At 39.4% G+C, this 72,089-nt stretch overlaps 1 protein-coding gene and 1 long non-coding RNA gene across 2 annotated transcripts; one reads left to right on the forward strand and one right to left on the reverse strand.

The window, feature by feature from the left end:
- Positions 1-10,473: 10,473 nt before the first annotated feature.
- Positions 10,474-33,780, reverse strand: ZNF365 (zinc finger protein 365). The gene is made up of 5 exons (XM_082640396.1): positions 33,437-33,780; positions 30,992-31,747; positions 18,460-18,640; positions 11,939-11,976; positions 10,474-11,205 (listed from the first exon to the last, which is right to left on the reverse strand). Exons 2-5 carry the CDS (start codon positions 31,732-31,734, stop codon positions 10,941-10,943), a joined length of 1,227 nt encoding a protein of 408 aa, XP_082496522.1. The 5' UTR covers positions 31,735-31,747; positions 33,437-33,780; the 3' UTR covers positions 10,474-10,940.
- Positions 12,694-31,063, forward strand: LOC309814527. The gene is made up of 3 exons (XR_014295719.1): positions 12,694-13,145; positions 20,633-20,744; positions 31,009-31,063. It is a non-coding gene; the product is annotated as an uncharacterized lncRNA (long non-coding RNA).
- Positions 33,781-72,089: the final 38,309 nt, after the last annotated feature.

Here is a 72,089-nt window from a genome sequence, read left to right on the forward strand (position 1 = left end):
AATCCACCTGCCAATGCAGGGGACACGGGTTTGAGCCCTGGTCTGGGAAGATCCCACAGCCACAGAGCAACTAAGCCCGTGCACCACAGCTACTGAGCCTGCCCTCTAGAGCCTGCGAGCCACAACTACTGAGCCCGTGCCACAGCTACTGAAGCCTGCGTGCCTAGAGCCCGTGCTCTACAACAAGAGAAGCCACTGCAGTGAGAAGCCTGCACATCATAACGAAGTGTAGCCCCCACTCGCCACAACTAGAGAAAGCCAGAGTGCAGCAATGAAGACCCAACACAGCCAAAAATGAAATAATTTTTTTTTTTTTTAATGGCTAAATTTCTCGAGAGGAGAGAACTTCATCTCTCTGGCATCTGCAGTCACTTTTTCCCTTGGGGCATATGCAAATTATAAGAGATTGTCGATCTGGGATTTTTCAAGACTGCTGTGAGGAAGAAAAACCAGCAGAGATTTGAATGGTCTTGTGGGGCTATAGAGATATAATTAAAGGCTTAAGGGACCTCAAACACAAAACCCTCAATACACCTGACATTTGCAAATTTCTGAAGTTGTGGGGGCAGGTGATTAAAAAGCTAAGCAGAAAATTTCTGAAACACTAACATTTTTTTCATAGACTTATGGTACTGGGGAAACAGAGTAGACTTCAGGACTTGCAAGCTATGTCGAAAACTTCTGAAAATCAAAAAGAAATTTTCCGCTGTTTCATAATGCTAAAGAGAAAAAGATTAGACCTGCCAGGAGAAGGGAGACCAGTGAACACACCAGACATTTATTGATAGTTGAGAAAATCCTGAAGGACAACATCTTAGTAACACAAACAAGTCAGAGGCAGACTGAACCTTACCAAAACTAAAAGTCAGCCTCAATGCATTTCATTCCCTGATTGGTTTAAGATGATCAATTTCAATTTCATCTGCCTAGCAGAGGAAAGGATAAACCCACCATGAAGAAAGAAAAAGTCATTTGGAACTATATAATTTTTACACACAATGACCAGCGTTCAATAAAAAAAATTCTAGACATACTGTGATTCAGGACCAGATTACTAAAAACCACAAGAAAAAACATTCAATAGGAATAGAACCACAGGTGACATAGACATTGGAGTTAGCAGATAAGGACTATGATTAATAGTAACTATGATTAATATGTTCAAGAAAATAGAACTTTAAAATGTCTATGTCTAATATGTTTAAGAAAATAGAGAAAATCAATTTTAAAATGGAGAATTTTTCAGAGAATTATAATCTCTAAATAGAATCAAATGGAGACTTTAGAATTTAAAAATATAATATATGATATTATGGGTTTAATAGAGCTTAGGAAAAGAAGACGGGGGACTTCCCTGGTGGTCCAGTGGTGAAGACTCTGTGCTCCCAATTCAGGGGCCCAGGTTCGATCCCTGGTCAGGGAACTAGATCCCCCATGCCGTAACTAAGAGTTCACATGCCACAACGAAAAGATCCCACATGCCGCAACTAAGACCCGACACAATCAAATAAATAAATATGAAAAAAAGAAGAAACAGAAGATAGGATTAATGAACAGCAAAAATGATCAATAGAAAATGCCTAAATTGAAGCACAAAGAAAATAGGAATGGAAAACATAGGATAAAGCACAAAAGATATGTAGGACACAATGAAAATGTGTAATACACATGAGCCCCAGAAGGACAGAAGAGGATGATGCAAAAGGAATATTTGAAGATATAATGGCCAAGAATTTTCCAAATGAAGAATGATAGCAACACACAAATGTATGAAATTCTGCCACAGATTCAAGAAGCAACCATCAGCAAAATAAATACAAAGAAAACCACACTGAGGCACATCATGATAATACTGGCTGAACATCAAAAGGCAAGGCAAAGGAGAGAATCTAGGTTTACAGCAAAAGGCCAGAAACTGGAGAAAGGCCATAGTAACAAAAAAAGAAGCTGGATTACTTGGATGATCCACAGGGTGGTACACTTGACAAAGTATTTCAGATAGAGGTGAAAGCTCTCAAGAATAAAGAGACAGACTAACTTTGAGTTTTACTTTTAGTTCACTTGTGCTAAGAAGCCTAGGAACAATAATGAAATCCCACGCAATTTTTACACTAATTAATTAGAGTCACAACCAAGTTTTTTCTCTATTATATCCAAATAAGTTCATTTATATAATTTATTGTTTGATAAACACTTTAAATTTCAGGAAAGGTTTGCTTCTTGCTGGGTTTCCTGAATCTGTGAGGACTGCTGTCCCCGACTCTCTCAGTCAGGAGCCCAGGCTTGGAAAAACTGAGCCAAAGAAGGAAGATCCAAGAGAGTATATCAGTATTACCGAGGGGGACTTTTCCCCCTTCTCTCCTTTCCAAGAGTGAATCAGAAATTCTGATAGGGGATGATGAGGAAAGGGCCAGTAATTGCATATTGAATGGCTCCCCATGTATTTCTGTCTCCCTCCTCCCCACCCTTGCCCTCATTAAGAACCACTTCTCTATATTGGTGCAAATGAATCCCCCAGAGATCCTATTAAAATGCAGATTCCAACACAGTAGCTCTGGTGGTGGTGGTGGGGATCTGGGATTCTGCATTTCTAACAAACTCCCAAGTGATGCAGGAAATTGCTTCAAAGACTACTTTGAAAAGCAAGGTTTTAGGTGACCCCCAAATCACCTAAAATTGGCCACTCTGGCTATTAAATGTGCACTGTCTTAAGATAGATCTGAAGTTCTCCCAAGAAGGCGGCTGTGGGTGGCAGCGGAGGGGCCGGCAGTCAGTGATTGCAATTTTGAAATGTTTACCAAAGTATATTCTGAACACTAACTACAGTAGTTGCAGAAGATGTTAATACATGTTCCTGAGAAGAAATAGTTCCATGGCCAAATAAGTTTAGGAAGCATAGTACACTTTTCCCCCTCTGAGAGATTCACGATGCACATTTGCATTTTAATGATTCTGAACCATCTGCAGTAGGGAAACATTTAATCTGATAATTTATTTAATTAACCATTAACACTCTGAGAACTAGTGTTCCATGGAATACATTTTGGGATAGGCAGCCATACAGAGCAGTAGCTATCAATCTGGTGTGTATTGGAATTAGTTAGAGAGCTAATAGAGAACACAGATGCTGTCACTGAACCAAACTTGGGTCCGCTCACCCACCATGCAGCAAAGCCAATTTACTGACACTGGGTTGTGGTAAAGTACAGTATTTATTTCAGGCACCAAGCAAGGAGAACAGGCAGCTCATGTTCAAAAGACCCAAACTCCCTGATGGCTTTCAGGGAAGGGTTTTTAAAGGCAACATTTGGGGTGAGGGCTGCAGGGTGCATGACTGTCTTCTGATTGGTTGGTAGTGAGGTAACAGGGTGGTGTTTTAGGAGTCTTAATCATCAACCTTCTGGTTCCAACCAGTCTGGGGTCTGTGTGCTTGCAGTCACCCTCCTCTACCGGGGCTGGGTCTTAGTTTCTGCAGAACAACTCAAAGATATGTATTAGATTGTTATGTATATTCCTTGAGGAGGAACTAGGATTCTGTTTTATCATTGAACTATTATCATTACTTATCTTGCTTAATTGCTTTTCCTTTGTTTCTGCATTCCCTCACTTCCCTAATTAGTAACTGCCTGTGTCTGGCTCTTTGGAACTCGGGGAGGGCCTAGGAAACAAAAGCCTTTTTCTACAAACAAGAAATGGGGGACACGGGCCCCAAAGGGTGCTGCTCAATTTCATTGCTTGGTGAAGTTGGATATGTCCTAGACCTTTGTATTTTCACCAAATTCCCCAAGTGATTATTAGTCCCACCAAAGTTTTAGAATGACTGCTATAGTCATCTCAGAGGAGTTTCTGTTACCAGCTGTAGAGGTAGGGTTGCCTGTTAGCTCAGCTTCCCTTTTGCAGAAGCCTATGTTATCCCTGGGAGGACCAGCATTGGCTGCAAACTGCCTTCATCTAAGGAAGAAGAACGTTTAGACCAGGTGGGGCACCCCAAAGATTCCTATGTTCTATTGTACATACTGCAGGGATTCATCCAAGTCTTTTCACTGTAACCTCCCAATCATCAGTGGCTATCTATTAGCCTTGTTCCAAATCAGAGCTCGGGAGAAGGACTTTCTCTCTAGAACCAATTCACTGATTCACTGAACAAATCTTCATCAGTCAGGATTTTGGCAGTATTCAATGAATAAGATGGACAGGCACTCCCACGAGGCAGCGGTAGGGAACAGACAATAAACAAGTAAATGAATAATTTCAGATAGTAATCAATGCTGTGAAGAAAATAATGTCACATGTTGGGAAGCAGAGATATTGAATAATATCATCTGAACTAAGATGGAACTCTGTGACTGAAAAACAAAGCAGGCAGCTCCATGAAGTGCAATTATGAAGTTTATTGTGGGTAACTTACATTCACGCAGGCAGGATCAGGCAGAGAGATGATTCAGAGGCACTCGCAGCTGTACTCCGCACTGCCAAGGGGTACAGGGGGATATAAAGGGGCTAAGGATAAAAATAGAATCTGACTATCAAGTGAGAAGCACGTCCACACCAACTGGAACTGGGGGCTTTTCCTTCCCCCCGGGCAGGGGCAGGTGTCTCATGACCATTAACCATCTGCGTCAGCAAAAAGCACTCTTCAAGTTTTCATATCAGTTGAAGGTAAGGGTAAAAGTTGATAGGGAACTCCTCTGGTTTGGTGCATTCCTTGTGAGTTAGGCTAAAGCTCAGTCACTCAGAAAAAGAGATGGGGTAGGACTGTGGGCCTAAGATGGAGCTGACAAAATGGTGCCAGTGTGGTTCAGCCACATATCATGGGACGGAGAATGACTGAGTCAGGGATTCCATTTAGATACTGTAGTCCTGTAAGACTGCAAAAGTCCTAGGGCCAGTCCGGGTAATGTAGATCCCGTTCCAGAAAGGCCAACAGTGACTGGGATTGGCCTTAATGGTTCAGAAAACTTCACCAGCTACCCCAAATATATCTGGTTAGGAGGCAGCCTATATCCCTTGTACCTACTACAGTGACTGGCTCATAAAGGGCCCCCAGTGAATGCTGGTGAATGGTTGGCTGGCTGGCTGGCTGGCTGGCTGGATGGATAAGTGGATTGTTGTATGTGTAGTTAGTTCCAGTGATTTTGACAAGACCTCTTTGGTGAGAACTTAAAGTGGGACTTGCTGAAGCTATTGGGCCAAACTGGGCATTCACTTTGATGAACAGCTCCCTTCTAAATGATAAGGCAGTGGTGAGATATGCTATACCTGACCCTGAACATATGTGGTGTTCTAAGAGTTATGAGGCTGCCTTGGGGAAGTGACGACTTGAAATCTGAAGGCTGAGTAGAAACTAACCAGGAGGAGAAGAAAGAAAAAGGCATTTCAGGCAGAAGGCATAACCCAGCATAACTGTGGTGCAGGGGGAGAGCAGGATACTGGTGAGGCTCTGGAAGGAAGCTGGTCTGGAGAGGGGTGAGTAGAGGTGTGGGGCTAGAGGAGGTGGGAGAGGTAGGCCAGAGCCAGAGCCTGCAGGCAAGCTCAGGACTTTGTTCTGAGTCCCAGTAACTAACTGTGTGTCCACTCATTTGCTTTTACCCCCCTGTAAGCTCCTTTGTGTTTATGCTAGGGTGTCCCTCACCTAATAAAAATCCCAGTTCCTTCTACCAGCCCTCTGTGTTTAGGATTATATTAGTATAAGAAATTTCATCTGTGGTGTCAAGTTACAGGCAGACTTAAGTAGGGATAAAAATAAAGTGGTACATTCTTGAGAAGAAGGGAAATGGATGCTCCCCCTTGAACAAAGAGGAGGGATTGAGACATATAATCAGCTGTTTCTCTGTGATATATCTCACCAAGGTAAATGCAGTGCCCCTCTTATCAGTCAGCAAACTACCAATTTGAAGTATCCAAAAATGTGTGCACTAAACTCTAACACAGTTAGATCTGAAACTCTGGAATTCTTTGGCAATTTGGGGTGGCTCTGTTATAAAGCAGGGGCTGTGTAGAAATTATGGAGTGGTGATATTTATATCCTGCACAGTGGCTTGCATTAAGTAGGTGCAATAATTGATAATAAATACTAAGCTGAATTTTAGGACATTGAGAGCCACTGTATAATCAACAAATGCATGCATTTAGGACCATTATCTGGGACTCTTGTCAAGGAAGAAGCACAATGTTGTGAAAGCCCTGGCCAAGATTCATGAAGACAATATTCTGATTCTTGCTCTGGCTCTGTCATGAAGGAGCTCGTGGCCCCTGGACAACTCTTTCAAGCTACCATAAGCCCCACCTTCATTGTAAAATACGGTGAAGTCATAAGTATTGTTACAAGAATGGCAAAAGTTAAGTATCATCAAAATTATCTGAAAAATGTGTGAGGAAGAAAGTGCCTGAGGAAGGCGCAATACCGCAACCTGACACACCACACCACCTCTTAGTAAGTCCAGCATTGCCAATTTCTCCCCCAGTGTTGGACAGAATTGCTGTTGACTCAACTGAACACCACATGAAGTGGTTGGCTTGCATTCAGGAGCCATGTTGTAACAAAAAATGTACCTTCTCTTTAAACACTAAAGCTACATTTCAGTGAGGTGTGATGCTTCCTGGGAAGCACCTGGTTCTGACTGAGGTAACACTGCCCACATGTATCTCTCTCATCTCCCCAGCTGCTGTTTCTGCATCTGCTAAGAGAAGAAGGTGATACCTCCTCATCCCTACCTACCTCAAATGCATTTTATGAGGATAACTGTGGATACGTGTACAAAGTCCAAGTCAATGGGAAAAATCTCCAAAATCAATTTGTCACGTCAACGCTGTTTCATGCAGCCAACATTTACAATAATTCAGTATCACATATGACAGAATCCCAGGGCTACAAGTGTTCTTCGAAGGATCCTCACTTTTCAACAAGGTGACCTACTCTGTGTTGCACTTAGACATTTTTCCTTTAATAACTTACCATCTGCTTCTTTAGAAATTTCACTCACTGTCTTAGTAATGTCTTTTGCAGCCATAAAAAATAAGTATTCTTGCCTGTGACAGCACTTCAGATATTCAAGGAGAGCAGCTGTGTCTCCTCTTCTCACAGGACATGAGTACCAAAGCTTTCATTCACCATCCCAGATATATACAAAATTTACTTACCAACCTCCCTATTACAGGGCAGACAGGAGAGCCGGGCCTGCCTATGTGTGAGGTTCCTTGAATGGAAAAAACTCATTTCTGGTTTGGAATAATGGCTGCAAACCCAGAGTAAATGTATCATAGGGCAGGTTGAAGATCCCTTTCTTAAATGAAAATTTCAGATTTGTGCATTTTACTGATAACAAACATGGACAAAAAAAGAAAAAGAAGAAAAAAATTCACCACCTTAATTCCCCAAACGGAATCCAATTTCTGAAGTCCACCATCTTTTAAATATTTGAAATGTTTCCAGGGATTGTGTTTAGGTCATGCATGCATGCCATCTCTGGAATTCATTTTTCAAGGATCCAGGTTGAACAGAATTGAGATATGGGGATTTATTTATGTTTTCTAATGCCCAGAGATAATCAAGAATGCCACAGTTATTTCTCAAGAACAATATGACTTCGTGAACCCATTAACTTTTTTTTTTTTTTAAATATGGAACGCTTCACGAATTTGCGTGTCATCCTTGTGCAGGGGCCATGCTAATCTTCTCTGTATCGTTCCAATTTTAGTATATGTGCTGCCGAAGCGAGCACCCCATTAACTTTAACAGGAGTAAGCATAAGAACAGACTGAGGTCATCTCCCTAATAGCTCTAACAGCTTCTGAACAAATGGAATCCCATAAATTTTCCTAATTCCATGGTTCTTAAAAGACCAATGGCTGAGTAATTCTACCAATGATATAATTCTGTTAACTATCCTGATCACTTTCTGAGCCTTGTAATGACTAGAATGTATAGCACATATAGTCTGGGATATACACTGTGAAATCTGTTCATGGTTTTTGCTAAAAGTTGATAAGTTTAAAAATACAGTGTAGGAAAATTACTTATGGTTGTGGAGGAAGATGGGAGAAAAGTGCCAAATGAGCTTTTAATGAGGACTTGAGTGTGAACATATGTAAAAAGAACCTTTAGATAGAGGCATTATGATAAACAAAAAAGATCAAGCTAAGTTCTCAAGAAAATTTATAGGTACAAGATCATAGTGTTTATATGTACAATGAACAACTTATTCATGAAGAACTATTTTGTTCACTGTTAATAGACAAGCACACTTGGTTCCCTGGAAACACTTCAACTAGACAAAACATACCAACATGTTAGTCATAAATATAGCTTTATTATTATTTCATAATCTAAAAACTTTTTTTTTTTTAATCTGGGAACAGAATATTCCTACTTCCATACAACAGAATGACCCTGAAGAATACCGGAAAACAGTGTCTAAGTAATCTGAACTTTGCATTTAAGAATCTGTAACCTAGTTTGGGAAAAGAGAATGAAAGGTTTGAAATAAAGATTTCTTCCTTACAAAGCAAATAATAAAATTAGATCCATTCTTCAGTTTAAACTTGAACATGTTTTCCCAGAAACTTTGGTGAATTCTTCAAAAAAGCAATTCTAAGGTTGACTGCCTATTAAGACAAAGAAAATATTTAAAAATAAGACCCAAGTTGGACATGGCACAAGACTTAGGCCAAGGCATGTAAATGGGATATCCCTTAGAATGAGGTGGCTCCCATGTCTCAAAAGCAAATTTATATCTCTAAGGAAGCACAATATACATAATGCATCTCCTTATGTAAGAGTCAGAATTTAGTTAGAACTTAAAAAAATTTTTTTTAATGTAATAAATCTTAAAATCATTTCTCTTGTGTAATGTACATAGAGTAGATATGACGTTACGGTGCTTTCTTAAGATCACTGGGTACCACTGTCAAAGAGAGCTGTCATGCCCTCTAGGCATATTAAGTGAAAATTGAAAATGAAAGTTACATTAAATAAAATGGGGAAAAAATCTGGCTTATATCACCTTTAAAAGCAAACTGTTGTCATTGCACACACACATTATGGGACAAAGAGCATGCAAATCAATTTTTTAGTATGTAAAAGGCTAAAGTGCAATCATGGTATAAACATCAATAATAAATAACCTTGAAGGAGATTAATTCTCCAAATAAATAATTATTATAATGCTACAGTTTTTAGTGTTAGCCTAAACAGTGATATTCACAGCAATGTTTTTTCCCACTTAATAGTTGCCTACACATCACGTGAAAAGCCCACCCCCATGAGCCAAAACTCAAGGTGAAGATTCAAAAATTAACATTTTCACTATGATAGGTTCAAAGCATTTGTATAAGTTACACTTTTCAATTTACTGGCTTTTTAAGTAATTGCTTTGTTACCTATTTTTAATGCATTGCTAATCTGATGCTTATTGCAATAACAATTCTACTAATGTTAATTAGGTTACAGCTTTAATTTTTAAAATAAGAGAATTCAATTTACATGAACATATATAGTTTAAAAACCACCCACCACAAACACACACCTTTTTCATGAGTATTTAAAAATAAATTATTAATATACTTGACATATATATTTTGTATGTGTTATGTGCTGTACATTTATACAAATAAATGTATATATTTGTGGACATAATTGTTCTTATTTCCAAAAGAATGTCAGCACTTGTAAACTCTGCAGGAGACCTGATGATATTGCTAATTAAAAAAAAAAAAGTAACATGGAAATTCATTCTTGAAGAAAATTGTAAAGCAGGAGGTTTGTAACAGATGGTTCTTTATGGAAACCAAGGCCATTTTAGGGAGGCAGGGTGAGGGGAGGACAATCTTAGATTCTGGATCCCACATGCACTGTTTATTTCAGAAATTACTTTAGAAGGCCATATACAACAAATACATCAGATACTTGGTTGAAAGGTAAGAACATGTATTTTAGTCATAAAAGGGCACAGAAGCAGCAGGAGGTGGAAAAAGTTAGGCCAGCAAGGAGAAAGTCATGCCTACAGCTAACAGAGAGGATGCTGACACCCCCCCGGGAAGCAGGTCTTAGGAAAGGGCTGAGTAACATCTGTGGTGTCTCCGGGATGGCTCACAATGCACTAAATGTGCAATCCACTGGCATCCAACCATTCAGACCCTGAACTGGTGATGGGTGCCGATCAAAAGTGTTTTACTATCCTCCCCAACCATAGCAGTAAAAGCAGCTATTAAGATAGAGGCTGGCAGCTTGGTCTTAGGGTGCAGAATACTCAGCCAAAGAAGAGAGCAGAGGTGCATTAAAATAAGAATAAACATGCATCCAGGGAAACAAAAACCTGAATGAAACAAACTAGAAAACAGTCTGTCGAAATGACAACTGAAGTCTGACAGAACGAGTCCTTGAAGCAACCCCAACACTGAAATCTTGATTAATCAGAATACTCAGGGAAACAGCCTTATTTTGGAAGCTCCCAAATTAATTGAGGGTAAGGTTAAAAACAAACAAAAATATGTTTATTTCACTACTATTAACAGAACTTTACATTCCCATTCCTTGCCTCACAATTCACAGAGCAGGGGGCACAGGCTGAGTTTTTTTCCAGTGTCTGACATCTTCTTTGGCCTTGGGCCTGAGAATTAACCACTGCACAGAACTCCAGATGTGGAAACAGCTGGAGACAGGCTAATCGTTTTAGAAGTTGGAGCTTCATTTTACTAAAAGTTTGGAATAAGACTGCTTGCATTTTAAAAAAATTCTTTCTGTAATTTGCCTCTTGCTTCCAAAAGGGACTTGTAAAAAATTCTGGTTCACCGAGATTTCCGTTTGTTAAATTCTGGTTAATCCAGGTGCCTGTATGGACATGAAATGTGTTTTATGATGGCTTGTGTCTAAAAGAACATTACTGACCCCTAGAACAACATTCCCAAAGCCCAGTGGTGGTTGTCCAGAGCCACCCACCCTTTCAGATGATGTTCACAATCGCTGTTGGCTTTTTTTTGGCCATTTTGGGCCTTATGTTGCCTTTCCGGGTAAATCCTAGAGGCTCCCCTTTCTTTGCTGGTCTGCAGAGTTCTCTTGTGGACTCGGCCTGTTCGTGCATGGACTTATTAGCAGGCTGCATGCTGGCTCTGTCATCCTTGGCTTTTTTCAGGTAGCTCCTTCCCTTTGGATGGAAATGGGTCTTGAGATCAGGGTGGTTACACACAGAATGTGGGTGCCCTCGGCTTCTACAAATGGTTGGGGGGGAGGAGGGAGATGAGCAGAAATAAAGATTTCTTTAAATCCTTAAAAGAATAAAAACTACTCATGGAACAATCACTCCTGCATGCTAAGGTGGCAATAATGCTGCCAGTAAAACAAATAATATATATTGATATTTTTCTTCCAAAAATTTCTATGGCCTTCATGAAGTGATTTCATGATACTAAATTCCCAGGGAGATATTACTAGTCTTATTTACCAGTGATAAAAACTGAGGTATAGAAAACTTAAATGACTATCCAGGGTAATACATACAGTGGTCTATGGAGAAGATGGGACCAGAACCCATATCTCTTGACTCTTTAAGTGACTTCTAGGGGATTCAAACAAATCTGTAGTACAGCTATCATAAAGTATATGATTCACAGTATAAATTTATATATATATATATAAATTAGTGTGCACACTACATTAATAGTGCTATAGAGATATTACGACTACACTATAGCACAATAAGAGAAAGTTATATTATACAATATTTTAAAAAGACTCCTGCAGTACTATCATATTGCCGTATACTCACAGACTATTAGCAGAGTTAAGTCACATCCACATTTTAGAAAGTTAGGTACACAAGCAGGTAAATTTTCTCCTGAAACTCTCAAATCCATTTATATTATAGATATCATATAAAGTGCAACAGGAAAACATATTATGCAAACATTATCAAATAGCCTAAGTATAAAAAGATATACCTACAGGCATTTGGATTTCCTATTTGAGGAGATATCTGTAAGCTGAAGGAAAACAAATAAGACAAAACATTACTTCACTTAAAGGTTGGACTCGGTTTTTAAAATCCTCCTTGCTTATATATTTTTTTTTTCTTTTTTTTTTTTTTTTTTTGCGGTATGCGGGCCTCTCACTGTTGTGGCCTCTCCCGTTGCGGAGCACAGGCTCCGGATGCGCAGGCCCAGCGGCCATGGCTCACGGGCCCAGCCGCTCCGCGGCATATGGGATCCTCCCAGACCGGGGCACGAACCCGTATCCCCTGCATCGGCAGGCGGACTCTCAACCACTGCGCCACCAGGGAGGCCCCTTGCTTATATTTTTAAGAAATCGTATTCCCTTTAAAGAAGCCAGTAACTGGTATCGGGATCACTGCCCATGGCACCATCCATCACCACGGAGAACAAGAACATTTCATGATCAGCTCTGCTTACTCAGGAAGCCTCTGTGGCTCCCTGTTCTGAGATTTCCAAGAAGCCAGTATCAGCAGATCTCAAAAATTTCAAAAAGTTAAACAGCCCCTCAAGAGAGCAACACTTGAAGAAACATGTTTTTAAAAACTGGAATGATGTGCCATTATTTCTTGATTGATTCAGGCTGTATTTGCAGCTAATTTACTACAGCTATGTCTGGTCACAGTGTACCAGCTATGGGGAAAATTGGCATAAAATGTTTATTGCCTAAAATACATCATTTCTAAAATGAGAGCATATGAAGACCAGCTCCACAAATGTCCTGAGGCCATCTATCTTTGAGGTTATTTTCCACTCTCAATAAAATATCTGCATGCACTTTTGTGGCTGGGCTCAGAATATCATTTGCAGAATAAATGATAATTATCATTTTGTGTTCCACATGTCACCAGACACTTTATAGGCAAGTGTATTTATAGTGTATTCCTAACCTCCCTCATGCAGCCTTTACTGAAAGAAGTGGCGTCACATCCGCAAGCAGACTGACAGAAGAAAAGGACGACAAAGAGAATGTGGAGAAAGGGCCATCCTGGCGCAGCGTGGCCAAGACATGCATCCCTGCTATACTCAAATCACCCGAAAAACCAAGCTCAGCATAACAGGATCTTCCTCCAGGTCTTCTGTGTGAAGCTTGAGCTTTAGTCAGGAGCAAATCAGAAAGCAGCTTTCTTCAGCAGACTTCTGAGGGTCACGTGCCTAAGAAGGTAAGATGGGACTCCTGCCTTCTGCCTTGGGACACAATTGAAAGTCAGCATTATTGCTGACCCTGTCCACGCTGGCTGGGTTTGGCATGAGAGTAGTAAACGTGAACAGAAAAAGGCACATTCCTTGCATGAGGGTCATGAGGTCTTGCAATGTACAAAGGGGGAACAGATGGCTCCGGCAAACACCAGACTGGTAGTTTCCGGGAACCCCAAAGGCATCAGCATTTCTACCCTCTTTCTCCCAGTCCGCCTGCCCCCACTCCCCATCAGCTGGGCTCCTTGAATGGATTTTAGTGTGTATATAAACTCTAAAAACTTACAGGGTTTTTCTTCCTTTAAATACTTGCCCACTTAAAAAAAATTATTATTACTGAGGCATGATGAAATGTTTTCAACTTTACTGTATGTATGTATGCAAGCATATAGTGTTATGATGTATTGCCTATGGGTACATAATTCCCTTTGGAATTTTATGCAAAAGTTGTGTGTGTGTGTGCTTCTCTCACCAAGGAAAAGGCCAATAGTGATCTGCTAGATTATGAGGCTTGGGGTGGAGGTGGGGCCGATATCACAGGCACCAAAGAATTTCATGTGCTCTCCTCCCTGTGAACACAAGAGGCCAGTGTTCCTTCTGGCCTCCACAGCCTCACACAGATGGAAATGCTCTTCCCACTTAGCCCAACTACCTACCTCCATTTTCTCCTGGTCCAACTACTTTGTCTTCTTTTTATTTAGGGAGAGGAGGGTATGAAGATGGGGATCAAGAGAGTCCTTGGTCAAGGTTTCAGGTTGAAAAAATATAAATAACCTTGCACTGAGAGCCAATTTAAGTACTTCTAAAAGACAAATATGGTGTCTCAGGTTATTATAGGTTTTGAGAAACTGGACACCTAGCCCTCCTCCAACTTCCCCTCTGTATATACTCAATTTTTCAGGCCAAAACCTTGGACTCATTTTTGACTCCTCACTTTCCCTCACCAGCTACATCTAATCCTTCAGCAAGGCCAACTGGTCTTGTCAATTTTCCTCCAAGAACATATCCAATACCCTTCACCTCTCTCTACTCGGTTCTACCCAAGCTGCCATCCCCCCTCACCTGCCACAACAGAAGAGCCTTCTAACTTGTCGCTCATTCTTGCACTCCTCCAGTCAATTCCCCACAGAGCAGCAGAGTGATTTTGCTAAAACACAGATCACCTCCTACTTAAAACCTTCCAATGGCTTCCCCGTGTGCAATGGAACATATGCAAACTCCTTATATGACCAAGAAGCCCCAGCCTGATCTGGATCCTTCCTACCTCTCTGACTTATCACCCACCACTCAAACATGCCAAGCTTGTTCCCTCCTGAGGCAGCTGCATTTCCTATTCCTTTGCCTAGAATATTCCACTTCCAAATTCTCACAGAGCTGCGTCCTTGTTATTCAGGTCACAGTGCAAATGTTGCCTCTTCAGCAAGGCTTTTTTTGAAAGCTTTTTGCTAAAGCTAAAGTGGCCATCTCAAACATATCATCTTACTTTTTTCTTTATAGTAGTTATCACTATATGAAATTATCTTCATTATCTGTTTGCTTATTGTGTGCCCCTCCTCCCTGAGACCAGGGACCTCACCGATCTCATTCACAGCAGTTTCCTCAGCACCCAGTAAGCACTGCATCCCCAGTAAATATGTTAAATGAATTACTGCTAGTCCTAATTTAGCAACCTGCAGGAAATAAATGCAATGCTTAAAATAAGATTATCCAAGCTATTTCATGACCTTCCATTTGAGCAGTTCTGTGAGTGATTTTGGCAGATGAGATATTAGGTCACTTTGTGTCTAATTCGACAGCATGTTTCTGAGCATACAGACAAATTATCTGAGTAAGCATATTACATTTTTAGAAACCAGCCAGGTGAAAAAGAACATAAATGCTCAAGAGGATTAAGGGAAAGATACATATGCCGAAACATTATTTCAGAAAAGGCACTAAATATGAGGGGGAAGGAAATTCTTCTAGAGCACAAAAGAATCTTAAAGCTAGAAGACATCTTAGAAAGAAGCAATTTAACACATCAATCTAGAAATGTCACTACTCTCTGGAGGTGGTAATGAGAAAAAGAGGGAAGAGAAGAGAGGGAGGGAACTGGGGGTTGGAAAAGTAGGGAGATGACAAGGCTGCACTGTTTCTGTACAGCAGCCTTGCTGGAGGTGGCAAGAGCCAAACAGGCTCCTGACAGCATTCCCCACTGTTCTGGAGGAGGGAGCGGAGGTGGGGGGAGTCAGTCAGAAAGTTCTGCTCCATCCTGGGGTGCACTGCGGCAAGGAGCTCTCCTGGGCGGGGCTGAGGCTCCAGAAGCCTAGGCTTCTTGGTGCCCTGCACCTTCATTCAGCTGGGCCAAATAGGTTACTAAAGATACAATTCAAAGGTTTTCCTGCTAAAAGAATCCAAGTTCTTCCATGTATCCATAGCCACAGATACCAGAGAGGCCAGACTGAGTAGTTTAATGACATCAAAGACGTGGTGAATGTATTTTATTATGATGAAACAGACTAAGTAAAGAGGTAAAATGGTCTTAGGGTTTGTAGACTGTCTCATAACGTGGTACACTATGGTCCAAAGTAGAGTTTAGAGGACTATACATGAAAACAGGGGAAACCACATCTGCCCATACTTTCAGAAATCAAACATCTCATTCTTGGTCTTCTCAGGGCAATGTGTTCTCCCTCCAAAAGTCAGCTCACCTCACTACAGCCTGATCATGCCCTACTCACAGACAGCTCTCACTTCTAAATTCCCTGCTACAGTCTTAACTGCACTTTATTTGATCTGAATTAGTCAACTCTTCCTTATGTACATCAAATCTGAAGAAGGCAGATGATGTCAGGTTTTGGGACATAACAAAAACAAATATTTATTAATTAAATGTCCTACCATATTTGTATGTATGTATGTGTGTGTGTGTGTGTGTGTATACACATACTTATGTGTGCGTGTGTGTATATATATATGTTATATGTACACATACACACACACAATTTTGTATCTATACATCTGACTAGAAGAGCTGAGATGCTGTTCAACTTTTGATTACATGATACAGCAGGATGAGAAGTAATGACTGGCCATGTCTTTTAAAAGGTGTTCAGTTTCCAAGCTGGAAAAGTAAAGTCAGCAGAAGAAGTGAGCACGGAAATATAACTAAAGGTGAGAACTAATGGGCTTCCTTTCTTTCTCGTTGCCTTCCATTATTTTCTCTGAGATCTTCTTAGCTCTGGGTTACTAATAATTTATACATTTCTTAGTTCTGGGTTACTAATAAGACTAAATACTGAAAATATCATGGCTACATTTTAATTTTAGAATTCCTAACCACCAAAGTCAGGTGATGATCACAGAATTTAAGAGGCCAAAAGCCCTTATACAGCATCTAGTCCCACTGCTTCATTTTATAGAAGAATGATAGGCCCAGGAAGACAAACTGTCTCATCCAGTCAGAAGCAGGGTGGGAATGATCTAGAAGCCAGGCCCTCTCACCTCACATCTGGGCTCAGTGACCTCATGCCACAACCCTCCCCTGAGAGATGGCAAGGTGGAAGAAGGAGGCAGGAAAGGGCTCAGAGTGTCCCTCCAGCCGAGACTGCACTCTTGCATTTCCCAAGGAGGTGACAGGGGAATCGAGGAGGGGAATAAACGTTCCTTCTCAGGAGACCACAGACACCCACCTGGAAAATAATAAATACGTCAGGTAGCGGCAACTGCTTGGATGACAGTTACTGAAACCTCACAAACATGACACATTTACTTCCTTCCAGTCTACTTTGTTCCTGACTGGGAAGTTCTGGCACTTGCCCAACTGTACGGCTCGAAGACTGAGGGAACGTTACTACGGCAGGCACTGTGTAAGATTCTTCATTTCTCTCATTCCTCCATGTCTCTGTTCTTTCCTGCTGTCTCTCTCCCTCTGGTCTTCCTTCTTTTATCCACAAGCCTTTCATTTCATTCCTTCTTCGATTATTTAATCATGTATCCTGTTAATCTTGGCTTCCAGACTGCTCAACCTAAACTTTTCAATCAACCAATAGCAACCTTACTAACCTTTTGGTTAGCATAAATGTTTCCTATTTTTCTTTTCCTCATATATATAGTCCATTTGGGGGTTAGTAAAAGAATCATCTTTAAATCTTCTGGGAAGGTGGTAAGCATAAATAAAATTCAATGGATAATGAAAATGTTATAAATAAACCACTTTAGGTTTTCAAAAATCCATTCTTTGGCTTTGTTGTTTATACCACCAAGGAAATTGTATAGAGGGCAAATATGGCCATCCACCTCCGACACCTACAGCATGGTTATTTGTAAACACCCCACCCTCTGAAGAGACCAGGTAATCTTGATCAAGCCACTTATGAGGGCCTTCCCTGGTGGCGCAATGGTTAAGAATCTGCCTGCCAATGCAGGGGACATGGGTTCAATCCACGTCCAGGAAGATCCCACATGCCATGGAGCAACTAAGCCCGTGTGCGCCACAACTGCTGAGCCCACGTGCTGCAACTACTGAAGCCCGCGCACCTAGAGCCCATGCTCCGCAACAAGAGAAGCCACCGCAATGAGAAGCCCGTGCACCACAACAAAGAGTAGCCCCCGCTCGCCACAACTAGAGAAAGCCCTCGCGCAGCACCGAAGACCCAACGCAGCCAAAAAAAAAGCCACTCATGAGAGTCTGGACCTTCATCCATATTCAGGGTTCTCATTTGGGCTCTAAGCGTTTTTTAAGTCCCTGAAACCATATGTAAAATTGTATGCAAAAATGTATTATAGCATATCACCTGTGAATTTTTCTTAGCCTTTTTGAAAATCTACTTAAAGAATGTTTCACCTATAGAGACTACCAAATAGTGTTTTCCTTCCTATTAAAGAAAAAATGCGGTTAAATTTTGCTAACTAAGAAGCATGAAAGTTTTCAGAAGATTCCTTGAAGAGCTCCAAAACAGGATAATAACTTCCAATATACTTGACACCAAGGTAGGGACAGATGATTTCTTTGTATACTTCAAACTGTCATTCTACAATATAAAAATATTTCTACCAACTCAGCTTGGTGTGGAGCTGGAGAGTGAAGAAATGGAGACCATGCATCCAGGATGTTGCTTACTTCCAAGTGTCTTGAACTCACCTGTATCACTTCCACGACACAGGCATGGCCAGGGCAGTGCTTTCAAATGACGTCTAGAAAATTCCTGCAAATCATTCCCCAGTTCCCTTTTCTTCTGTCCTTGACCCCACCTGATATATCACAGCCCTCACACCTGGTGCAGGGCCTGCATGACTCACCACGTGCTCACTGGTGTCCCGGCGGAGGCCAGCGGCCTGCTGGCTGTGATAGTATTCCAACTGCTTTTCCGCCAGTTCTACCCGGTGCAGCAAGTTCTCAATAAAGTCCTGGAGCCGAGCTTTCCCTTGAACCTCCTTCTCAGCGGCTGCTTCCAGGAAATGGTTGAATGTAACCACTTCTCTGCAAGGCAAAAACATCAGAACACAAAATGGAGAAGCGAGACAGGAATTCATTCATTCAATACATATTTACTGAGTGCCTACTATGTGTCAGGTACTGCCCTAGGCAGTATGGCCACAGCATGATAAAGGAGATGAAATTACATTTTAAGTGATACATTTAGAGACTACATTTTAGTAGAAGAAGATAGTCACTATAAAATATACAAATAAACATATATGTCCTATGGTGGTAAGTGCTAAGGAGAAACAGGGCAAGGGGACAGCGAATGATGGAGGGAGGGAAGGAGTAAGTGAAACTATAGAAAGCAAAGTCAGGACAACCTTTTGGATGGGGCAGCATTTGAACAGACACCAGGAAGCAAGGAACAGCCATGCAGATAGCTGAGAAGAGCAAGCCAGGTCCTCGGTGGGAATGTGCAGAATGCTCTGAGGTACAGCCTGCAAGGACAGAGCAGAGTGGGGAGAGGAGGACAGCCAGAGCAGGGAGCCAGGCGGGGCCTCACAGGTCAGTGTGCCAGATTTTATTATGAGATGGGAAACCACTGGCCACTTTGGAGAAAAGTTCTGACTTACATTTTAAAAGTCTGGCTATTGGGGAAGAAAAGACTACAGGGAAGGAAGTATGGAAGCAAGAGGCCACACTGAGCACCAAAGCATATAAAATGAGTCACCATGTCCAATAGTATATTTTTGAGCTAAGAATGAAACAGTCCAAGAACTGCCATCTTGAGGTAGATCCGAGGTCTGTTGGGGAAGCTACTTTAGCTGCATAGGAGAAGCAATGTTCAGGTTGCCCTTCCCTAAAAAGTTGAGCAAAATACCGTTACCTACATAATTCATTGTGATTCAGAAATCCAGAAAAATTTTAATAACTATATTACTATTTTATATCTTTTTATTTCTAATGCAAGTATGAAAATAATACTTTACTGAATTATAACTAAATAAGTTATTTATAAAAAATTCAAACACATTAAAATATAATGAAGAAAATATCACCTGAAACCCCATTATTCTAAGACCACCACTGTTTACATTTTGGTAACCATCCTCACAAACATCTCTACAAATACACACACACACACACAAATCAGTACTACCAATAGGAATACAGTATCACAATTCTCTCATTTGATTTGCCTCACTTAATAAGAAATCATGAAGATCTTTTTGGCCATCCCCTTTGTATGTTTTGTCACACTCACTGGAGCTAATGATTTCCATAATTTCACTACCTGTTGGATATAGTATTTCCTTTATGTGTCTTTGAACTCTCAACCTTCAAACAGTGGTCCCTCATGTTTCTGGCTATGTTCTACTCACACAGAACCAAGATTCTAAGGACTCTGATCATTGTCCCCCTAAACTTCATTCATTTTAGATTAAAAAATCTAAATCTAAATTTTTTTTAAATCTAACCTCATGCAGTTGTTCTAGAGAGTTCATTAAATTCATTGCCTTCTCTGAATCTTCTCAACCTCCACTTGATCTTTATTTTCTGCTAAGCTCCATAATTTGTTGAGAGTAGAACTTCAGGGATGTTCAGCTCAGGAAGTCATAGTTTCAAAGAAGGTCTTTGCAAAACAGTTGGTGGTGGCTTCCAGATCCTTTATTCTGTACAACTAGTCAGGGAGCCACTTTTACAATTAGTCATGACTTTTCTCTCATAAATATATTACATCACACTTGGCCATACTGAAACTTTTCTGACACTTCCTACAGAGTCAAACGTCTCTGTAAAATGTTATATTATATATTTATAAAAGTATATATTTATAAAAACAGAAAAGAGACTGGTTCTAACAATGATTCACTCCAAAAATTGCTCATCATACCAGTCCCCTTTTTTCTAGTTTCCTATCCAGATCAAACATAAACCCAGAGCCCATAATAATTCCATTATCTTTCAGGAGCTAAGAAGTAGTCACATATAGGAAATAAGAGTCCTTTTGGAAAGTTCTCTTTCATCAAGTTTCAAGTTTATTTCCAGATGTTTCCGTATGAGCCCTGAATAGAAGATGTGCACTTTCCAAGCTGTTCAAGCCACGGACACAAGCCAGTTTTCAAGCTCTGCCGTCATTTGGCTCTGATCTGCCTCCTAGGTAAGTCACAAACCCCAACCAGCAGCAAAACAGTGGAGGGTCCATCCAGGTGCCACATCCAGCCCTGTCATGGTTCTTAGTTACAACTGAGAACCTTTGGATGGAATATCTTCACACAGCTCAAAAGCACCACCGAAAACAAAGCCCAGGAAATGGCTGCTGCTTCCTCTTTCCAATATCAGGGCTTCAATTCATTTGGAGCCAAGTGATGTTTAGTGGTGATGTTTGGTGATGTTTAGGATAACTGACTCATAAACCAGTCTCCAAATTGGTACTTACAGGGGAAACAACCAAAAACCCACAACCCTTTCGCCCACCAAAACCAAAAACATAGCAAAAAGAGCCAGTGTATTTTTTCAATTCATTTTGGTTTATAATATTTACTATATTTATCTCATTACAGAAATATTTCATGTTTATTATGGGAAATACAAAAAGTGACCTATGGAAGATCTAACTGAGCAGGGACTGAATCAGCTTTTTGTTCTTTGCTGTAAGCCCATCACTCAGCACAATACATGACACATAATATTCAATAAATATTTGTTGTAGTCAATGTTTAAAAAGGACAGGGAAGAAACAAAAAATGACCCATAATCCTACCACCCAGAGGTAACTACTGTGAACATTCTGGTGTATTTTTTCCAGTCTTTTTTTTCCTCTGTGCATATTTACTATTCTTGAGCTCTCAGGCTGTACAGTTTAGAATATAAGACAGCAATATTTGACAGCTTAATCCCATAGAATTAACATCTCAAAAGCAAGAAAACAAATCTGAATGCAATACAGCTTATGATTGTGGCTGCACTTTTAAATCATGTGATGTTTTATTACTGGTTCCATATAAAAGTTTTTAAAACATTAATGCCACTAGTTGATAGTGGAGTGTTATGTTGTAAAAATGAAGCGTCTTTTTCTAACCTCCCTCATTCAATTATCTTGTCCCCTAAAGCTAAGGAGTTAATACCCTTTTTTCTGAACAACCTGGCACCAATGCTAACCTAATTTCAGTTTATGGATGTTTCACATCACCTAAGAAAAAAAAAAAAAAGACAGTTAAAACAGTGATGATTTAACTTTAAAAGAGAAGTTACACGAGACAAGGGCTGGAGGAATTCATACTGAGATTGTGTTTGGGTATCTGTATTAGGTAAAAACAGGAACAGAAACTAGTGATTAATTGTGGAATAGCACATGTACACAACTTCAAATCCCCCTTTCACATCCTGTTCAGTCTGGATTAACAATATCCAGAAACAACTCTTATTTTCCCAAGGAATCTTGTGAATTTCCTGAATGAAAAAGAAAGAGATTTAACTACTTTGCATTTGTACTTTCTTTAATAATTATACTCCAAACAGTAAAATATCCATTCAAAGTGCAAGACAAACCAATGGATTTCAATGGAGGGGAGAAGGAAATGTTTGTTCACTGATGTGGTTTCAGATTCCACATTGCAGTTAACCTTTGAGAAACTACCAATTGTCAAGCTCTGGCATAATATCAAAGCAGAATATCCACTATTCTCTCAAAAGGCCATTAACATAGCCTCTCCATTTTCCTACTACATATCTGTGTGAGACTGGATTTCCTTCATCTACTTCAACCAAAACAACAAATTTGCAACACATTAAAGGCAGAACTAAGGTTCAGCTGCCTCCTATTAAGCCAGGCATTAAAAGTATTTGCAAAACTTTGAAAACAATACCACTCTTTTCACTAAATTGTTTTTGGGAAAATTGTTATTTTTCACAAAAATATGTTAACAAGTAATGGATTTAATATCATTATTTTTATATGCATTAGTGTCTTTTTTACTTTCTAAATTTTAATTTTTAATACAGTAAATATTGATAGATAAAGCCCACACAGAGAAAAGCTTCTTGGGGTCCTCAGATTTTTTTAAGAGTGTAAGGGGAAGTGAAGCCAAAAAGTTTGAGAACTGCTGCCATGCCATGTACAGGGTGATCCTAAACCTCAGAACTCTGGTAAGGGTGGACAACGTGGGCTAGAACTCTAGTACGATGCAGCCACAATCCATACATTTATTTACTCCATTATTCAGGAACTCAACAAACATCTACTGAATGCTGCAAGGTACTGGGCTTAGTGCGAGGGCATTCATGAACCGGTGGCTGTCCTCATGAAGCTTACTGTCTAACCAGGGGTCAGCCAACTTTTTCTGTAAAGGGCCAGGGAGTAAATATTTTAGGCTCTGCAGTCCATACAGTCTCCGTTGCAACTACTCAAGTCTGCCTAGCACAAAAGAGCCACAGAGGCTGTGTAACAATAAAACTTAATTTATGGACACTGAAATTTGAATTTCATATAATTTTCATATATCATGAATTATTATTTCTCTTTTGAATTTTTTTCAAGCATTTAAAAATATAAAAACAATTCTTAGCATGGGGCTCCACAAAAACAGGTGGCAGGCTGGATCTGGCTGTCTTACACAGACCCCTCACATAGTGGGGGAAGCAGACATTAAAAGAAACAAATACTGAAATAAATACAAAATTACAAAGCTGGGCTGAATGTGACTAAGAAAAAGAATAACACATGCTATCAGACAGCAGAGTAAAAGACCTGTGTGGTTTTATTTTAAGTTCTCAACCCTAACTCAGAATACAGTGTAAAGCTGGAAGGCCAGATGAGAAGATAAGAGCAAACCTGAAATTTAATCCAGGTGTGGGTGCAGACCAGCTCTGGGGAAATTAACTAACTGATTCTAGGCTGCTTCCAGACCTATCTTTGATTTCTTATTTATTTTTTTTAAAAAGGTTAAAAATGACTGAAATCGAGGTTTTAAGCTTCAGTGGAAAATATGCTTATTTAAAGCAATATCTGATACTAAAGGAAAAGATACCAGAATACCACTATAGTATAAGAAACTGGCCTGAAGTTCGTTATCATGCTGAATGATTCGCAGACCTAGAAATCTTTCAGTATCCTGAGATTCACAGGCATTCAGAAACAAACACAGTAGAAGGAAGCACTGAGTGAAAAAGCCCCTTCAGTACAATCAAAGTTTTATTGAGAAAAAAATATTTGTTCACTCATGCACTCATTTATTTACAGGATGGTTATAAGGTCTAAAACATAGATAATACTTTATTTTTTACAGATTGAACCCCTTCAATTCCTTCTTCTGAGGTGGGTTAAAGATGGGTTAATTTCAAAAAAAATCAAAGATATACTGTCACGTGAACAACACACTCTAGAAGCAGGTGTAGAGATAGAGGGAAATGCATGTTAATGCACCGTGGTGTTCATTGTGATTTTACGTTGGCATTGAACTATGCATTGTTTTTGTTTGTTTTTTTGTTTTAAATATTTATTTATTTATTTTGGCTGCGAAGGGTTTTAGTTGCGGCACGCTGGATCTTCGTTGCGGCATGTGGGATCTTTAGTTGCGTCATGTGGACTTCTTAGTTGCGGCATGCAGACTCCCAGTTGCGGCATGCAGGATCTAGTTCCCCAACCAGGGATGGAACCCGGGCCCCCTGCATTGGGAGCACGGAGTCCTACCCACTGGACCACCAGGGAAGTCCCAAACTATGCATTGTTAATGAGGGATGACACACTGATCATATCACTCACTGTAATCTACTATCCACAAACCATTTATCATGTCTATCTCCCTACGTTTCCACCTTTCATGGCCATCCTTTAGCCTTACAATCCCCTTGGGTCTCATCACTGCACATCACCTCCTTTCTGCTCCAGCATCAGTGAACTCCACTCAGCCTACAAGCCAGATGCTTTCTTCTGCAGATGCTGTTCCCTCCACCAGGGTCCCTTCCCAAGCCCCCACTCTAATGACCCCTCTAACCTGAGGGCTCCACTCGCCTAGGTTTGGGCTGGGTGACCTGCTGTATTCTCCCACAGACCGTGCAGCCTATCATAGCACACACTGCAGGGACTCGTCGTGCCATGACACACTCAAAATCAGTGAGTTCAGGGCCCTGGCCTGCTCCTACCCTGTGATTCCCACAGCTCCTAATGTTGAGCCCAGCACACAGCAGAGACTCCACAAATTTCTGCTGAATGCGTGAGATGTCTAACTACATCTCTAGTCAAAAATCTTTAGCTGACTAAAAGATACTTAGGTTTCCTTGTCTCTTTTTCCAGACAAGTATTGGGGCATAAAACCAGTAAGTAACCTACAACACAGGTACCTGCTGCAGAAATGGAGGTGGGATCTAAAACTGATGCCTCTCTCCTGTTCTTAAACAACACTTGAACAGCTTCTTATCCCAAGGGCAAAGTTCTACCAAGTTATTTAAATTTCATTTTGCATTACTGATTTATGAACCTCTTCAGAGGTATATGAAACAGTAAAAATACCCCTGGCTAAAAATAGCCTAGCTACTGATCACAGAACATCTCAGACAAACTATAAGGTCAGCCACAAGGCAAATCATAAAGCTAGAGCCAAGCACCTCCGAGCACTGGAAGCCAGACTGCACACTCAGAGCTCGGGGTCAGCTCCTGTATCCCTGGTGGGGCCCACGGGGTGGAATCCGCACCTGCCGCACGTCGGGAGCCATGTCACATTTCTACTCTCATCAGCCCTTTGCCTCATCTCTCTTTTTTGACTTCCTGGAACACAGCAAAAAGTGTAATATATGGTTCTAATTAAGAACTTAAAAAATAACTCTAAGGAGAAAGTCAAATTATTCTTATAAATAGATCAAAACCACATTCTAAGCCCCTCAGTCCAGACAGAGAGGGTAGTTTGGGGAGGGAGGGACAGGCATGAGAGAGACAAATAGAAATTTTTTTGGGGGGGTCTCCAAATTTTACCAGATGCCATCTCTAAGAGGGAATATTTGACATCCAGTTTTTCCTACATAGGTTTGTAAGTCTGCATGGAACACAGCCTGGATAGAGAGGCCCCATTTACATAAATGCAGTAAAATGTGGAGCAAACAGACACCTCCCTGTCCCACTGAACTCTACATCTGACATGATTTTTCTCGGCCTGCTTCCTAGCTATGGATCAGTCTGGAGACCACGCTGTCCACGCACTGCTTTAGCTGATCAAAACTGGGAAAGACGTAATTAAGTGGCAAGAGGGTTTAGTTGTGCAAAGCAAGTTACTAAGTCAAACTTGTCCTTCAAAGGACAGCATTCTACAGCCAGCTTTGGATAGAAACCTAAATGGACATTCCTGGTTCAAGCCACCCCTCGATGTCTCTTTTAACATATCCCTAATGATGTTTAATGTCTAATTTATCTGCTGGTCTACTCCTGTCATGAAAGCAGGAACTGGATTCATTTGGTTTTCACTGTATGACCAGAACCTAGAACAGTACCTGGCACTCAGCAAGCACTCAATAAAGATTTGTCTTCTGGCTGACACCAGGCTGGGAACAAGTCAAATGATGAAGGAAGAAGGGAAAGATTCTATCTGTCATAACTCTCAAGGGAGCAGGATGGAAATTAGAGATGGAATTACAAAGAGGTCCCTCACTGCCATCAAAGGCTGGTAGTGGCACATACTCTACCCTGACTGGGAACAGATATCCATAGGGTCAAGTTAAAAGCCCTTGTTGGAAGTTACAAGTCCTGGGTTGGTGTTCCAGAAGCTTAATATCACCACTATACTGATGACGCCACCATTTCCCCATTTCCCAACACCTTTGATGCCACCTGACATTTTCTTTAATCTCATCAGAAAAATAAATGATGTCACCATGGCATCCCTCTCAACACAGCAGAGAAGCAAGCATTCCAAAATGGGCCAGATTTGGTATTACCTAAGTCTTGATACTCTGGGCAAATATCGTATTTTCAAAAGCCTGGCTGAAGCATAGTGAATTAATGGAAAAAGCACTCAGCAGAGATGGGGAACTTGGGTTCCTGTTTCAGCTTTGCTACTAAATTTTTGTCGTCATTCTACTGTTCTGGGCTTTATTTTCCAAATCTGTAAAATGAAGGTGGGTACCTTCCAGAACTAAAATTACACAGTCCCCTCAGGGTTCGTTTATAACAGTCACCTCTCTGATGTCCTTCAACGTCACTGTCCTCCAGCTACCAATGCAAATCCCACCTTTCCTCCTCACTCCTTCATTTTGGCCTCACCACATGGGAAAACGCATTCTCTAATGTTCATCAACTTGAAACTGTGGCTTGTATTTAAGCACTTTTTCAAACTAACCTGAGTTTGAACATGGGTATTTTTTTTTTTTTTTTTTTTTTTTGGCGGTACGCAGGCCTCTCACTGTTGTGGCCTCTCCCGTTGCGGAGCACAGGCTCCGGACGCGCAGGCTCAGCGGCCGTGGCTCACGGGCCCAGCCGCTCCGTGACACGTGGGATCCTCCCGGACCGGGGCACGAACCCATGTCCCCTGCATCAGCAGACGGACTCTCAACCACTGCGCCACCAGGGAAGCCCAAACATGGGTATGTTTTATTCTTCCTATGTAGCATGTAAGTTCCTTAGGGAAAAAGACCAAGAATTTCATGTCCCCCAAACACACCTAGCACAGTGCTGGGCACATCACAGGTGCTCAGGGCCTTCCAACCTTACCAACAGATGAGTGTGCAAGTAAATTTAGGATTACTGCTATTACACTGATGTTCTCCAAAGCCCAGGTCACCAACTCAGCTAGGAATCAGCTACAATCTGTCCTTTCTTGTTAAGGGATACCTTACTGCAAGGTTGGCTGGGACTGATTTACCTGATCATGGGCAGTGCTACCCTACAAGCTCTGAATACTCTTGAACAAGTAAGTACAGTACCTGTTTCCATAGGACTTTTAAAGTTGCACAAACTTTGTGAAGACAATGAGCAGTTTCTTTCTTGGATTTGCACTACAGAAACATAAAGACACCTCTCTGTGGAGGTACAATGAGACTCAGGACAAAAGTACAAAACACTGCCAATTCAAACAGTCTCCTCTGTTACAGAGCATATATATGACTTCTGTAATCCGAGTTGATTCAGCCTATAGATGGTCTCAAGGCAGAATCAGCCCTCAAGTCTTTTTTTTTTTTTTTCAGTATGAAAGAAAGAATTTTAAAGTTATGGGGAAAATCCATAAGCAAGAGTGCCTCGTGTGAATGTCAAATACTAGGTGTGTGCTTTTTTTTAAACCAAATCTACTATCTGTGTCTTAAAGGGTCCCCAGAGTTTAAGTCAATTTCAAATGGGACTGTAGCAACCTACTTATTCTCACAAATGGGCCTTGAGAGCTCGTTTGGAGGGGTTTAACAGGAGAGCACAACTCCTGGTACGTTTGTTGGCCAAGCAGATCTTCCATATATGAAAGGTCATCTCTTTGGTGGAAGGCTTAGCACTGTGAGGCAGTGGTGGAAGGAAGGAGCGTGGCCCAGGCAGGCAGATGTAGTCAAATGACCCTGGTCTCAGTAGTGTGACAGATGGGCAGCTGGCTTGCTCTGCTCCCCATTTTGGGGTGGGGGGTTTAGACACTGTAGCCACTGAGGCTGTTGGCCACAGTTGCTCTCTCAGACCAAGAGCTCCACTGTCCTTCCTGGAAAGAAGACTCTTTCAGTTCTATTTTATGTACAGAAAGAGTGATTATTTGAGGCTTGAATACAGAAATTAATGGCACAGGCCAAATGAAGGCTTAACAAAATGAAGACTTTGTTTATTTTATGTTTAAAAGTTTAAGGCAGTTTCACTGAATTTTCATTTAAGGTGTTTTTTTAAATGTCATTGCTTTCTTTCCCCTGGTAGTTCAAAAATGTCATACTAAAAATCAACTCATAATTTACCCGCAGGTATACACCTAAAAACATGAATGAAGATATATGTACAAGGACGTTAACTAAGACATTATTTTTAACATCAGGAAAAATGGAACAAAACCATGTATTCATCAATAACAAACTGATTAGAATAGTCTGTGTCATGATTCCACTTGGGAAAACACAGTAACTCTGTATGTGCATAAAAAGTATGTATGATTGTATGGACACAGGAAGGGTCTAGAAGGACAGTCACTGAACTAAACAGTGGCTGTCTCCAGAGGATGGGGTGGGGATGTTTGGTGAGGAGGGAGGACTTTTAACACATACAATTTTACCCTGTTAAATTTTTTTTTTTACCAGTATATTTAGTTTTTTAATTGGTCCTCAGGTAACAGCACTGGATTAACCATATATAACATATTATCACTATGGATTCATGCATGGCCCACTTTTACTAAAGTTAGTTAACCAGTTATTTTTAATAATAAAGCACCCTTGGGGCTTCCCTGGTGGTGCAGTGGTTGAGAGTCCGCCTGCCGATGCAGGGGACACGGGTTCGTGCCCCGGTCCGGGAAGATCCCACGTGCCGCAGAGTGGCTGGGCCCGTGAGCCATGGCCGCTGAGCCTGAGCGTCCAGAGCCTGTGCTCCACAACGGGAGAGGCCACAGCAGTGAGAGGCCCACGTACCGCAAAAAAATAAATAAATAAAATAATAATAATAATAATAAAGCACCCTTGAACACACCACCCAAAATAAAAGGTAGATCCTTGACGATAACCTACATCTAACCATATGCTCCTCCCTACTGTCACACTGTTCTCCCATACTCCAGGCAGCCACCACCCCAAATCCCATGTCCATTATTACCTGTGTACTTAATAAATAAAACATGACAAACAAGTAAATGCACACAATTAATTTGGTTGCCTTTTAAATTCAGTGCTCGTCAATCAAACAGAAATATCACTAATTTAATTCTAGGCTTTTCTCTGCACATAGAGCAACCCCATGTGCCATTTTTTCAGTGGTGCAGTGTTAGTCATCCTGGGTGCTATAGCAGGTCAAGGCACTAGCTTCCCACCAGGAAACATCAAGAGCCAAGAGAGTAACATTTTTTGATGGAGATCATCTCCCTAGGAGCAAAGTGTCAATAAATCAATGGCTGATTCAAATCTGTCCTCACTGCATGATTTTAAAATTATCTAGTTGAGCAGAGCAGGCTTTCCCTCTAGGTAGGCAGTAAGCATTTAGTAATAGCAAGTGATGATCTCTTTAATACATAGAGTTTCTCAGCCTCTTACCAAGTAGAGAAGCTTTAATTTACTACATTTTAAGAGACAACGCAAAATAGAAGAGTGCCACAGGGCAAAGAAAGCATGAAATTAAGACAATCTGTATAATAGAACTCAACTTATTTGAAAACCTGCCTTTTAGGCTGTTTCAGTCAATCAATTTTTTACATCCTTTGGTTCTGTGAATTCTGAGCCTCCATTTAAAATTAAATCCAACAGGGGCTTCCCCGGTGGCGCAGTGGTTGAGAGTTCGCCTGCCGATACAGGGGACACGGGTTCGTGCCCCGGTCCAGGAGGATCCCACATGCCGCGGAGCGGCTGGGCCCGTGGGCCGTGGCCACTGGGCCGTGAGAGGCCCGCGTACCACAAAAAAAAAAAAAAAAAATTAAATCAAATATTAAGCATTTGGGAAATAACACTGCATTGTTACATATACTTTTCTAGTTTGGGTTGAATCCATACTCATTGATAAGGAAATGCTTTTCCAAGTGTGATGATTTTTAAAGTAATAGCTTCTCTGATCACCTATAACTTGTAAAAACCCGTGTCAACTCTTTGCAAGCAGGCATGACTTAGTCTAGTATTTTACAAAAAGAAAATTCTCAAACTTAAATCAGAAGAGCATGGAAATCTCAGAAGCTTCCTCTGGGTCTCCTAATGTCTGCTTCTTCAAAATATAAATTATAATTAACAGATTCTCTGCTATCGACATGTAATTAATATGGACAGGTAATCCAAAATGGCAAAGAAGCCAAAATTATTTATATTTAGAGTATACTTGAATAAGACAGCCTCTCATGTTCTTGATTTTATTGCCTGGAGACCGTCAGTGAGACGGAAAGGGTCCCCTAGCACTCCCTTTCTGCCTTCCCGCTCAGCTCCCTCCCACCCCACCTCCCCACCCCACCCACGACCGCGGCCAGGAAAGTGTCCCATGAACAGACTGCACTACTCCTCTCTCTAAAAACATTATTTGTAGTGGTTTACAGTTTCCAAGGTGAGAAGGAATTCGATATTTCGACTTTCATGTTGCTGAGCTGGAGACCACAGTGGAGAGGGTAAATAGTATTAAAAGCCTTATGCCTCCTACATTCAACTATATCAATGGGAGATGTCGCCAAGGTACCTGCAAGTAATTAAAACCAAACCTTGCTTAACATTCGAGTGTAACTTGTGAGGGGGTGGGAAGGGCCTAAAGCAACGGGGTTAGCATCCTGTTTCAACGCCACTTACTCTTCTTTCCTGAGAAGCTCCTCTTCGGATTCCGTCAGGCGTTGCCTCAGCGCTGCGATCATCTCCACGGCCACATCCACCTGTCTATTCAGGGCCCGCTCTCGTCTCTGCACTTCCTGCTTCTTCTGAGTCAGCTGCACAAAAGCTGCCCGAACTTCCAACAGTTCAGCCGTTTTCTGGGCCAGCTCTTTGGTGAGTTTATCGATTCTCTTCTCAATGGTCCTGTCCACGGCCTCGACCATCCGATTGAATTTTTCTCTGACATGTGCCTCGAAAGCTGCTTTGGTGTCTGAGGTGGGAAGGCCAGGACTGGACCTCGGGCCATCCAGCGAGTCTGCACGTAGGTCTACCGTAGTGTAGGTCTGCAGATAGGACACAGGCCTCTCTGCCACCACCTCGAATGGCTTCCTGTCCTTGCAGTGTTCATGTGAAATGCTACACAAGTTAACATAGCTCGGTTTCTGCTTCACTATGTTGCCACAGCTCTGCAATTTTCCCTGTTTCAGGGGTTCTGAGGAACTGACTAGGTCTGTGTCTTTGAGGGACGGAAAGAGGCTGCATTTTGTCAAGAGGGTTCTTTCCTGGTAGCTATGACTGAATTCCAGATGGGCCCTCAATGAGGACAGGCTTCTAAATCTGGTATGGTCCCCACACCTCGGGCAGCGGAATGGCAGGCACACAGCGACATTCTCAAAGGACTCCTGCCAGGGGTATCTGCTTTCCTCAAAAGCCTTCTGTTGCATTACTCTCAAAGTCCTGGGCAAGGGAGAATAAAACAGGTAATTGGCACGTCTGTTTAAAAAATGCTACTGAAATGATTGTCGCTGATCGTCTCCATGAGGACAGAGGCTTTTAAATTCCAAATGACTTTTGCATTTAATATCTTATTACTAAAATTAAAAACCTACAATCCATGGACCAAATCCAGCCACATTCCACTCATTTGCATATTGTCTGCTGCTGCTTTTGCACTAAACGATAGAGGTGAGTAGTTGAGATAGAGGCTCTACAGCAGGCTAAGTCAAAACTACTTACTACTTGGCCTTTATAGACAAGGTTTGCCAACCCCTGCTTAGGATAAAAAAGGTGGGTAACATTCCCTTTCCACAGATGAGAAGACTGGAGCAAGGAGGTAAAGTAATTAATCCAAGGTCAAATGGACAGTGTCAGATTCCGATGTGGAATTCAAGTTTCCTGCCCTCCTGAATTTAGTACAGTAACTGCAAAAAAGTGTCCTATTTTACTGATGACACTGATAAGCATGAATACAAAAAAATGAGAAAAACTCACATGAATTGACAAAACAGGTCCTAAGACAGCAAGCTCAGCAATCTTTCCTCAAGTATAGGAAAGGTTATCACTCAAACTAGGTGCAGTGGCATTAAGCACACAATCAGCTGAAAAATTTTCAGCCTGAGATTTTTGCCCTTAATTTTGTTTTTAAATTATTGCCATGATGATTTAAATCAAAGTGTTATCATAATAATGATGCCCTCCCCCATACTCCAGATTTACTGAAATCTGGAAACCCAATATGTCAAATACTACTGGACGTTAAGTGGGGCCACGGACAAGATTTTATTAAAACAGAGTGTTCTGGATGGCTTTGTTTTGTCTCTGTTTTAACAAGACAACCTCTAGGATGGCCGAAGTTTGAACCAGGTGGGTATCAGCATAACTCTTTTAATAACGGGAAGTTCGTATTTCCTTGCAGACATTTATTATCTTAGCCCTAGCAACAGATGACTGCTAGGAACCCGATTCCACAAGCAGCGCATATCTATTCCCTCCAGGAAGGGTTTCTTCTTAAATGTGACAAGCGGTGGGCCCCAAACAGAGGTCTAGACTGAGAAGTGTTGTTCCTAGGCCCCTCAATCTCTTCAGAAGTAGAGGCGCCAACGGTCCCCACACAGCTAGGCAAAGCTTCCAGATTAATAAGCCTCTGGCCCCCAAAGAGGGGACCCTCTTCCTGTGCTACACCGGCCTGTTGGACCACGGGTTTTCTGGAGATAGGATGCCAACCCTGGCCGGAAACTCAGGCCGGAGGTGAAGAAGGGGAACTCGGGATTCTAGGGAGCAAGGGGAAGGGGTGGAATCCCTGCATGGGGAAATGGGTAATCACGCACTCCGGGAGTACGCAAGGTTTCAATGGCCCAGAGGAAGCTCCAGTTCACAGGGTGGGCGGACAAGCCCTAATTTCCTCTGCCTAAGCAGGGCAGGCTGGAAATGACTGTGCCTCGGGGGTCCCGGCTCTCCCCGCCCCTGCCCCGCAACGTGCCAGCCCGTCAGTGCCAGAGTGGATACATGCGCACACGAGTTCCCGCAGGCGGGGGCCGAGAAGCCCAACTCCCCGCCGTGGTGCGGGGACGGGACCTACTGCCTAGCCCGGACGGCCCCCTCTGCCGAGCCCCCTGGGCCGGGCCGCGGGCGCAGATGCCCACTTACCCGACTTGTTGCTGCACCTGCAGCTGCTGCTGCCGCTGCCGCCGCGACGTTTCTACTGCTGCGGGTGCGAAGCGGTTTTCAGCAGAGCCGTAAATCAGGCTGAGCTGGTCCGCTCCCACCCCCCGCGCACCCCCGCTCCGGGACGAGCGGCGTCCAGGGCGGAGCGTGGCGCGGGCCAGCGGGGGCGGCGTGCGCGGTCGCCGGGGTCCCGCGCGCTGAGAGAGCTTATGCCCTGGGGGTCCCGGACTGCCGTGGTCTCGCAGGGGACACCCCTGCTCTGCTCAGCAGCCGAGAGCACCGTCTGCCCTCCCCCAGCCATGGAGCGGGCTCGGGCTCAGGATTCCACTGACATCACCGGGAGCGGTGCTGGGATCGCTCCCCTGGAGAGGAAGGAGGAAAGCGTGCCAGCCTCGGAAGGCGCTGCGCTTTCCGCAGGCCCTGGCAGGGTTTTTTTTCGCACTTTACAGTTATTGGGGAGCGGGAGAGTGTGCATCAGGATGAAGCACGGCTGGACATCTTCTTTGAAAATCTGCCAGCAGGAAGATCCGGGTGTATATGTTAGGACCTCTTCATCCTAACATCCCCAAATAACTAACCTAGAGAGTCTACCCTAACCTTCCTGGCGAGTGTCCTCGTGCTAAGTTAACCGGCAGAACTAAATCTAGAAAAGTACGGGGTTGTGAATAAAGAAACGAGACCCGCACCATTCGCACCCCCATCTCTGAGGGGCACCCTCCCCCCCAGCAAAAGTGAAGATTTATCATCCTAAAGGGAGGTTTATTTCCTTCTAAAGGACACTGATGACTCAGCTTTTTTAAAAAAAATCTCTTTTGGAATATTCCTAATCTAACTGTTGAAATATGAAACCGGAATAAAAGTTACCATTGGGTTTTCTTGTCAAAAGGAGAGGTTTTGTTCATCTGCGGACACCTACTCTAATGAATCTTCTTGACTCCATAGGGTGTCTCTCTTCTCAGAACTTATTCATTTCAACCTTGATTTTATTTGAACTGTAAATATCTCAGTAATTGTCTTATTTTTTGTTTGTTTTTTTGTTTGTTTTGTTTTGCAAATGAATCATCACATCAATGTAATTAAGAGTCCAAACTCTGGAGTTAGGCTTGATTCAAATCCTAGTTCTAGCATTGAAATGTATTTTACGATATATTAAATATGGTGATTACATTAACCAAAAATTGACCTTAGAAGAACTGAACAGGGACCCTCTCAGATGTGAATACACTCCTGAGAAGGGAACCCAGATCGGTTCCTATACCTTCTCCATGTCTGCAACACGCATGTGTGTGCAGAGTCCCCTGGGTTGCAGAGCTCATAAGTGGCCTGAAGATCAGAGGCAGTCCTTTGGAATCAGACAAATCATTTCACACACCGAGTGGCAGGTAATTATGAAAATCCAGGGAGGTTATGAATGAACTTGCTCCAGACTGACTGTAAGGATTAAGTAGCATCTGCTGCTACATCTTCATCTCCCTAATGCAACTAATTGCATTCATGTTTTCTGTTTTTCAACCAGTGTAATTGTGTACCTACCATCTACCAGTACTAATCACTTGCATCGTTTAAGCTTCAGAGTCAGAGCTGTAATCTGGCTTTCAAGCCTCCACCAGAATAATCTACTAGAAAACTCTATTTCTGTTAAATTTCGTTGGCATGGCAACCACCACGCAACACCATGCCTTAAATCCCACAGCAGTCTGTTAGCCAGAGTGAATCTGCAGAGAGCAGGCCGTATACAGAGGCTAAAAATAGACAATTTTATAGCGAGGTTTCCCCTCCCCCACTAGGAGGAGTGTGACTTACTTGCTCCCTTTCGTGGGGTCAAACCTGAGCCAGTTGAGAGAATGGGCTAATCTTGCAGTTTACAGATTTCTCCACCCCAGTGCCTGGACTAGGAATGTGGAGGTCTAATACCAGCTTCACTCCCTAATTAGCTGTGTGAGATTCAATGCAAGAGGGGCAACATCTCTGGGCTTCAGTGCCATCATTTGTAAAAGGCAGGAGCTGGAAGGGACTAAGGATTTTCCAGTGCCACAGTCCTAGCAGCTAGTTCAGTTAATGTGTTTGTCATTTCCCTGCTAGTGTGGATGGGGTGGCTCGCAGAGAGGACATGGTAGGCAGGCGTGGTGCTGGTGCAGTTTGTCGTTTGTCAACAAGTGATTTGGCAAAAATCATTAGGTGTGATCTCTGGTAATTATAGCTGATGTACAGAGCGCTTATCACATGCCAAGGACGGTGCTAAGTGATTTTCACATAATATGCCATTTAACTTTCCTAACAAGGCCAAGAGAGAGAGATTACTAGTATCCCTATTTCATAAATGAGTAAACTGAGTCATAAAAATAGTAGAATTAGTAGATCGTTTTTACATAGGTAGTAAATTATATAGCTGAAATTTGAACCCAGGCTACCTAAATTCAGAACCTGCATGCTTGACCATTATTCCATTGTAACTCCAGTGCCCAGATCATTGCCTGTTCCCCTAAGGGCCGTCAAAAACTAATTGTTGAATGTGCAGTGAATGACCACTATGCTGGAAGGTTCTCAGTGCATATTATTCACAAAGCTTCAAAGCCCTTTCCTTTCTTAGTAGTTTATAATGTGAAGAGAAACCTTTGAGACATCTGCCCTAAGTGAAATGGTTGTAGGGGAGGTAGAAAACTCGTTGCTCTGGAATAAAACATACAGAAAAAGATAGTTAAAATATGAGTATTGTTAGGTAATGAGTCTGAATTATGTAATTATGTGAAAAATGAATTGTGGAACTGATGCTCTGTCAGAATAGGGCCTGTTTTCTAGGACCTAGAATACATAGGCAATTTTCTCCTACTATTTTAGGCAAAAGTTATATTTGTTTTTAGAAGCAGAGAGGAAAAAGAGGGCACTTAGAACTATGGGCAAGCGAGAACTGAACTTGCGAATAACATATAGGCTATAGAAATAAATCTGATTGGGAAGAAGGATTCCCACCACCTCCCCTGTCTCAGCCTCCCACAGCAGGTCCTAGGTTGTGCTAAGACCATAAGATGAGTTGAAAAGATAACTTCTTTGGAACAGTATTATTATAAGGTGAAAATTAGTAGTGTTCTTCAGTCTTTACCTTGTAGTCTAACGTCTCGCTAAAAATGAGTTGTTAGTGTACTTTAAACTTTTTATTGGAGACGAATATACCTATACTAGTTTTTCATATCGTAAGGGAAAACCCTAATGAAATTTCACAACTAGAAGCATTCATGTGAGCAGCATCCAGATCAAGAGACAGCAATTCCCTGCCTCAGAATGCTCCTTGGTATTCCTAGCAAGCACTTGTGCCCTCCTCCACAAGGGTAACCATCATCCTGACTTCTAACAGCATGGCACAGGCCTGCCTCTGTATGCTTCATGTAAATGAAATCCTATTTTATGTACCCTTTTTTAGTTTGGGTAGATACTGCCTAATAGTAGTCCAAAATGTTATACCAATTTACAAACCTAACAATGTATAAGAATTCCAAATGCTGGTAGCTGTGTAGTGATAATCTCACTGTGGTTTAATTTAGAAGTCCCTGATGGCTAATGAGGTTGAAGTACCTTTTCACACGGGGTTAGGATATTTGGATAGCCTCTTCTGAAGTGTCTGTTCAAAAAGTTTTTTTCTGTTTTCTCTTGTGTTGTCTTCTTCTTATTGATTAGTAAAAGTTTGTACATATTCTAGATATCACTCCTTTGTTAGATATACATATGGGGATTTTTTTCTCTGTGTTAGTGCCCTTTATGTCTTTAAGAAATCTCTACCTATTGCAAGGTCATGAAGATGTCTTCCTATGTTCTCCTCTAAAAGCTGTATCATTTTATTTTCACATTTAGTGATCCGTCAGAGTTCCGTCTGCAATTAATTGTTAGGTAATGGTATAGGAAGGGGTACATATGTATATATGTATTATTCACATATCCAATTAATCCAGCAACATTTACTGAAAATACTATTCTTTCACCCATTGCATTGTTGTCTTTGTCATGAATCAGATGACCATTCGTTTATAGGCCTTCTAATGTAGTCACTGGTAGTTCATATAACTTTATATCAATCCCATGAGGTCCTCATTACTATAGCTTTATGATGGGTTTTGTTCTCAGGTAGAATCAATCTTCCAGCTTTGCTCTTCTTCTTCAGTTTCTTTAGATATCTTCGCCTTTTTTTTTTTTTAGTATAGTATGCTAGTTAATTTTTTTTAAATTTTATTGGAGTATAATTGATTTACAATGTTGTGTTAGTTTCAGGTTTACAACAATGTGAATCAGTTATACATATACATATATCCACTCTTTTTTAGATTCTTTTCCCATAGACGCCATTAGAATTCCATGTGCTATACAGTATGTCCTTAGTAGTTATCTATTTTATATATCCTTGGCCCTTTGCATTTCCATATGAATTTTAGAACCAGCTTTGTCGGCTTCTCCAAAAAAATCCTGCTAGGTTTTTGATTGGAATAGTGTTAATTTACAGATTAATTTGGGAAGAATTGACATCTTTACAATATTGAGCTTTCTGAATATTAAAAGTTTATTTATTTTTTAAAAAATATTTATTTATTTGGCTGCACTGGGTCTTAGTTGTGGCATGCAGGATCTTTTAGTTGTGACATGCGAACTGTTAGTTGCAGCATGTGGGATCTAGTTCCCTGACCAGGGATGGAACTCGGGCCCCCTGCACTGTGAGAATGGAGTCTTAGCCATTGGACCACCAGGGATAGTCCCAAAAGTTTATTTCTAAATTTATTTAAGTATGTAGTTTCTCTTAAGGATTTTTATAGTTTTCAGTGTTGGGGCAATGCAAATATTTTGTGATATTTATTTTGTGAGAATTATTTTGTGTCATTGATATATTGATACTATTATAAATAGTATATTTTAGAATGTAACTTTCTATTTGCAAGTGATATAGAAATACAAATGATTTTTAAATAAAGACCTTTTATCCAGCAACATTGCAGATTCAGTTATTAGTTCACATAGTTTATAGATTCTTTTGGATTTTCTGGCATATAATCATGCTATATACAAATAGTGACAACATTTTTTTCTTCTTTTCAAATCCATACATACACATTTAATATATTGCAATGGCTGGGACCTCCAGTAAAATATCAGTTATAAGTAGTAAGAGCTGGCATCTTTGTATCATTCCCAGTCTTAGAAGGAAAGTGTTCAATTTTTTACCATTGGGTATGATGTTTGCTGTTTTTTGTTTTGTTTTGTATTATTCTTTAATTGTTTAAGAAAGTTGCCTTTTAGGCTTCCCTGGTGGCGCTGTGGTTGAGAGTCTGCCTGCCAATGCAGGGGACTTTCGGGAGGATCCCACACGCCGCGGAGCGGCTGGACCCGTGAGCCATGGCCGCTGGGCCTGCGTGTCCGGAGCCTGTGCTCCGCAACGGGAGAGGCCACAGCAGTGAGAGGCCCGCGTACCGCCAAAAAAAAAAGAAGAAAGTTGCCTTTTATTCCCAATTTGTGAAGGCTTTGTGTATATATATACATATATATACATATACATATATGTATATACATATATATATATGTAATACATGAGGGAGAGATAAATTTTGTCAAATTGTTTTGCTGCATCTATCAAGATGTTCATATAATCTTTTTCCTTTTTTATGTTAATGTGGTTGGGTTAATTTTTAAATGTTAAGCAGCCAATCTTGCATTCCTAGAATAAGCTCAATTTATGTATCACTAGATTCAATTGTCTATATTTTGTTAAAGATTTTTCATCTGTGTTTATGAGAGGTTGGTCTGTTAATTCTCTTTCTTGTAATGTCCTTGTCAGGTTTTGGAATTCTGGTTATACTGCTCTCATGAAAATTGCATTAGAAAAACAGTTGTCTCTTTGTTTTCTGGAAGAGATTGTGCAAGATTCATGTTTTATTTTTTTCCCTTAAATTTAGGTAAGAATTTACCAGTGAAACCATGTGAGCCTAGAGTTTTCTTTGGGAGAGATTTTTAAATAATAGATATGTTTAATAGATATTGAGCTATTCAGATTTTATATTTCTGACAGTTTTGGTAAGTTATATATATATTTAGGAATTTATCTATTTCACCCAAATTGTCAAATTTACTGGTGTTAAAGTGTTTAATTACCAAGCAGTTGGCATTATTCTAGTTATATTTTTGTTATTGATTTCTATCTTGATTCTATTGTGTAAAGAAAACACACTGTGATTGACTTCATTTTTTTTCAAATTTGTTGAGTCTTTCTTCAAGATTTTGGTAAAAAATCCATGTGCACTTGAAAAGGTGAATTCTGTAACTGTTTGATGCAGTATTCTATATAAGCCAGTTAGATCAAGCTGGTCAATTGTGTATTGTTTTTACAGATTTTTTTGTTAGACTATCTTATGTGCTATTAAATGAAGTATGCTAAAGTTTTTCATTAAGAGTATGGATCTGTTCATTGCTTCTTTTCATTCTGTTCATTTGAAGCTCTGTTATGGAGTACATACAAATTTAGGATTGTAAATAGCTTCCTTCTAAATTGGCCCTTTTACAATTATGACATTTCATAATTATAATTCTTTTTACATTATGTCTGCAAGTCTGGTAATTCTTTTTGCATTAATTCTACTTGTCTGATTTTACTATACATATACTACCTTTGTTTTGTTTAGTGTTTGCATAGCATATTTTTTTGTTGTTTTTTACTGTCAGCATTCCTGTATCTTTATATTTAAAGTGTGACACTTTAAGCACAATATTGTTGTTGTTGTTTAATCCAGTCTGACAACCATAAACCTTTACTTGGTGTATTTAGTTCATTGGTGTATATAGTTAATATAATTAGCGATATAGTTGGATTTATATATATCCTGTGGCTATTTATTTTCTATTCAGGCTGTTTTGTTACTTTTCTCATTTTTCTTTCCTTCTTTAGGACTAATTAAACTTTTAAAATTATTATTTCATTTATCCCTTCTATTTTCTTGTAATTATCTATCATTAACTATTCATATAACAGTTCTCCTAGATATACAACCCACATCCTTCTCTTACAATAGATTAATACAAATTGTTACTTTTACTATTACCTATCTCTCACTTTGCATTATTGTTCTATATATTGGGCTGGCCAAAAAGTTCATTCAGTTTTTTCTGTAAGATGGCTCTAGTAGTGCTTAGTTGTCTTTAACTTCATTCAAAACAATTTTGTTAGATTGTATTGTGACAGCTGTCATATCAGCATGCATTAAAAAAAAAAACTTATCAAGACAGATGACTGGATAAAGAAGATGTGGTACATGTATACAATGGAATATTACTCAGCCATAAAAAGGAATGAAATTGGGTAATTTTTAGAAACGTGGATGGACCTAGAGACTCATACAAAGTGAAGTAAGAAAGAGGAAAGCAAATATCATATATTAATGCATAAATGTGGAATCTAGAAAAATGGTGCAGATGAACCAGTTTGCAAGGCAGAAATAGAGAAACAGATGTAGAGAACAAATGTATGGACACCAAGGGGGGAAAGTGGCGGGGGGAGGGTAGGGAATGAATTGGGAGATTGGGATTGACATGTATACACTAATATGTATAAAAAAGATAACCAATAAGAACATGCTGTATAAAAAAAATAAAAATTCAAAAAAAAGATTTAGCATAATATAAAAAAAATCCTAAAGTAGTTACAATTATTTGTAATGGAAAAAAACTTATCAAAATTGGTGAATTTTTGTTAGCCATTTTAATATTGAAGATGGAAGAAAAAAAGCAACATATTCGGCATATTATGCTTTATTATTTCAAGAAAGGTAAAAACATAATTGAAATGCAAAAAGAGATTTGAGCAGTGTATGGAGAAAGTGCTGTGACTGATCGAACATGTCAAAAGTGGTTTGCGAAGTTTTGTGCTGGGGATTCCTTGCTGGACAATGCTCCACAGTCGGATAGACCAGTTGAAGATGATAGCAATCAAATCGAGACATTAATTGCAAACAATCAACGTTATACCATGCGAGAGATAGTCAACATACTTAAAATATCCAACAAGCCCTGAAAATCATTTGCACCAGCTTGGTTATGTTAATCGCTTTGATGTTTGGGTTCCACATAAGTTAAGCGAAAAAAACCTTCTTGACCGTATTTCCGCGTGCAGTAGAGACTGTATTTCTCTACTGAAACGTAACGGGAACGTTCCGTTTTTAAAACAAATTGTGACGGGCGATGAAAAATGGGTGCTGTACAATAATGTGGAACAGAAGAAATCATACAGCAAACAAAATGAACCACCACCAACTACACCAATGGTTGGTCTTCATCCAAAAAAGGTGATGTTGTGTATATGGTGGGATTGGAAGAGAGTCCTCTATTATGAGCTCCTTTTGGAAAACCAAACAATTAATTCCAAGTACTGCCCCCAATTAGACCAACTGAAAGCAGCACTCGACGAAAAGCGTCCAGAATTAGTCAACAGAAAACACATAATCTTCCATCAGGATAACGCAAGACCATGTTTCTTTGATGACCAGGCAAAAACAGTTACAACTGGGAAGTTCTGATTCATCTGCCATATTCACCAGACATTGCACCTTCGGATTTCCATTTATTTCAGCCTTTACAAAATTCTCTTAATGGAAAAAAAATTCGATTCCCTGGAAGCCTGGAAAAGGCACCTGGAACGGTTCTTTGCTCAAAAGATAAAAAGTTTTGGGAAGATGGAATTATGAAGTTGCCTAAAAAATGGCAGAAGTTACTGGAACAAAACGGTGAATATGCTGTTTGTTCAGTAAAGTTCTTGGAGAAAATGAAAAATGTGTCTTTTATATTTACTTAAAAACCAAAGGAAAGTTTTGGGCAACCCAATATAATGTAAACCTCATGTGACATTATGATTATTGTTTTGTACAATTAATGCTCATTTATATTTACCAATTTAGTTTCCCTTTCTGGTGTTCTTCATTTCCTCCTCCATTTTCATGTTCTGTTTGGGATCATTTTCCCTCTGCCTGAAGACACTTTAAAATTTTACTTTTAGAGAAAACTTTCTACCAACAAATTCCCTTAATTTTGTTTGTCTGAAATATACTTATTTCACCATCACTGTTTTTTATATTTATTTATTTATTTACTGATTGATTGATTGATTGGCTGCACTGTGCAGCATGTGGGATCTTAGTTCCCCAACCAGGGATCGAACCCACACCCCCTGCACTGGAAGCATGAAGTCTTAACCACTAGACCACCAGAGAAGTCCCACCACCACTGTTAAAAGGTATTTTCACTGAATATAGAATTGTAGGTTGGAAGTAATTTTATTTTGGCTCTCTGAAGATTTCATCAGTTATTTTCTAACTTTCATTGTGCAGGGGCTGCTGGAGTATACTACCAAGACTCTTCTTTGAAGATGGAGGTACTTCTCCTCTTGCCTTGAGTATTATACACTAGCAGAACATAGCTTGGTCCTTCCCCAAGAATCACTCTTGGATGAAGACACTGCCTCACTCAAATATCTTCATGTGGAAATCATCCTGTGCTTGAGACAGGACTTCTCCCCTGGCTGATCTTTTTTTCTCAAGTATGTAAAACTGCAGGAGATTTCACCTTGCTTTTTAGAAGCCTAACTCCCCAGTGTCCCACTTGGCTCCAGAATTCACTGTGCTTTGAGGCCCCTCAAGTCTCCAATGTGTTACTCCAGCCCACATGACCACTAAAAGCTTACTGGTTTATCTTTTCCCTGAGCAAAGGCTCTCCTTTTGGCTAAGCCAGACCTTCATTCTGAACCCAGGATCAACAAATGCCTCCAAGGAAAGAACAACTGGTGACTGACAGCTCATCTGGGAATGAATAGTAGGCCTTGTTATTGAATGAAAGTTTATATCCCCCACAAAATCCATGTGTTGACACCCTAAGCTTCAGTGTTATAGTATCTGGAGATGGGCTTTGGGGAGGTAATTAGGGTTAGATGACATAATGACGGTGGGCCCTCATGCTGAGATTAGTGCCCTTATAGGAAGAGACACTGTCTCTTCATGAGCATGCACCAAGGAAAGGCCATGGGAGCACACGGCAAGAAGGCAGCTATCCTTAAGACAGGAAGAAGGACCTCCCCTGAACCTGATCATGACCTGATGAATGGCAACTTGATCTTGGACTTCTACCTTCTAAAACTGTGAGGAAATACATTTCTGTTGCTTAAGCCACCCTGTCTAAAGTATTTTGTTATGGCAGCCTGAGTAGACTAGCATAGTCTTCATTGCTTTTGTAGTTCACTGAGTTTTTAAAAATATGATTTTAAAAAAATTTATTTGGTCTTTCCTAGTTGTTGCAGTAGGAGTGTTACCCTGACAGGACTTTCCGTGTCTTACTGGGAAATGGAAGTCTGATTTATTGAAGTTTTTAAACCATATTTTTACATTGCTCTCAATATGTAAATTATTTCATTGGTTTCACTACACACTGACTGTTGTCCCCCAGTATCCATTCTCCCTTTCATCCATAGTCAAAGAACCCTCAACTGTTACCTGGGTACAAGCCTGCCCAGAATAAAATCTACATTCTCCAGCCTCCTTTGCAGCTATGTGTGGATATGGTTTCCCTTGAAATGTGAGTAGAAATTATGTGGACAACTTCCTGGTCATATTCTCAAAGGGTCAGTATCTGCTCTCCCCTTCCTTTTTCCCCCTTCCCAGAGGTTGGATTATGCACATGGTGGTATACCATCTTGTGCTACATGGGCAAAGGCAACTCCTTAGTAAAAAGGGGTCCAGGCCCCCCACATTTTCAGGGAGCAGAGCCACCATACTAGCTCAGACTTTTACTTGAGAGAGAAATCTACTCTTTTTTGTGGTTTGTGCCATTAATGCTTTTTGTCCCTGTCACATGCAGCTGAATTTATATCCCAGCTAATACACTTAGAATATTTTCATTGTTCAGGGTTAGAATGTTGGTATTTGTGAATACATTAACTCATTCAACAAAGTATTTATTATATGTTGTACTATATGTTTAGAGACGAAACTAAAAGTGTTGTGTTTAATCCAAAATATCATAGGGAACAATGATGAATTTTAAACTGAGGAGAGAGGCAATGAGATCTGCATTTTATAAGGATTGATTGGAACCAATACATACCAAATAAATTGGAGAAGAGAAAAAGTTGAGTCAGGAGGAAATTAAGAGGCTATTACAGGAATCTGAAAGTTGTGATAATGGTTTGGAGTGGTGGCAGTGGAGATGAAGAAGATATGGGATTTAAATATAATTTAGGAGGTAGAATCAATAGGAAGGGGGGAGATTTTTTTTATGGTCATGGCAAAAGTTGAAGAGATAAGATGACTCCCAGATTTCTGAATTAGGAAAGTGAGTCAGTGTTTGTGCTGAATATGAAGATAGAAAATGCAGAAGAGGGATTTAGAGGGAGAGCTGGAGAGTTCCATGGTGTACCTTTTGAGTTGGGGGTAAGATGATGACTAACATTTTGAACAAGTTTGAGCTGTGGATATCCAGCTGAATCTATTCAATAAGTGCTTGTGGGAACACTCTTGCACTGTTGGTGGGAATGTAAATTGATATAGCCACTATGGAGAACAGTATGGAGGTTCCTTAAAAAACTAAAAATAGAACTGCCATACAACCCAGCAATCCCACTACTGGGCATATATCCTGAGAAAACCATAATTCAAAAAGAGTCATGTACCACAATGTTCATTGCAGCTCTATTTACGATAGTCAGGACATGGAAGCAACCTAAGTGTCCATCGACAGATGAATGGATAAAGAAGATGTGGCACATATATACAATGCAATATTACTCAGCCATAAAAAGAAACGAAATTGAGTTATTTGTAGTGAGGTGGATGGACCTAGAGACTGTCATACAGAGTGAAGTAAGTCAGAAAGAGAAAAACAAATACAGTATGCTAACACACATATATATGGAATTAAAAAAAAAAACAAAAACGTTCTAAAGAACCTAGGGGCAGAACAGGAATGAAGACACAGACGTAGAGAATGGACTTGAGGACATGGGGAGGGGAAAGGTTAAGCTGGGACGAAGTGAGAGAGTGGCATGGACATATATACACTACCAACTGTAAAACAGATAGCTAGTGGGAAGCAGCCACATAGCACAGGGAGATCAGCTTGGTGCTTTGTGTCCACCTAGAGGGGTGAGATGGGGGAGGGTGGGAGGGAGATGCAAGAGGGAGGAGATATGGGGACATATGTTTATGTATAGCTGATTCACTTTGTTATACAGCAGAAACTAACACACTATTGTAAAGCAATTATACTCCAATAAATATGTTAAAAAAAATAAGTCCTTGTGTATGTGGGTGTGACAAGTAGAAAAGATTTTAGGAGTGGAAGCATAGGTTTCACTATTACTTTTATGCCTTTTGAAGACCATGTTTTAATTATCCTTATCTGTTTCAAATCTTTCCAAGTAGATTGAGGTAAAGACTCATTTTCTTTAAATTGGCAAGATGAAAGGACAGTAGGATGCTCTTCTTTGCAATAATATTGTGATATGTTTGTTACTATCAGGTAGAAAATCAACCAACACTTAACTCCTATTTCTCCTCCTACTTTACAAATACTAATTAGTATTCAAATCACTAATGCATTGTGAGTAAGAGCTTCACAGAGATTATTCATGTACTTCCTGGTTGCTGGGGATCCTATTTATCCACATAGTAGATTGGACACATAGGAAGTGACTAACATATGTGGTGTTAAGTTGCATGATGAAATAAGCAAAGCAGGTAGAATTCTCTGAGTTGAAAGCTTACAAGAGTGAGAAAAAAAATTTTTCCCTTTGGAATAGTGTTCGGATATTATCCAGGGCTTCTTTATCCAGTTTGTATCTACATATAGTAATATCATATAATATATTTCAATAGTATATATCTTGGTAATAAGATATATTTCTTCTTTTTCCTCTTGTTGCCACCCTGTGGCTATTTGCAAAGACAGATTCTGTGATATCATTCATGCATTCAAGCAAAGTTCTACCCCATATGATCCTTGTTTGCTTGGTCCTAGATATGGAAATTGAGTGTTTTGAACACACGATACTCTTTCTGACCTCAGGAACATCCTAGAAGTCTTCGCTTAACCACACCCAAATGTCCTAGATCTAGACTGAGTCCTCACCCTCAGATTAGGAAAACTTTCCCCCTACTTTGCTATCTGTATTAGTTCACCTGAGTTATTTTTTTCATTACAGAATCCTATGATTCCTTCTTAGAATTGAGCAAAATCTGTAGTATCCTATTTTTTCTTTTTTAAATTGAAATATAGTTGACATACAATATTATGTTAGTTTCAGGTGTGCTACATAATGATTTGACATTTGCATACATTATGAAAAGATCACCATAATAAGCCTAGTAACCATCTGCCCCCATACAAAGTTATTACAATATTATTGACCATACTCCTTATGCTGTGTATTACATTCCCATGACTTATTTATTATATAACTGGAGGTTTATACCCCTTAACCCCCTTCACCTATTTCACTGACTTCACAACCCCACTCCCTTCTGGCAAACACCATTTGTTCTCTGTATCTTTGAGTCTGTTTTCATTTTGTTTTATTTATTTGTTTTGTTTTTTAGATTCCACCTGTAAGTAAGATCATGTGGTATTTCATCTTTCTCTGTCTGACTTATTTCACTAAGCATAATATCTTCTCAATCCATCCATGTTGTTGCAAATGGAAAGGTTTAATTTTTTTACAGCTGAGTAATCTGTCATTATAACATGTATACCACATCTCCTTTATCCATTTATCTATTGATGGACACAGGTTGCTTCCATATCTTGGCTATTGTAAATAATGCTACAATGAACATTGGAGTGCATATATCTTTCAAGTTAATATTTTTGTTTTCTTTCAGTAAATACCCACAGGTGAAATTGCTGGATCATATATTAGTTCTATTTTCAGTTTTTTGACAAACCTCTGTACTGTCTTCCATAGTGGCTGCACCAATTTAAATCTCCATCAACAGTGCACTAAGGTTCCCTTTTTTCCACATTCTCACCAATATTTGTTCTTTCTTTCTTTCCTTCTTTCTTTTCTTTTAACAATAGCCATTCTGACAGGTGTGAAGTAGTATCTCCTTGTGGTCTTTATTTGCATTTCCCTGATGATTAGTGACATTGAGCATCTTTTCATGTATCTTCTTTGGAAAAATATCTATTCAAGTCCTCTGCCAATTTTTTAATCAGGTTGTTTATTTTCTTAATGTTGAGTCATATGAGTTCTTTGTATATTTTGGATATTAACCCCTTATCGGATATATCATTTGCAAATATCTTCTGCCATTTAGTAGACTGCCTTTTTGTTTTGTTGATAGATTCTTTCACTGTGCAGAAGCCTTTTAGTTTGATGTAGTTCCATTTGTTTATTTTTGCTTTTGTTTCCTAGGCCTGAAGAGACATATCCAAAAAATTATTGTAAGACCAGTGTCAAAGAACATACTGCCTCTGTTTTCTTCTAAAAGTTTTATGGTTTAATGTCTTACATTTAAGTCTTTAATCCATTTTGAGTTTATTTTTGTATATGGTGTGAAAAAGTATTCCAGTTTGATACCTCTGCATGTAACTGTCCCATTTTCCCAATTCCATTTATTGAAGAGGTTTTCTTTTCCCCATTGTATATTTTTATCTCCTTTGTCATAGATTAACTGATCACATAAGTGCAAGTATGTTTCTGGGCTCTCTATTCTGTTCCATTGACCTATGTGTCTGTTTTTGTGGCAGTACAATACTGTTTTGATTATTGTAGCTTTGTAGTATAGTTTGAAATCAGGGAGCATGATACTTCCAACTTTGTTCTTTCTTGGGATTGTTTTAGCTATTCAGGGTCTTTTGTGTTTCCACACAAATTTTAGAATTATTTGTTCTAGTTCTTTGAAAAATACCATTGGTATTTTTATAGAAATTATATTGAATATATAGATTGCTTTGGGCAGTATGGTCGTTTTAACATTAATTCTTCCAATCCATGAGCACAGTATATCTTTCCATTTGTCTGTGTCATCTTCAATTTATTTCATCAATATCTTATGGTTTTCTGAGTACAAATGTTTTACCTCCTTGGTTGGGTTATTTCCTAGGTATTTTATTCTTTTTGATACACTTGTAAATGAGATTGTTTACTTAATTTCTCTTTCTGATAGTTTGTTATTAATGTATAGAAACAGAACAGATTTCTGTATATTAATTTTGTATCCTGTAACTTCACTGAATTCACTTATTAGTTCTAATACTTTTTGGTGGCACCTTTAGGATTTTCCATATATAGTATTATGTCATCTGCAAACTGTGACAGTTTTACTTCTTCCTTTCCAGTTAGAATGTCTTTTATTTCTTTGTCTTGTTGATTGCTATGGCTAGGACACACAATACTATGTTGAGTAAAAGTGGCAAGAGCATGCATTCTTGTCTTGTTCCTGATCTTTGAGGAAATGCTGTCAGCTCTTCATCATAGAGTATGATCTTGGCTGTTGGTTTGTCATATATGACTTTTATTATGTTGCGTTATTTCTCTCTGTACCCACTTTCTGGGGAGTTTTTATCATAAGTGGGTTTTGAATTTTGTCAAAAGCTTTTTCTGCATGTATTGAGATGATCATTCTTTAATTCATTAATGTGATATATCACATCGATTTGCAGATATGAACCATCCTTGCATCCATGGATTAAATCCCACTTAATCATGTTGAATTCGGTTTGCTAATATTTTGGTGAGGAGTTTTGCATCTATGTTCATCAGTGATATTGGCCTATAATTTTCTTTTTTTGGGGGGGCGGAGTTTGTCTGGTTTAGTATCAGGGTGATGCTGGCCTCATAGAATGAGTTCAGAAGCGTTTTTCCTCTTCAAATTTTTTGGACTAACTTGAGAAGGATAGGTATTAACTCTTCTTCAAATGTTTGGTAGAATTCACCTGTGAAGCCATCTGATCCTGGAATTTCATTTGTTGGGAGTTTTTAAATTACTGATTCAATTTCACTCCTAGTAATCAATCTGTTCATATTTTCTATTTCTTCCTCATTCAGTCTTGAAAGAGTGCATGTTTCTAAAGATGTATCCCTTTCTTCTGTGTTGTCCATTTTATTGGCATATAAGTGCTCGTAGTAAACTCTTATGAGTCTTTGTATTTCTGTGGTGTCAGTTGTAACTTCTCCTCTTTCATTTCTAATTTTATTTATTTGGGCCCTCTCTCTTTTTTTCTTGATGAGCCTGACTAAAGGTTTATCCATTGTTTTTTATCTTTTCAGAGAACCAGCTCTTGGTTTCATTGATTTTTCTTATTGCTTATTTAGTCTCTATTTCATTTATTTCTGCTCTGATCTTTATTATATTCTTTCTGCTATTAACTTTGAGTTTTGTTTGTTCTTCTTTTTCTAGTTCCTTTAGGTATGAGTTTAGATTGTTTATTTGAAATTTTTCTTGTTTCCTGAGGTAGGCTTGTATTGCTATAAACTTCCCTCTTATAACCACTTTTGCTGCATTCTATAGATTTTGGATTGTTGTGTTTTCATTTTCATTTGTCTGCAGGTATTTTTTTGTTTCCCCTTTGATTTCTTCACTAACTATTGGTTGTTTAATAGGATATTGTTTAGCCTCCACGTGTTTGTGGTTTTTGAAGTTTATTTCTATTCTCATAGCTTTGTGGTTTATAATAAGTCTGTCTGGTCTAATGTGTCATTTAAGGCCAGTGTTTCCTTCTCGATTTTCTGTCTGGATGTCCTGTCCATTGATGTCAGTGGGGTATTAACGTCTCCAACTATGATTGTGTTACTGTCAGTTTCTCCCTTTATGTTTATTTGCTTTATGTATTTTGGTGCTCCTATGGTGGGTACATATATATTTATAATTGCTGTATCTTCTTGTTGGATTGATCCCTTTACCATTATGTAATGCCCTTCTTTGTCTCTTGTTACAGTCATTGTTTTAAAGGCTATTTTTTCTGATATAAGTATTGCTACCCCAGCTTTCTTTTTGTTTCTATTTTCATGGAATACCTTTTCCATCCCCTCCATTTCAGTTTGTGTGTGTCTTTAGCTCTGAAGTGAGTTTCTTGTAGGCAGCGTATATATAGGTCTTTTTAAAAAATCCATTCATCCACCTATGTCTTTTAATTAGAGCATTTAGTCCATTTACATTTAAAGTAATTATTGATAGATATGTACTTATTGCTATTTTATTAATTGGTTTCTTGTTGTTTTTGTAGTGCTTTTTTCCCCTTTTGCTTTCTTCCCTGTGATTTGATGACTGACTATTTTTAGTGTTATGTTTAAATTTCTCTTTTATTTTTTCTATTTTGCGCCTGTATCTATTATAGATTTTTGGTTTGTGGTTACCACGAGGTTCATTTATAACAACCTATATAAATACATGCTTATTTTAAGTTGATGATCTCTTAAATTCAAATGCATTCTAACAATCCTGCATTTTTAGCACCCCCCCCAGATGCTTACTGTTTCTGACATCATAATTTACATATTTTTGTTTTGTATATCCTTTAACAGTCTATTGTGGATATAGATGATTTGACTACTTTTGCCTTTTAGCCTTTCCACTAGCTTTATAATTGGTTGATCTACTACCTTTACTGAATATTTGCCTTTACCAATGAGATTCTTCCTTTTGTAATTTTCATATTTCTAGTTGTGGTCTTTTCTTTTCCACTTAGAGAAGTCCTTTTAACATTTCTTATAAACCTGTTTTAGTGGTCCTGGTCTCTTTTAGCTTTTAATTGTCTGTAAAACTCCTTATCTCTCCTTCAAATCTGAATGCTAGCCTTGCCAGGTAGAGTATTCTTGGTTGTAGTTTTTTCTTTTCAGCACTTTGAATATATCTTGCCACTCCCCTCTGGCCTGCAGGATTTCTACTGAAAAGTCAGCTGAAAATCTTATGGGAGTTTCCTTCTATCTAACTAGTTGCTTTCCTCTTGCTGCTTTTAAGATTTGCTCTTTATCTTTAATTTTTGCCATTTTAATTACAGTGTGTCTTGGTATGGACCTCTTTAAGTTCATCTTGTTTGAGACTCTGAACTTCCTGGACCTGGATGTCCATTTCCATTTCCAGGTTAGGGAAGTTTTTGGCTATTATTTCATCAAAAAAGTTCTCTGCCCCTTTCTCTCTCTTTTCTCCTTCTAGGACCCCTATGATGTGAATGTTAGTATGACTGTTGTTGTCCCAGAGCTCTCTTAAACTCCTCATTTAAATTTTTTTTTCTTTTTTCTGTTCAGCTTGAGTGATTTCTACTACTCTGTCTTCCAGTTTGCTGATCTGTTCTTCTAATCTACCCTTGATTCCTTCTAGTGTATTTTTTTTCAATTACTGTATTCTTCAGCTCCATTTGGTTCTTCTTTGTATTTTCTGACTCTGTTAAAATTCTCCCTGTGTTCATCCATTCTTCTCCTGAGTTTGTTGAGCATTTTTACAATCATTATCTTAAACTGTTTATCAGGTTGATTGCTTATCTCCACTTCGTTTAGTTCTTTTTCTGAGGTTTTGCCTTGTTCCTTCATTTAGAACTTATTTCTCTGTCTCCTTATTTTGCCTAATTCTATGTTTTTTTCTGTGTATTAGGTAAGTTGGTTATGTTTCCTGATCTAGGAGAAGTGGCCTCATGTGGGAGACATCCTATGAAAGACAGCAACATACTCCTCTCTAGTAACCAGAGTTATATGCTCTAAGGGTGCCCCCTATGTGGGCTGCTTGGGCCCTCTGTTATGGTGGGACCAGCTACTGACCTGCTAGTGTGCAGGACTGGATCCTGGAATTTTGCTGCATAGCCTGGGATGTCCTGGGCTGGTTCTGGCCCACTGGTACACAGGTGCAGTCCCTGGCATGGCTGTCTTTGCAGCTCAAGAGGACCCAGGGCTGGTTCTGCCCACTGGTGAGAGGGCCAGGTCCCAGGGTGGCTGGCTGAAGGGCCCTTGGGGACTACTCAATTTTTTCTTAATGAGACTCAAGAAGAGTTTAATTTTATTATCTTTTGATTTTTTTTTTGCTTTATATTTATTAATTTTTTTGTTTCCTATCTTTAAATTCCATCTTTCTAGTTCTTTTGGTATATTTTGTTGATCTTTTTCAATGTTCTTAAGATGTATACTAAGAATCCATCCTTTTTTTTTCATTTCTTCTTTAGTGATGAAAGCATTTAAGGCTAACACTTTCAGTCTTTAGTATAGCTTTTGCAGCAATGTCTCATAGGTTTCAATGTGAAGTGTATTTTTCCGCAATAAAAAAATTAAGTAAAAAATTAGTGTCTGGGTTCATTTTAGGTCATGGTTTCTTCATATAAAGTTTTAAATGGAGAATATCCTATCAATATCTTTGACATCTCCACATTATTGGATCTTTCAATATTTTAGTATAGTGTAAATCTCTAATTTGTCTTTACACCTTTTATTTAGTTTAAGTTTTTTCTCCTTAAAAGAGTTGCTTTTGGGGGGGTTAGTTTTATGCCTAGGAACCTTATATTTTCGAATAATTTTTTGGTAAATTTTCATACATGTACAGAAAGGGTATGTCATAAATTTATGGCTTGATGAATTTACACAAAGTGAATATACTCATGTAAATACTAACCAAATCAAGACTAGAACATTACCAGTCCCACCCCTTAAGAAATTTCCTTTGCATTCCTTCTAAGTCACTAACTCTACCCTCTTCCCAAAAGAAACTACTCATTTAATTTGTCATTTTAATGTAGTTCAGTTTTACAATGCTTCCCTTATAATTAGTGCTTTTTGTTTCCAGTTTAAGAAATCTCCTTCCTAAGTTTATTAAGGTATTCTCCCTTGTTATACTCCAGATGCTTCCACTGTGACGTCTTTGGCTCAGAAGTTATGTAACTGTATGTGATTGATCTCCAGCAGTTGAGGTTATTTTCTAATTTTCTTTTTATTATTGATTTCTAGTTTAATCCCAACATAATCAAAGAGCATATTTTGTATGTTTTCAGTCTTGTCAAATTTGTAGAGGCTTGCTTTATTGCCCAGCATGGGATTAATTAAGGTTTGTTCCATGTACACCTGGAAGAATGTGAATTCTTTCACTGTTGGGTAGAGCGTTCTACATATGTCATTTATGTCAAGTCTGTTAATCCTCTTATTCAAATCTTCTTTACCTTTAATGATATTTTCACTGTAAAAAAAATTTTTTTTTTTTTTTTGGTGAGAATGCTGAAGATCTACACTCTTAGCAAATTTCAAGTATATGGTACAGTGTTGTTAACTATAGTCACTATGCTGTGTATTAGATCCTCAGAATTTATTTATCTTATAACTGAACATTTGTACCCTTTGATTAACATCTCATTTCCCCCACCCCCAGCTCCTGGCGACAACCATTCTACTCTCTGTCTCTGTAAGTTTGATTTTTTTAGATTCCACATATAAAGTGATACCATATATTATTTGTCTTCCTCTGTCTGGCTTATTTCACTTAGCAAAATGCTGTCCAGACTCATCCAGGTTGTCACAAATGGTAGGATTTCCTCCTTTCTCATGGATGAGTAATATTCTGTTGTATATATATATATACATCTTCTTTATCCATTCATTTACTGATGGACACTTAGGTTGTTTTCATATCTTGGCTATTGTGAGTAACGCTGCAATGAACATGGAAGTGCAGGTATCTCTTGTGATTTCATTTCTTTTGAATATATACTCAAGAGTGGAATTGCTGGATCATTTGGTAGTTCTATTATTAATTTTTTGAGGAACTGTTTTCCATCATGGCTGTAGAAATTTTTATTCCCACCAACAGTATCAAGGATGAATTTTTGACTACTTGTTTTATCACCTAGTGAAAAAGTATGTAAATTCTCCCACTATTCTTATAGACTTGGATATTCCTATTTTTAGGTCTGTAAGTTTTGCTTTATATATTTAAGAGACTTAACTTATAGCCAAATATAATATGCAGAACTTGTTTGTAATGTGATTGAAAAATGTATTTTAAGACACCAGGGACATTTGAACATAGGCTGTGCATTGGATGATATTTAGGAATCATTGCTAAATTTGTTAGATGTGTTGATATCTACTAGAGATAGAGACTAAAAGGTTTATGGGTTAAATTTTACAACATTTTATAGAATTTGCTCACAGAGTAAATTGAAAAGATTAAGAAATATATTTCCTTTAATATTTTTATACCAAATGCCTCTTCCTACACACAAAGATATTATAGAGAAATGATTGATAAAGATATGATTTATCACATGCTAAATAAATAAAGCTGCCTCATTTCCCATGGAAAGCTGGCTTGGAATTTTGTCAGAGACCTTGGTCAAACATAGACAAATGCTCCATTTTTTTAAACCACTAATAGATGATTCTTCTTTCTTTTTCTAAATGTGAACAAAAAATATTTTGGGAAAAAAATAATATAGTATATGCAATTGTGGATGGGTGGGAATATTTTCAGAGTGAAATCAGAAAACTCATGTGATTGTTAATTTTATGTGTCAACCTGACTGGGCTAAGAGATGCCCACATAGCTGGTAAAACATTATCCTTGAGTGTGTCTGTGAAGGTGTTTCTGGAAGAGATTAGCATTTGATTCAGTAGACTGAGTAGAGAAGATCTACCCTCACCAATTGTGGATGAGCATCATCCAATCCATTGAGAGCATGACTAGAACAAAATGGAGGAGGATAAGTGAATTCCCTCTTTGTCTTCTTGAGCTTGGACATCCATATATCCTGCTCTTGGACATCAGAGCTCCTGGTTCTCTGGCCTTTGGTGTCTGGGACTTATACCAGTGGCCCTCTGGTTTTCAGGCCTTCAGCTTTGGACTGGGAGTTATACCATGGGCTCCCCTGGTTCTCAGGTTTTCTGACCTGGACTGAATTATACCTCCAACTTTTCTGGTTCTCCAGCTTGCAGGTGGCAGACTGTGGGATGTCTTGGCTTCCATAACTGCATAAGCCAATTCCTATTACAAATTTCCTCATATATATCCATATGTATCCTATTGGCTCTGTTTCTCTAGAGGATCATGACTAATAAAACCCATAAGAAAAAGTTGTATTTAAAAAATTATCTCTTAAACATGATCTAAGGGGAGATTTTGAACTAAGATAAGTTCGCTAAGATGTACACTGTCATTAGTACCCAGATATGTGAGCCAGCAGTCTTCAACACAGGAATCAACTCACAAGGCTGTGAGCAACAAAATAAGGGAATACCATTGGGAAGGTATTCAACTAGAATGGTCTTTTGTAGGCTGATTATGAAGTGGATTTAATGGAAACTAATATTTTTTTCCTTTATTCTATGAGTTGGAAATCACCTGTAAGTAGCTCTTAGGAAATTTGTGCAGAGATATTAAAAATACAATTTGCTGATTGCCTGAGCTCATCCCTCTGTAGCCCATATAATGGGTACTAATTTTTCTTGTTTTCAGATGTAGAAACTGAAGTTGAGACTTAGATCCAGACAGCTTGCATATAGTGTAACAACAGCAGCAACACTTATTGAGCAAATACTATGGCACAGGCAGTATGCCATGTATTTTACCAACATAATTTTCCTTGTCAGGAAGGTATGATTATATTCATTTGATGAATGTGAAAACTGAGTTTCTAAAAGTGAAAGTCACCTTCCCAAAGCTCTACTCTAAGTACTGGGTAGCTGGAATTTAATCGTGGATCCGTCTGGCTCCAAACCCTGTATTCTTTCTTGTGTATCATAAAAGTAGTGACCACCATGTGCTTCAGATTAAAATGATCATTTAACTACCTTATATGGGATTGTTTTAGAACACATTACTTAAAATTTTTCTTTCCTTTTCCTTGCCAGTTATTTTATTTCTTCACCATTTAATTCGTTTTTAAAAGTTATGAAAGTATGCTCGCTTGTTTTTTTTAAAGATCAAATAATAAGAAGGTATAGTTAATCCCCTATTTACATCCCATGCCCTTCCTATAGTTGACCAGTGTTAAATTTCTTACATAGTCCTCTTCAGAAATTTTCTGTCTATTCAAACACATACACACACATTTTTTTACTTAGATGAATGTATATTTTATTTTGCATATTATTCTGTACCTTTCTTTGTTCACTTAACATATCTTGCACAGCTTTCCACAGAAATATATAGAGAGAGTTCTACATTTTCATTTTAGTGACTATGTATATTGGCATTCCATTGTATGGATGTATATCATCCAGGTAACCAGTTCCTATTAGGATTGCTTCCCTTTTTTTAATTGCAAACCATACTGCAATGATCAGTCCTATATGGATATCTTTGCATACTTATGTGAGTATCTGTCAGATTGAATTAGGTGCTTGAAAACCAAGGATTACCTTGTAAGCAAGTTCTAATTTTGGTTCTAATAAGTAATGGGGCGTAAATTTCAAGGGACCCAAGAGACCCAGAAGCCAGCTAAAAAGAGTTATTATATAGCACTTTTATTCTCTACTCAAAGCAACTTTATTCAATATTCAGATATTACCACATTGGCTTCATTCTGCTGCTAGTGAGCAGAATTCTTTCAAATATCTGAGCTGTCTGCACTCACTGTGTTTTACCAGGATGATCATGGAAGGTTCTGCCTACAGGTGGATGACATCTTCAAAGGGCAAATAAGTTTTGATTCTTTCAATTACCTTCTTTGAGGTAGAAATCCATTGGGACGTGCCAAGTCTCTCATCCTAATTGTTAAAGTAATATTACACAACATTCTGCATCAGTTTATTGAACAGACATTTTCCATAAACTCTGCAGTCTTTACACATCCAATTTGTGGCAATAATGTGAAGCTGTTTTTACTAAGAAAAGAGCATTCCCATCCTGATACATCTTACTTGTGAACAATTGTTATCTCTCAATTTGATATTTCTTTTTCTTCAAAAGACAAAAAGGTCATTAAATATATGGAGTGTGTTAAGAGAGTGATTTGACTAAGGACTTATTGGAATGAGGATAAATTCCTATAAGTAGAAATGCTGACTTAAATGGCATGGTTTTTAAATTTTGATAAATATAGTTAAAATGCCATTCAAAATTGTTTAAATGTATATTCTCACAAGCTTACAGTACTCTGAACCCCTACCCATCTCCACACACACATTTTCATCCTGGAAATTACTAATGTTCTAATTATGGAAAATATTATTTGTAAAACATGTTATCTTGTTTTTCAATTGCATCTTTAAATTATGAATGCATTTTAGCATCACATATTTCTTTTACTTATGACTGAACTGCCCAGCTAGAATTTATTTTAAGCATCTCAAAGAAAAGTGGGGAAATCATCTCATGATGGGTAAATATGAAGGGAGACACGTCCAAATTCCCTTGGGAAAACTGCTTGTCTTCTGCAGGCTTGCTGAGATTCTTTAGTACAGTCATGGACACTGTGATTCTCTAAGAGAAAGTGTGGAAGAGGGGTTTGAAGGAGAATCATTGCACACTCCTCCCCACCCCCAGCCTTTCTTACCACAGCAGTTCTGATGACGCCACCTCTGGCTCCTAAATGCTGTGGAAATTTTATGTACGAGTATATATTTCTGCATGTAAAAACTGTAAAGTAAAAGTTTATTTGTTGTTATTCATTATTCAGTTCTGTTATATACTTATCTTCAAGAATGTCTTATGTAATGATCAAAAAAGGGGTTACATAGTATAATAGATCGTCTGCAAAGATAACTGTGCCTCCCATCAAGCAGTGAAAACTGTTTCCCCTCCCTTTGACTCCAGTTGGTCATGTGACTTGCTATGACCTATAGAACGTGATAGAAGCATTGTTGGGCAAGTTCTAGGCCCTACCCTTCAGAGGTCTGGCAGCTTCTGCTTTCACCTGTTTATAGAGTAAAACAAGAGTTGAACCATAATTGTAAGAGAGAGAATAAGAGACCAGCCAGCTCCCAGCCATTCCAGTCACCCTTGCAGAGATGCCTGGCATGTAGATGAAATCATCTTTGACATTCCAGGTTCATGTGAAGTTTCCAGCTGACTGCAGTCATGCAAGAGATTCTAGTGAAGAGAAAGAACCATGTGAAGAGGAAGAACCACCAGCTGAGCCTGGCTAACTCTCAGAATCATGAAAATAAAATAAATAACTGAAACACTAAGGTAGGTACTAAAATAGTACCTAGGGAGAAAATCTTGTGAAATATAAAATTAAAACCAATTGTCAAGACAAAGGAGCTCAATGTAGATGGATAGAGAAGGCCTCAGACAAACAGGAGAGTACAAAATTCTTGTCTTGAGTTAGGGTTCAATGGCTGGGACAAGTATTCTAGACCTGTTTCCAGTATAACTTTTTTTGATGATGGAAATATTCACCTGTGACTATTGAGAACTTGAAATGTGACTAGTGCATATGTGGAGCTGAGTTTTAATTTTTATTGAATTTTAATTAATTATATTTAAATTTAAACAGCTCCATGTGGCTAGTGACCACCATATTGGACAATGTAGCCACTATATCACATGTCAGACCTCATCCTGATGAAGGGATAAAAATCAACAACTCAACCCAAAATTGTGTCTTTTCACCTGTACTCCTCCTCAGAATTCTGAGAGGAACCTCATTATACTCAGACCTTCATCTGCTTTAGAGCCTCAGCTGAGAATGACCATATAATCCGTCAACTTCTGCATTTGGAGAACCAAGAATTAGAAGTGGGTTCCCCCTTGTTATGGTCTCTGAGTGAATAGAGAATAAATAGGGGCTGAGAATAACTTAAAAAAAATCTGTCTTTGCCTTTTATTCTATATCTATAAATAGTCTTGAAGTAAAAGCACCTGTTATAAAGGAAATTGTTAGGAGCTTTAATTAGGGTATTGAAATGCAAACCCAAACATACATAGGTATGTGGTGTTTCCCAAACTTCTTTCAATATAGAAATATTTTGCGTGTGACCTCTATTAATCTCTTACAGCAGCAATAGGACACATTTGGGGAATGCTCTCCTAGAAAACTGCAGAATTTTTATTAAACTGGGTTAAATGTCATAATGAAATATTGAACACTTCAACCATGAATACTACATGGTAACTTTCCAAAATCAATTCCATTTCCTTAATTAGAAAGTTAATCATTTGAGATTATTAAACAAATATGAGGCAAGATTAAAATGATGATTTTCATTTCCTTATGGGTTAATTTTTAAATATTTAACAAAAATAGGATAATACTTTTCTCAGAGAGGGCAAGATTATAGCTGAGATTTCATTATATGGTAACTAGACTCCAAAATTTTTAAACACTATTTTTAACATTCCTACCTCCTAAAGGCAATATTGACGTTCACATGAATAAAATCATTCCTCTTCTATACCCATCTGGCAGTAAACCATGATTTTCCAAAGAGCCAAGGAGAAATAATTATTCCAAGGACTCTTTTTTGCTGGAAAGACATTCTTACTTTCTTAGGAGAATATAATTCGTTCTGCTTCATTGTTGGATTTAACCCCAGTGAAATTGAAAATATATTATTCCTACTGCCTATGAGTCCTCAAAAGACTCTCCTACCCTCCAGAGTTTGTTCCAACTGGTTCGTCAAATTAAGGTAAACAAGCAAATTATTCCAGTCACTTAAAGATCTGGTTAAAATGTGAGAAAATATCTCTTCTCCCCAAATTCCTATTCATGGAATTTTATGGTTGATAGCAGTCCTCAAAGGTCATCTTCCTCCAGCTTCTCGTGTCGGCTGCATATTAGGATGAGGTAGGGGTGCTTTTAACACTGCAGATCCCTGGGCCCCACTCCAGACTATCTCAGCAGGGGAACGGGAAGCAGGCACAGACATCCTTAAAGCCACTTTGGAGATTCTAATGACAGTTCCGTCTTTGAGCCAGTCCATCATGCTCACTTTACAGACGTGTAGACTGAGAATCAGCCGGCTAAGTGCGTCACCATTTTGTTTCTTATTTATGAGGCCATCAAAACTAGAACAGTCTGAACAAGTGGTGGTTTTCCAGCTTGTACACAAGTCACTAGGATTACAAGTGTGTGTGTGTGTGTGTGTGTGTGTGTGTGTGTGGAGGGGGGTGTCTCTAGGACCACCTCAGGGTGAAAGGGGACAGTGAGGAAGGGAGAGACTCTAATCTCCCATCAGAACACCCCACCTAGCTGTTTGTATATCGAGGTACTTCATATTTCATTTGAAGAGAGGGTTCCACTGCTAAAAGTATGCCAAGTCTGAAGAATAACTCCTCTAAAAAGGTGAACATCACGTGTCGATTTCTGAGACGTTTATCAAAGTATCTCAGGAGCCAGACACTGGTTCAACTATTCATGAAATGTAAAAACGTTCAAAAGAACAGAGGAGTGTTTATTCTTTTTTATTTTATTTTATTTTATTTTATTTTTATTTTTTTTATTAGTTTCTGCTTTATAACAAAGTGAATCAGTCATACATATACATCTGTTCCCACATCCCTTCCCTCATGCATCTCCCTCCCTCCCACCCTCCCCATCCCACCCCTCCAGGCGGTCACAAAGCACCGAGCTGATCTCCCTGTGCTCTGCGGCTGCTTCCCACTATCTATCTACCTTACGTTTGGTAGTGTATATATGTCCATGCCTCTCTTTCGCTTTGTCACAGCTTACCCTTCCCCCTCCCCATATCCTCAAGGAGGAGTGTTTATTCTTAAATCACATTTTTTTTTCCAGGTGTTTGATGAGCTCCAAGGGACTATCTAAGCTCAAATATTTGCACCTATGAAAAGTATGTGTAGCAGGTAAGAATCTCAGGCCACAAGTGCAAGCTTTTAAAATGTATTTCATTTTTCTTCAACTGACTTAATTTCTATTTTTATGTTCTATTACCCCGATATCTGATGTACTTTGACCCTGCTCAGGGTAAGTAGGTAATTACAAGGCATCAGGGTGGGTCTCTGGTCCCTGATCCTGTCTGCCCTCAATGGCATCCTCTGAAATATCCTCTTTCCCACCTGGCCTCAGGTCATGGGTACATATGGATCCTGTTTACTCCTGACCACAAAGTCTCTTAAGTCCTGTCTATTGGAGGCTTGTGCCCATCGCTTGGTCTCTGAGGAAAGCATTCAGCTGCTTCCAGCCCACCTGGGTTTGGGGGACCATGTGAGGGTGTCTCAGGCTCCCCTGGGCAGACAGTCCTCCACCATATCTATTGCTTCCCCACCATGCTGCTGAGGGGAGACCCATAAAGCTTGCTGGCTCTCCCAGTTCCACTCAGGAAGTGAAGCACAGCTCTTCTTTGTCACGGGAGCCCCAAAACTTTTCAAGGGCATGCCCCAGCAGTGGGCACCAAGGCAGAGGACCCTCTCCAGATAACAACAGTATCTAAGTGTGCTCTGATTCTTCTCTCTTATGGATATCATAGTTGAGAGGATGGGAAAACTGTCTTGAACTGAGAATATTTTCTTCGAAAACCATTATTCTGTTCTAAAGCCTTCAGAATCCAGGCTCTTGCAACTCAGAACACCTTTTACCTCAAGACAGTTGTTTCTGCTATCATTCCAAAGGCCTATTTTAATACTCAGAGAATTGCCTACTTGTCTTCCCAGAAGCCGCCCCAGTGGAGGTAAGGAGATTGATAAGAGACAAACGTGAACGGGGGAAAAATGCGTCAGTTAATACATCAGTATCATATCTTTCTACACAAGCATAAGGGGGAAATACCGATCAGGTTCTGATCAATTTCTTGACATCTCTTCAATGCTCATCACTGTTTCATCCCTTTCTCCTTGTTATATATATTCTCTAACCAGGACCATCTACGTAATGTGAGGAGCCCAGCACAAAATAAAAATACAAGACCCGTTGTTCAGAAATTACTGCTAATTTCAAGACAGCTATAGCAGAACATTAAACCAAGCACAGGGCTCTTTTGAACACAATGGCCTGGGTCACACCCATGAAGCCAGCCCTGTTTCTAACCCTTAAAGCACCTCTTTCCTTGATTTTTAGTGGAGTGTTGTTTGTATTGTCAAAAGAAAAGTCAGAGAACTTTACTTGATATGAATAATTTATTGAAAGAGAAACAAGAATGGGGAGATTTCAAACCCAAAACTGGTGTAAAGTTCAGAGGCATGGCATTACAGAATAGCTTCTAAAGTGAAAAGGAGGATGTTGTTTAGCCTTTACAATGATTAGTTATTACATTGGGGGTTTCCAGACTGCAGGAGGTTGGTGAAAAGTGATTATCTTATACCATTTGGGGAAGATGACTTAAGTTTTATGATTATCAAAAACATTGACAAGAAATAACCTAAATTACATTTCACTTATGTTCATGAAATGAACCACTTAGTTTTGCATAAGTGGCTTAAATGGTTTTTGTCAGCTTGAGGGATTTTTAAACCTGGCTTCATTTCATTTTATTTTAAAAGAATTATCAAAATAGCTTAAGACAATCTAAATGTCCAGTAATAGGAATTCATAATATAAATTACAGAATTTCCATATGATAGATGACTATGAAGTTATTTATAATCATGTGGGGATATTAAACAACATGGAAAAATGTTACCATGATTCTATATATTGGAAATGTTAACACACCTGCCCTGACCACACCCCATTGTGAGGGAAACAGCCCCACCCATTCCTCTTGCAGCCAGGCAGGGGGGCCTTGCTTTACCATGTTTCCTCCTTCCCCTATTGTTGATTGGCTCAGGAGAGTAACAGATCCAAGGGCAGCCAATTAGTAGACTTGCCAGCAACCTATTGTCTGTATGCGCTGGATGAAACACAGCAGGGCAAAGTTTGAAATTTGTACTAAAAACCCAGAAATCATGAGACAATAAGAGTGAGAGTTCAGTTAAAAGGCAATAAGGTAGATTAAAGATTGAGAAACTGCTGTAAGAAGTAGTAAACTGAAACTATGAGGGAACAAAAATTAAGAATAGTAGACAGAGCGATTGAAGGCAGGGCAAACAGGCAGATGGAGGGCAGCCAACCATGCTGTCAGTGCAGCTCTGCAGCAGGGACTCTAGCTCCTGCTGTGGGGTTCTTGGCAGATGCCTGGGCTCCAGATCCAGACTCCAGCCCTTTGCACAGGAACCTGCCCTAACCTGGCCCCTGTTCTTAGATTTCCAAGACAATTTCCTTGTCATTCTTTGTAAATCCTTTCAGGACTGGCCTCAGTGGATCTCTGTCTTGCAACTGTTACAAGGGTGTGTAGACAGCCCAATTTTATTTTTAATGTTTGCTTACATGTATCTATGGATATGAGGTAGAGTTGCCAACTTACTAACAAAGTTCTTAAATGTACCAAGATTACGTTGCTTCTTTACTTCTCCATTAACTAATCTGATCCCCTAAAAGATACTTCTCACTGGGTGCCTGGGACAATCAGACTTGGCAATGTTCCAATCTTCTGTGGCATAAATGTTTCCATCCACTTAACACATTTATTTAAATTTCAACTCGCTAGGTTTTTATTAAAGATATACCTGCATGTAGACAAAATAACATATTTGTAAAGCGATTCATTGCAGCATTGCTTATAATAGCAAAATTTTATCTATGTTCATCAATAAGGAAAGAGTTGAATAAATTATGAAGTATCCTTACACTACTCTCCAAAAAGCAAACAAAAGAATGGGTACACTATATACTGTCCTGATACAGAAATCCCAGTGATACTTTTTTTTTTTTTTTTTTTTTTGCGGTACGCGGGCCTCTCACCATTGTGGCCTCTCCCGTTGCAGAGCACAGGCTCCGGAAGCGCAGGCTCAGCGGCCATGGCTCACGGGCCCAGCCGCTCCGCGGCATGTGGGATCTTCCCGGACCGGGGCACGAACCCGTGTCCCCTGCATCAGCAGACGGACTCTCAAACACTGTGCCACCAGGGAAGCCCCCAGTGATACATTTTAAATGGGAAAAACGGGCAAAAATTGTTATGCTACCTTTGCTTTAAGAAAATGAAAAAGTAAGATTAAAAATATTTATTAACATTTCTAGTAATAGCATAAAGAAACTCTGGAAAGATACACAAGAAGCCAATTAAAATTGTGTTCTTTGAGAGGAATGCTATTGGGGGATTAGGAATGGGGTGGATGGGAAAGCAAGAGTTTTTTCTGTACATTGTATAAATCTATGGACCATGTCAATACTTTACTATAAAAATGAAGCATATTTTTAAAGCAATAACATTTAATCCATAGTTTCAAATAGTATCTTTTGTGCGACTGAGTAAAATGATCCATCCCTCAGACTTACCCTAATGCTCTACGAATAGCATCTGATTAGGGTAGATTAAGCCACCTAATGGTGGTAGAATGCGGTGGGAGGGACTTGGACCCTTGCTGGCCATCTCTCTTTTTTGCCTGGTCATGCCTTCCCTCTGGCACTGCAGCTGAAGTTGGCAACTGGTGTCCTTTACCGTCTGGTCTTAATGTGGTCTGGCCCAGTGGTGCTACCAGGCTGACTTGGTCTTATCTTAGCACTTGATGGTGCTCAGGACCTCCCGGGTCTCTCCCGTAGCCCCCAGCCGGCTCTGCTTTGAGTCTGATCCCACAGCCTCTACTATAAGATCATCCTTCCCAGGCCTGCTGACTTCCACAGGGTAATCTTCTGATTTGATCCCCAGTCCCCCACCCCATTCCCCACCTCCTCTATCAGGAAACCCTGGACCCAATCAGTGGCATGCAGAAATTAGAAGAGCACTGGAAAGCTAAACCTTCTTCCTGCATATATCTCCCAGAGAGAGAACTTCCCAGTTCACACTGATATGGCCAACTTCCATGTTGGTAATGTGGGAAACTTACAAGGCTATCTTCCCAAGAGACCCAGGAAGAGATCCTGGGCAAAGGTCCCTGCCCTTAGCATCCTGTCCACTTTTCTCACACACTTGGCTTTGGTCTAGATGGGGATTTTGTTTTATAAGTTTTACTTTTAAAAGGAGGAAGTATTTTTTAAATGTTAATTTTCTGTTGTAACTGGTGAGGACATGAGAGTTTGATGTATTGTCCTTTGTACTTTTCTGATTTTTTTCTCAATTATTATTTTTTTAAATTTAAAGACAAAAATTCAATCAAGCTACTTTTGATTGGGCCATTTTTAGAACTATTTTGGGGGAACTATTTTGGGGGGCCTATTTTGATAGGGCCATTTTTAGAACTATTTTGGGGGAACAAGCTGGGATTTGATTCAGTATCATGATTGGTTTGTGAGCTGCACAAAAAGTGAGGTGGGGAGGGGTTTAGAAAATTAAAAATGGAAGACACCCCCCCACACACATATACAAACACACAATACCCCAGTCAATGTTTATTTCTCTTACACTATCCAGATAGTTGTTGCAGATGACTAGTTTATTTGGCTAGTTCAGACTCAGACTAAGAAACAGATAAAGGGAGATAACTTATGTGGTTCTTCCATAACTCTCTTTTCTCAAGTGAGAAAATTTGGTCTTTGATGTCCATCCTATTTGATCAAGAGAATGCTGACCTTCTTCCTTAGTTATAGCAGATTTTATTCAAGGTAAAAATGTACTCAGAAAAATACTACCTCTTTGGAAATCTGCCTCCAGATTTCTCTTACGTAAAAAATAACTCTTGTATTTTTAAGCTACTGTAGTTGGGTTTCTTTTAATATCAACCTGACTTAATTCCTAACTGATGTAATCATGGGTGGGGAATTTATTCATTCATTCAACAGATGATTATTGAAAATCCAGGTCCCAGACACTGTGCTAAGTGTTGAGGATTCTGGTACTAGATATTGGAATAATGGGGAAAAAATAGTTATAATTATGGTTATGCTGAGTCCCTTTTCCATTTGCCCCTCCAAGCCCGCTCTCCATGCACCCTGCTTTGTACCCCTGGGAGGCTGACCCATATGGATGTCATCAGTGAGCTCCCTTACTCTTTGGCTCCAGTTGGATTATTTATTCCCCTGGCTCCCTCCTGTGGGATTGCTACACATTGGCTTCATCCGTCTACTGAAAGTCCCAGCTCCTCTTGGGCATCCCTTTCCAACTATTCTCTGTCTCCAGGTTCTGGTAAATACCCCCTTTTCTTATTTATTAAGGCCTCAGGTGAACAGTACAGCTGTACTAAGCTTGGGGTTTCACCACATCCTTCCCAGGCCTTTATAAAGAGTTCCTTTACAAAATGCTCCTCAGATTGGTCAGCTGGATGGGCTGTTTCTAATGACACAACTATCATTTTATCAAGAACTCCTTTTGTATTAAGACACTGCCAGGTGTGTCATTTCATTGAATCTTTACAAGCTTGTTAACACTTTACCCAGTAAGGCTGAAGAATAGAGATTAAGTTAACCATAACCAAGTTGTTAACTAGGTTATTTTATATTCCTAACGAGGAAACTTACAGAGATAGGCACACCCTTATAAAAAACAGCACGATCAGCATTTTTCATGGATATACCCCTCCACCTTGCTCCTCACCCCAGCTTTCCTTTCTGTGCCTCTGGCTCACAGCATCCCAGTGCTGCCTCCAGAGGTACAGCGTTCCCTTCCTGATGCCTCTCTCTGGTCAGCCATCCCAGCAGTTCTCCTGGCTGTAGCCACAGTTACTTTCTCCGTGCCTCAAGCTTTCAGAACACTGCCCTCCCTTCCCTTCAGTAATGGCAAGTTATCTAAATAATAATACTGCAGCACCTGCCAATAATTATTATTACCTCTCTGAGGGATAGCAAGAACTCTAGTTGACCCATTACCTTCATTTAAACAAAGGGCTTGACCTGTACTGTTAATTTTAGAGACAACTGTGATGATTAGGAGAGACATTTTGGTATTTATGTCCTTACCAACTGCAGATCCACTTGGTATAAAGCAGTCTTGTGCAAGACACTAAGAAAATCTCTCATATTTCTTGGTTCTTAAAACTAACTCTCTCATTAGTTTTGTGAAACAATTCTGTGGCAATTTTCCACCAATGTAATTTGACTCCTGAAATTATTTTCCATTATGTGTCTTTAAAAATTTTGAGTTATATATTCCACGTTAGGAGAAGAATTCTCCAGGCAACGTGTAGAGTTAACAGAGGTTAAAAAAAAAGATCATTTTTGATAGTGAAACAGTACTCCCTGTTACCTTTCATTTGTGTAGAAAAAGTCCAGCCAAGTCCATTTATCAGTATAAAGGAAAATAAGAAATTTAGCCTCCTAAACACTTTCACATTCTCTTTCCACGCTATAAGACATTTTTAAGAAAAGAGTTGTGTCCAAAAGTGCATTCAGTATGTTTCCCCAGACAACATACATTCTATAGCTTCAACTTATTTGTTTCTAATATTACTGGGAGGCAGGAAAAAAATATCCAAGTGGTTCTAGTTGCATAACAAAACCTACATGCCAGGAACTCTTAGAATCACAATTCTAGAAGCAGCCCTCCAAATGTGCATGTCCTGTTTCCATTATCCAAACAATGGTTGAGTGGTTTAGTATGTCCTAACTAGAGAAGCCTTGTTTATAGTGAATGATACCAATGGCAAAGAATTCTGCCAAAACATTCTGTTGCACAGGTCTGAGGCTTGCCTGAAGCATGGAACTCAAGAAACCCAGTAGTCACTTGGCTTGGGTGGTACATTTAATTCCAACATGGAATTTTCAAGAAAGTATGGAATCCCTTGTAATATTCTTCTCCTAAGACTGTGGAGAGAAATATATTACTCACACCTACCAATTTTCCTTTACTTCTGCAGTAATAAGACAGAGACTGAAGAGTAGAATAACTCTGGTAGTTTTAAAACATGGCTGCAAACTCTTTGACACTCCTCCCACTGAGAGGTGGGGTCTTAGCCCCTCCCCTAGAATCTGACAAGCTTGTGACAGCTTTCAGACGTACAGTATTGGCACAGGGATGCTATGTGATTTCCAAAGCTGGGTCATAAAAGGCCACATAGCTTATGCCTTGTTTGCTGGCACATTCTTCTTAGAGCCTTGAGCATGTAAAAATCTGACTGCCTTGAATCTGCCATGCTGGGAAGGCCTGGAGTAGGCACTCTACTTGACAGTCCCAGCTGAGTCCAGGCTCCCAGCAATCCATTCCTGTCAAGGAAATAGAAATGTGAATGAAACTGACTTGGACCCTCCAGACCAGCCCAAATTTTCCAGCTGAATACCATCAAGCAAACAAAATTTGGGGAAGTTTGTTTTGTAGCAATAGGTAACCAGAACAATTACCTCCTAGGTTTAACTGGTCATTGATCAGCACACCACCACTAAGCAGCATAGTCTGCTTGATAGAAAAGAAAATGAACCACGAAGTTACACAGTAATGCAGGGCTAGAGCTTGGTTTCAGCTATTATTGAAAACTGTGTGTTCTTTGTTCACTATGACATCTTTTCACGCTGGTCATAAAATTTTCAAACTAGAATATTAAAAATAACTAAGTCATTGGCTATTGGTTATTGAAATTCATTGATCAGACTGTATTCTCTGGAGCCTTAGGGTTCCAAAAAAGATGACTCAAGGCTCATCCTGGGAGAGGAAGCAATAGGGGTAGAATGGCCAAGCAGGGGAGGTTCTGGCCCTGTTTCAAACCAAATTTGTTCTGCCTTTAGTAGCTGTATAAAGTGTGTTGATATTCTATTTACATTATGTTTTTAAAAATATGTTTCATCACCAAAACAAAACTAACAAAAAAGTTTGCAGAGTAGTGATGTCGTCCAAAATCCTCATTTTAAAATTAAAAATCCATGTCCTGACAAACAAAGCATTGTTTCTTGCCCAGAGTTATATCTAGTTATTGGCCAATCAAGTTCCATGATTCCTATTACAGTGATTTTATCATGATTATACAATTAGCCTGTGTCATGCATATTAGCAACACCCAAGACAGAGATGAGTTTATTTATCCAATTAGTTTATTTATCCAATTAGTATCTACTGAACCTCTCTCAGGTACCAGCTCCCATACCAGGTCCTGGAGATGTGGTGTTGAACATGATGGGCAAGGTCATCACTCTTATCAGGGTCACCACTCAACAGGAAATCATTATCAACCAGTCATCCATGAGCTTCGTTTCCATAAATGGCTTTGTCTTCTGTCTCCATCTTATTCATAACGAGAGCTATCTATAAAGAAAATGTTAAAAAGTCATTATCATTTAGTTTCTTGCTGAGGACAAAAGGGGAAAAGGAAGGAAGCAGGAAACTATAATGATCTAGAAACAGGAATAATTAGGTTCCAATTAAGCAGAGTAGGGCCATTATATAAAAAACAAGGCAGTCTACAGTTTTAAAATTCCTGTGAAGTTGCCAAAATGAATTTTCAAGAAGTCTTATCCACTTATTTGTGTTGTTTATTCAGTTTTGTTGAGAACATCTCAATTATTCCAGGAAGGTTTTAAGTGCTACATGTTTCAGGTAGCATTTATATAACATATTTTATAAAGATCAAACTAAACACAGGTAGGAATGTGAGATACTTTTCAAAAAGAAGTAGACTACTTAAGAGGGAATGTGGACGTGGGTGATTTCTGAGCCTCCTTCTGAGGACGTGGGTATAGAGCTAACAAAGTATCTCATCAGTCCAGTCTTAAAATTCAATCTCTTCAGGTCAACCAGTTGTAGAACCTGCAAACCAAATATCTCTTAATGACTGAGTTAACACCCCGGACTCTTTATTATTGAAGATTCAAAAGGGATAGTTAACACTTTCTATTTTAATTTAAAGTTAAATAGATAAGGCTCTGCTTGAACTCTTGAGAAAGTTTAGCTGTAGGAACAATCTTTCTAACTCATTCTCTCTTTAAAAGACTTCAGTTTTGGCACGATCATTTTCAATTCATCCACAAATCCTTTACTTTGCACAGTCCGTAATTTCAAGCCAAAAGCCTTTTTCTTTAATAGAGAAAGCTCATTTATCTGGCACTGTCATCATGAAGTAGTGTGTTATGGCAAGCTAAAATTCCAGAGAGAGACCATTTTTACTACATATGAATTACTAATTTTCACATCTATAAAAACAAACCAGAATATCACACACAACTGTGTACTGATGATTTAACTTTTGGTGGTTCAAATGGCACAACAAAGATTGAGCCTCAGCATCACATCTTAAACATTTAGTCCCACTGACTACAATAATAGATATAAATGATGACAAATATTTGGCTGCGTCTCCACTAATATGAGAACAAAACTTTGAAGTCTTTTAAAATGAAACTTTTATATGAGCTTTTACTTCCATTTGTCTAGAAAGCATCCTTAAAAAGAAAAAAATGAACTTCATACACACACACAAATACACACGTATAGTTACATATATTTATCTATCTCCCCACATTAGAGATGAAACCTGTGATTACAGCCTGTATCTTGAAGCTCTATGTATTAAGCTCCTAGCACAGAAGCACAACCCAAAGGTGGTACTCAATGAATGTTTGTTAAGAGAATCGAAAATAAATAATATTTTATCACATTTCACTTACATCGATTAATTTTGTTTTGTTTTACAACAATCTTATGACTGAAAAAGGTTGACTACAAAAATGAGGCTTAGAATATTTGTCACTATTACAGCTATAGTATTATTATGTAGTGGGCCCAGAACTGGATTTCTCTGACCAAATCCTGAGTGACACACTGGTCTAGAGTCTCATGATTCACCCTTAGGCCCGAAGTAGAAACCTATCTTTCCTAAGACCAGGGATCTCCCCTCTTTAACTGAGCAAGTCTGTCCCCTAGTAAGGTGGAAAAGGCTGCTGAGTAGGTAACAGGGAGTATCTGCCACAATGTTCTTACGTAGGAAATTGAAAACCTTCTGTTGCTTCCACCCAGTTAAAAAAAAAAAATTATAGCATCTAGAACCCTTCCTGGCCACCAGTATTATTACGTTCCTACCTTTTCATCTTTGTCCCATCCCTTCCACGGAGCTAATGACTTCAGTCCTCTCCCCTTCTGAGTTGGACAGCCCTTCTGGGTGCACCATCACTTCTTAGCTGTCCATCTTCTCTGCATTGACCCCTGACAGCTTCCACTTCCCAGGGCCGCCCTATGGGCAGCTCCTTTTTCACACTCCAGGCCCCCCTACTGTGGAAAATAGGACCCAAACAAACTAAACACTCTTCTATGTGTCTTAAATGTGAATTCCTAAGAAAAAAATCATCAGTAAGTCCTAATGACTACGTCAGTCAAAACTGAAACAAAATATATTAGATCCATTGAAACCAAGTATATTAGAAGGCACAATTTAGTAGTGAAATAATTTCAGAATTATTTAAGTAGAATTCCTAAGAGATAAATTCTCACTCTACTGACATGAATCAAGATTTCAATCTTTGGTCAGCAGTCACCACTGGACATGTAATTAGATTCAAAATAACACATTCTGGGCTTCCCTGGTGGCGCAGTGGTTAAGAATCTGCCTGCCAATGCAGCGGACGAGGATTCGTGCCCTGGTCCGGGAAGATCCCACATGCAGTGGAGTGGCTGGGCCCGTGAGCCATGGCCGCTGGACCTGCACGCCCGGAGCCTGTGCTCCGCAACGGGAGAGGCCACAACAGTGAGAGGCCCGCGTACCGCCAAAAAAAAAAAACACACACACACATTCTAAATTGGTCTCTTAACTCTCGCAAATTATTTTCTGCCCCTCAGCTTTACCCCTCAGCCTTACCCCTCAGCCTCTACTTCTCCCTGGATTGTTCCAGACTTGTATCAGGATTTCACCTCTATTATTAGCCTAAACTTGTTTTTTAG

The sequence above is a fragment of the Mesoplodon mirus genome (genome assembly GCF_964341445.2).
Source record: "Mesoplodon mirus genome assembly, chromosome: 2".
In the NCBI taxonomy this organism is placed as follows: Eukaryota; Metazoa; Chordata; class Mammalia; order Artiodactyla; family Ziphiidae; genus Mesoplodon; species Mesoplodon mirus.

What these genes read in the sequence shown, in the direction of transcription:
- ZNF365 (XM_082640396.1), bottom strand. Translation starts at nt 31,734, where the DNA reads ATGCAACAGAAGGCTTTTGAGGAAAGCAGATACCCCTGGCAGGAGTCC. An exon ending in GGGACACCAGTGAGCACGTG is followed by an intron (nt 11,977 to 18,459) that starts GTGAGTCATGCA and finishes GTTTTCCTTCAG; the next exon opens with CTTACAGATATCTCCTCAAA. An exon ending in AATAGGAAATCCAAATGCCT is followed by an intron (nt 11,206 to 11,938) that starts GTAGGTATATCT and finishes AACCATTTGTAG; the next exon opens with AAGCCGAGGGCACCCACATT.